Here is a 72,089-nt window from a genome sequence, read left to right as displayed (position 1 = left end):
ATGACTAAAGGAATGAATAATTCATTCAATGCTCAAATCTCTCTCAAACATACTTATTGATAGCTTAACCAAGGACTATCCTATTTTTCCATAAGTAGAAGCAGTGATAAAGAACTCAGTAGTTTTCCATTTTTTTAACAACCTTTGAAACTACACAAGTTTTCCCTCATTTAGTGTATGTTTTCTTTCCAATGTGTTCTTCGTATTGATGAACATCCCCACCCTTTGTAAAGACACAAAGCAAGTCTACTCCCTTTTTCACATCATGGTTCTTTGATTATTGCCTTTTGAATCCCTTGTACAGGATCTTTTATGCAGGCTAAGAATACAAGGCCAATCCTCCATTTTATATTTTGTACTTTTAAATTTCCCTAACTTTTTCCTTATGAGTATATTCATATATGTAATATATATAGACACGTCTCATACATTTTTATCACATCTATAATTTTACTAGTACACAGTGGATAATACGTGTGTGTACATTTGCGTGTGTGTGCATGTGTATATTTGATGTCACCTGTGTTAGTCTGTTGTCACACTGCTGACAAAGACATACCTGAGACTGGGTGATTTATAAAGAAAAAGAGGTTTAATGGACTTACAGTTTCACATGGCTGGGGAGACCTCCCAATCATGGCAGAAGGTGAAAGGCACATCTTACATGGCAGCAGGCAGGAGAACTTGCACAGGGGAACTCCCCTTTATAAAACCATCAGACCACTTGAGACTTATTCACTATCACGAGAATAGCACATGAAGACCTGCTCCCGTGATTCAATTACCTCCCACTGGGTCTCTCCCATAACACATGGGAATTGCTGGAGCCACAATTCAAGATGAGAGTTGGGTGAGGACACAGCCATATCATCACCTAATATCACATAAACTTTTACGGCAGATACATCATACCGATAACTTACACTGTTTACAAACCAAAAACAAAACCAAACAAATCCCCAGACTATTTTTATGGAACTACAGCAAGTCATGTGTGGTGACCAGGCTCCAATGCAGGCCCAAGGATCCCTTCTGGCTTCAAGCCATCCTGTAGCTTCCTACTATATTGCATGATGATTGGGTTGGTCTGTATGACATAGAACACAACACAGGTGAAAGCTTCTGAGGCTAGGTTATAAGTGATATCTGGTATGCTTCCTCTTGGCTTCCTTACTTTGGAAGAAGTCAGCTGCTATGTCATGAGGACATATCATCTTAATGGAAAAGCCCAAACGGTGAGAAACTCAGCCTCTCATCACCAAGAGCCATGTGAATGAGTCATCTGAGCAACAAAATCTTTAGCCCCCGTTAAGCATTGAATATAACCTTAGAAAGCAGAACTACCAAACTAAACATCTACTGAATCTGTACTCTCAGAAACTGTGTAGAAATATAAATCTTCATATTCTAAGCTGCCAGTTTTAGACTAATTTGTTATACAGTGATGGATAACTAATAAATCATGCCTCCCCCATCTGATATTCATATAGATTTTTCAGATCTAAATTTTTATTTTCATATATTCTTACTAATATCACATCATTACCTTTGGTTCTTTTCATTCCGCTTAGGATTTTTAAAATAAATAATTAAATAATGAACAGATTATGATTTACACAATATCATCCAACAATTTGGAAAGTCTGTTAGCTTTCAAGTTAGTACTGCCACTCAAATTACTGATAAAAATGCCAAAATGAAAAAAGTATTCAACAGCATCCTGCTGGCCTTTAGCAGTCTCTCCAGTTCATAATTTTCTAAGCTCTTTTCAAACATACATTTTACAAGCTAATAATTTATTTTTTTCTTTGTAGCCACACAATGTCTCTACACTTAATCTACAAAGAAATTAAAATACTTGTGTTATGTCTGTTGCATTTTCTTGAATTATAAGCCTTAGCATTAAGTTAAAAAGGAAGAAAAAATACTTCAATTTGGACATGACTGCTGCTTAGCCCATTTTGGTTTCTGGAGGTATTTTTTTTTTCTATTCTAGGGGCTCAAAGGTCATTCATTGTCTTCTACAGTTTTAAAATAATGCCATGAGTTGGCATAAAGCTCATATGCTTCTCCTTTTAAATTAATATGAAAAGGGCATTTGCCTCTTTTTAGTCCTGGGTCACCTCCTCAATCCTGCACTGTTCACTAACAATTACTGCTTGCGGTCCTCAGGTCTGTACACATTGGAAATCTCCTTATGCATTTTGGAATGGTCACCTTGCTTATCAAGGTAATCACATGTCTACGCACACTTATTTAAATATGTTTCATTACATTGAATTAATCTGTATTTTCTTTTAGATCCTACTTACTGGTACAGCACTCAACAAAAAACAAACCCACAATGGATAAGAGAATAGATTAACTATTACATATTTTATAAACACTATAAACCCTGGCAAATAACATTTGTGAAATTAGTGAATGAATGAATTAATAAATGAACATGAGTGTGAAGCATCCTTATGTAGAAAATCCAGTTCTGTTCATTAACACTTAAAATTCAAACACATACGTGCATCTGGTTAATACATTCTTTAACACAAGATGAGGGTGGTCATAACTTCTTTTTTTTCCCGCACTTTCTTCTGAAATATATTAAAGTTTTCTGCCAAGATTTGAAATCAATAAGCAGAATACTTCTTCAATTACTTACTGTGCATGAAAAAAACAAGGAGACAGAAATAGAACACAATTTTGAAAAATATAAACCAGTTTTAAGATATTTCCAGATTTGATATTTTCCATTATTACCTTTAAATAAACTCTATCAAAAAAGGAGTCTTTTGCCTATCAGCAAAAGAAATTCTGTTATATGCAAGTGATAAGCCAATCTGAGGATATATAAAAGATATATAAAATAAGTTATTATGCAACAAATATGTCATCCCCAATCAGTGTAGAAGGATAAGAACAATAAAAAGAGCTAGGGTAATAGAAATGGAATTTTAAAAAATATGAATCCTGCTATTAGTCTATTTCTCAGAACACACTCCAGATGCAATAAAGTGCTAAATTCTTTATATGAATATATAAAGACACCGGTAAATAAATGGGCAATGGACAAGAAGTCGAATTCCTCAAAACAGAAATAGAACACTTCAACAAACACATGGAAAGAAAGACGCTCACCCCCATGAGGAATCAAATAAATAAAAAAGTATAATATTAATACACACTTTTTAATCTAACAAATTAGCAATTATTTAAATTTAATACACAGACAGCAATGCCAGTTGGTGGAAGATGAAAGAGGCAGATTTATATTAACATAAATGAAAGTATAAATTACTTATAAACCCTACTGAGAAGTCATCTGTCAATATCTATTTTAAAAAGGCTTAAATGTATTAATTGCCTTTAACTTACTAATTCCATTTCTAAAAATTTCACTAGGCTGGGCACAGTGGCTCACGCCTATTATCCCAACACTTTGGGAGGCTGAGGCAGGCGGATCACCTGAGGTCAGGAGTTCGAAACCAGCCTGGCTAATGTGGTGAAACCCCATCTCTAGTAAAAATACAAAAATTAGCTGGCATGGTGGTGCACGCTTGTACTCCCTCCTAGTTACTCAGGAGGCTGAGGCAGGAGAATCACTTGAACCTGGGAGGCAGAGGTTGCAGTGAACCGAGATTGCATCATTGCCTTCCAGCCTGGGTGACAAGAGCAAAATTCCGTCTCCCCCACCCACCCCCGCAAAAAAAAAATCAATAGAATGATCTCTCCTTTTTTGTGTGGGAATGTCTTAGCAAACATTATATCATCTCCCACAGCCATTTCACGCTTCATTCTCTTTCTGGAGCTTACTGTCCCAACATGGAAAATACCTTCCTCTACCTTGTTAAAGCTGGTCTGGCCTTTCAGGAGAGGTCTCTGATTATTTAACAGAAAAACCTGCGTGTTTGTGGAAAGGGAAAGGAGAGGGAGATAGGATACAGTAAGGAACTCACATTTCCATCAGGAGTAAATGAGATGCTCTTTGAAATAGTGAAAGGCCCTTTAGTCTTAAGAGCAATATAATCCTGAATTACAGAAGAGCAAGGTTAGAGCTAACATAGCAGAGAATAAAGGAGATGATAAGAAAGGTAAAGGTGTATACTTGTGCCATGTTGGTGTGCTGCACCCATCAACTCATCATTTACATCAGGTATAACTCCCAATGCAAAGTATACATATGTAACAAACCTGCACGTTATGCACATGTACCCTACAACTTAAAGTATAATAATAATAAATAAATTAAAAAAAAAAAAAAAGAAAGGTAAAGGTGTCTGCATGAGAAAGGCCAAGAAGATGAAATCAGGAGTGAAAAAGATCCAGGTTGAAAATGTTGCTTTCAACTGGAGTGATGAGATAACATTTCAGGAAACAACTGTGAACCAACCTTGGAAAGGCAGGCAAGATCGTAATCAGAGTATTAAGCTGGTGGGAAGGAAGTGAGTTCCAGGCCATGCTTTTCTAGATACTAAATGAAGGGTCTGATTCCAAGCCTCACAAGTTGGAAGGGAAGAGAAAACTCAGAGAAACTTCAGAAAAGGTTTACATAGGCATGGAAATGACCTGAAGCAAAAACAAAAACAAGAACAACAACGACAAAAAAAGCCACTGATGGGCTTGCACACACATACACACACCATCATACACACGGTTCTTATTTCTATGTTGTTTGTCCATCTTTCTGAACGTCAGGTACATACAATTGAACTATTCATATTCATTCGTCAATAATACACTATAATTGTTGGGAGAAAAGCTGAGTGTTGGGAGAAGCTGAGGCAGGGCTTGCATGTCTGACATAATATAAAAGAGTTTTGGAATATGTCCGGGTTCTAGGGTCTAAAATCCCTTGTGACCTTTGAAATACCAAGCTCTGTGCCAAAGGGTTGGAAGGCTACCCTGACACACCACAATCTAAGCCCAGGGCATAAAATCCCTCGTGGCTTGGATAGAATCCAGGGCTCGTGGCTCTGGCATAGACTTGCTGGCTCCTTGCTCCTTGCTCTCCCAGGATCCATTGTATCTTGAGTTAAAAGAACCTGCTCCCCATTATCTCCAGTAGCAGAACATATGCTAAACCCTCACAGCTGTAAATCATGTGCTTAATGCAATGCGCCCTTTCGACCCCCACATTCTCACCATTTCTTTCTTTGTTTGATCACCAATAAATAGTCTAGGCTTCCAGAGTTCTGGGCCTTCACAGCCTCCATATGCTAGCGATGGCCCCCTGGTTCCACTTTACTTCTCAAATTGTCTTTTTCTCAATCCTCTGACTCCACCTGACGTCGTCGCCCCCACGACCTGGTGTTGGGTCTGATCACCCCAACAAAAATTATCAGTCCAAGTAAAGTCACTGTTTTCATGTCCCTTCACCAAGCTCATTATGCCATATGCCTCTCTCCAAGTATACGGATTATGTCTTCATGCCTGCCTTCCATATGTTTAGATATAGATATTTCCTTGGAAAATATAAATCTGATATTCCTTAACTTGAAAACTCATCTAAGAGAATTAGTATAAAATATTAATTTTATGTCAGAGAAGGATAAATGAATATTATCTTGTTCTCTATAAATTTCTGTATATTTAAAAAATTAAAATACTAAAATTATATGTAGTAATGTGTGTGGTTTTCAAAATTCACATAAATGGCAATGTGCTGTAATTCTTGTGCTGTTTTCCAGCTTTTTTCATTAATTTCTATGTTCTTGGGAGCTATGCACACTAGTTTATGTAAATATGTTCCTTGGGATTAAAACATTCTGGGCCATGCATAGTACACATTTTATATACCAATAATCATGTTTTCAGCCCTTTACTTCAAGTGTCTTGCTATGGATCTAAGATTTTCTGTGAAGTCTTGCTGGTCCCCCAGGTGCACATATTCAATTTCAACAAGCTCTACTAGAATGGCTATATCAGTTTATACTCTTACCAGTAGTGCATGGAAGTTGCCACACTATCTTATGCCCTTAATGTTTTGAGGCTTTTGACTTTTACCATCTGGAACTATGCAAAGGGGTGTTTCAATGTTTTAATTACTTTTCTCTGGTTACTGAAAAGTTGAGTGTTGTCTCATGTTTTTATTAGTGATTTGGATGTTCCTCTCTTTAAATTTCCTTTTCATATTATTTGCTCAATTTTTCTACTGGAGATTTTACCTTTTTTGGCTTATTTAGTGTTGTTCTTTGTCTTTTCTAGATAATAATATCTTCCCAATTTTACACTTTGCAAATGCCACCACGCAGTTTTCATCCTTGTGTTAATTTTCCTCTGCTACCATTTGTTGATCAGGCTTCTTTAATTTTGATGTATATATAATTTGTGTGTGTTTTAGATCTTTTTCATTTTGTTCATACAAAGATCCATTCTTCTACTTTTTTATTAATATCAGCATTTATGTTTCACATTTAGGAATTTAATTTTATTTGCATAAATTGTCACTAATTAACTAATAATTTCATCAACTTCAGAAAAAGAAACAGCCTTAAGGAGATCTCTATGCAAAGCCACAGAAGTTAAATGGCATTTGAAACAATATAAAAGCATAATATTCTTCTGGAATCATTTTTGAAATGGATCAATGCATTTATTTTTACTCTCAAAAATGAATCATTCGCAATGTGTGAGGTTGGCAGCTTAAGCTAGAGGAGTCTAAGGAAGGGAAAGCTCAAATTCAATAATAAAGTAATAAAAGTAAACTATTAAGTAAAACAATTACTTTTCCAAAGCAGATCAAAATCAAAGATGAATCAAAGGAGAACTGTGGATCTTTTGTCAAAAACTATAGCAAAGAAAGCAATATTCTAACAACCAAAGAAATTCTGCCATTATGGGTTGATGATTTTTTAAAATTTTTAATATTTTTTTAAAAGAGTAAAGGTGGACAACACTATTAGGAGAATGTGATCCCCAAATTACGCTGCCCTTCAGAGCACATTATATCTGAGTCACCAGCAGAGCCAATCTTGAGTATATTGGGGCAGGTGGGCAACCATGTCTCAAGAGAGGCAGCTGAGCACATTTCTGACGCTGGGACCCTGGGCAAGTCCGTTCCTTTTCACCTTAGTTTTTATATCTGAGTATAACTTTAAAATTCAGCCTCATACATAGCAAAGGACAACCCAAAGGCTGAGAAAGTAAAGTTTTATCCCAGAGCAGGTGCTCAAGTGCTTGCTCCATGACTATGTGAGTGGTACGTGGTCTTCCCGAGGCAGAGGAGCTCGGATGGAGCAGCCTCCTCCATGATATCAGCAGGCCTGGAACAAGCTCCTCTTTACCTGATCAACTCACTCGTGAGTGGAATGAAGTTTTGATGTGAGTCCAATTAATTTTACTTTTTAACTGCAAAGCCTGGCTTCCTTAGCTATGGCCTTTGTGTTTGAATATGCTTTTTCTATGATAGCTGATTGGCTACTATTGTCAGTATGTCCCAATGAGACTGGTCAGAAGCTGAACCTTGAAATATATGTTCTTCAAATAAATGTGAAAGTACATGTGTGTGATTTACTCAACTAATTTTTAATTAGTTTCAATTAGTTTTAATTGTGGGAATATCTGAATGCCACCATCAAAGGCACTGTAATCTACTTGGGACAAGAAGATGATTAGTTAACAACATGGGAATTGAATGATAGGGCTGGAGAATAACAGGCTCATTAATAAAAGTAATTATATTTTTAATTTCTTCCAATTGGTCAAAGAGCAAAGTTGTATATGTCTCTGTAAGGTACTTCCATTGTGTCAGATGCTAAGTTCATGGCAATGTACCTGACAAACACAGCCCTTGTCCACAGTAAGAACAGATATCTGATACAATGATATTAATTAAAAATAAGTTTTTAGATAAGTGAACAAACTACTGAGAAAGAGAAATACAAGATGTTCTTAGGCACATCATGTAGACCCTAAGGTAGTCATGGTTGGAAGTGGAAGGTGGCAGAAATCTACTCCTGGGCATTCAAACAGATAGCTAAGAGATGAGGCAGAGTTAGTTATGAGAAGAGGAGAAAGAAGAGTATTTCTGGCATCAAAAACAGCAATTGTGAAGCCCCAGAGGTCAAAGAAAAAGAAATATTGCCACAAAGTTTAACAGATGCTGAACTGTCTGTCCCAAAAGAAAAATCTGATTCACCATTTTTATCCAAGATGACTCCATCATAGGCAGATTTGAATTGACTTTATCCATCCCTCAAGGGTTCAAGTTTTAACATCCAAAACTTTATGTTCAGATCAAATTCATTATTTTTAAACTCTAAAATAGCCTTTCTTATTATTCCTTTTTAAATTCATTTTATAATTTCCCCAACAGAGCCCAATTCTCCTATCTTAGCATAACTCCAGATCAACCACCTAGGATTATTTGATGGAGTTATCTGCATGAAGTAATTACTTTTTTTTTCTTGCAACCATTTCATATTCCAAGATAAGTCTTTAGACTTAAAGGCACGTACTATCTGTTCAGTTTGCAAATTTTCTTGGAAGTTAAAAGAGAAGAGTCAGCAATTTACTTCACTGACTGAAAAAGAAACTTTAAAAAACCATTCCACCTCTGCATCTTTTGGCACTTAGAAAATCTTGATTAATTCTTTAAGATGTCAAAAATGGTAGTTAACTGTATGTCTTTTGTTGAAGATTAGAAATCTTTGTTCAGGGTATTTGAATAATAGTTTTATGATAATGTTCAATTGTGATGAAGACAAGTCACACTGAATCCTTTACTCATAAGCTGAAACCTAGGAAACTGTCCTGCATGTCAAAATAATAGAAAAGTGACTTCTGAAATGATATTAGAGGTAAGGCATTTTATTTCAAATCTCTCTGATAACAAGTATGAAAGATTGGAATATAATAATTTAGGATATATTTTCTTTTCCTCAGTAATTCGTAAGTGTTTACTACATTGACATTTGAAATTGGACTTGCAGTTGTGTCTTCTTTCACAAAACAGATGTCTTCCTAAAAAATATATAGAAATTACTGAAAAGGAACTCACATTTTATATGTGCTGGGGAAACTTCCAATTAAAAGACATCTTATGAACTCTCCTTGACAAATACAACCAATATTTCTTCTATGCAAATGATTCATATTAATTGGTTTAGTTCATGAATTAATATATTTATATATTGGGCTTTGTTTAATATGTGTTCAACCAGTGTGGAACATAAATCTGACAAACGTTTCACCTTTTGAAACGTTACTTAGACCTTAGGAAAAATATGTCTTTGCTGAAAAAAAGAATTGAAAGGAGAGAAGGAAAAGAGAGTTAGACTGAAGGAAGAGGACAATTAAAAAAAAGAGAAAAATGATTTGTAATATTCTGCTTGTATATTGAGCTTTAAAGCAGCCACAGGCTGAGAACAACCTTGTCTGTAATCTCTTGGCATTTTTTTAAGTTAAAAAAAAAATTTTTTTAAATTTTTCTTTCAGATGTCTGCATCTTCATGAAGGGCCATGTTTGTTACTAAAAGCCTGATAAACACTTTCAATGGCCATCCTCTGGCTCAAGCCATCTGCACTAGGCCAAGAGGTGGCATATACTGGATGGGAAAAGAGATGTTTATGAACTTTGAAGTAAGTTGAAACTACTTAAAGTTCAAGCCTTAGGATCAAGGAAAAAAGAAAAGAAAAAAGCCAAGATGAAAACAAACAAGCTCCCATTCAAGGACTCCAAAATCTGCCTTTATGGCCACAGATTGTACAGGTTTCCCAGCATTTTTTTTGCCCCCATTTTCTTGACAAAGACCAATTTCTCACTGATAACACTGCACTGATCATCTTCAATCATCACTTTTAATAACCAGCCTGTTATTCTCCAGTCCTATCATTCAATTTCCAAGTTTTTACGTAATCATCTTGTTGTCCCAAGTAGAATACAGTGCCTTTGACAGTGAGATTCAGATATTCCCACAATTTTCAGAGCTGGAATTATGCATCAAGAATATCACTGTGTTTTAAACAAGGCACTAGTTCATTTAATGCTCACAAACCCTGAAAATAGGTATTATTCTTCTTTCCATTTTCAGAGGAAGCAACTAAGATGTTAAGGATTTAAATAACTTGTCCATGCTTTTATAACTTAGAGGCAAAGCATATTTCAAAGGCATGTTTCAAAGCTCTTCATCTTTCCATGATGAAAACATGATGGACAAATAAAAGAGTCAATACTTGAGTAAATGAATGTTTGAATAAAACAACTAACTACTCAATAATTATCAAAATAAAGAATTTAAAACATCTGTGTAATTTCAGGGAATAAAAAAATATTTGTTTAGCTGGAAAAAGTGACCTCTCCTCTCATACTCATTCTTCAAGTCTTTCCAACTCAAATGGGAAAGAATTTATCAGCTTCTATTCTGTGTGCTGAATTTCTCTCTTATTCATGTCTTCCTTCCCTCAACTAACAGCTCTACCTGAAGCTGTCCAAATCCCCCTCCCTTTGTAATGTATTTTCCTAAAGTATCTCCTGTCTAAACTATGCAATCTTGTGTCCACCCTCTATATCAGATGCCTGTACAGTGCTTTCCATTTAGAAGGGTCTCAATTAATATATGTCAAATAAACAAATAGGCAAAGAGATAACATATTTTTCAGTCTTTCAATAGTGTCATATTTCTTAAGAGTAGCATGCACTCAAAGACATGGCAAGTCTCACAGATATGAAGTCCTGTGTGTTGTGTGTTCTTTTTCATTTCCCTCTCTGCACCTAGCTCAGAACTAGGTAAATTTAAGACACCTAAGCGCTGGTCATTTCATATGCAACCTCAAAAGACATTGGTAGATAGATAGATTCCATATTCCACTAGATGAAGAAACGCCATCACAAGGTCACTAGCACAGCAGTTAGTTATCACAATCTCCTTTCTGACCCCTTTCCCCTCTTTCTTATATTTCCCAAAAGTATCCTCATGCTTCTGAACCTCTTGCCATACAAAAGGTTGTTCTTGGGAACGACCAACAGTAGTGCCATGAGTGGAGTCATTTGAGTCCTAGGTTCCAGCCTATGGTCTGCATCGAAGCAAGGGTATCTCTTCTCTCTCCTAAAGTGAGGGTTTTTAGAATCTATTAGCAAATATAAGAATATTCTGGGCAGTTGAATGTCCCTTTACTGTAGTTGTAAAACAGAATAACTAACACTCATACACAAGGTTACCTATCTTAATTGAAATCTTAACTGGTGGGCTCCAATATCTACTGTTTCCCAAGCAAGAAATGGTCTCTGATCTGTAATCACATGCACCATTTACACTGTGCATGTCATGGGTCACCAGCTAGATTCCCCCACAATTCTTCTTGATTGAATTAACTGAAAAAAAAACAAAATGTCACCTACAGTTGGCCTAAATTAACCAAGAAAATGTGGCAATACCCTGGTGACAGTGTTTTCATTTGTTTTGTTTTGTTTTCCTCAATGAAACCAAAACCTATTCTGAGCGTCTGACAGCAAGAGTGTACAAGCTTTCAAGGCTCAACAGTAAAACCAAGACACAACGTCTGCAAATACTTATCTCTAATGGGCTTTGAAAGGCTTAATTAACTCCTGCAGGAGTAGTTCTTTGTAATGTTCAGATTGCATATATTCTCAAAGGTCAAAGATTATGAAGATGGAAAGGAATGATTACTTACTATACATGCCTCAATTGGATCAGAAGAACACTTTTAATACTTTAAATCTTAGTGATTGTTTTATTATTAAAATCCTGGAATTAACTGATTACCCTTAGAAGGTTCAATTCAAGGAATACATCCTAAGTGGTCATGTTTGTTTGTTTTGAATATAGCGGTGGATATATTTGCAGGGCAAGGGGTGTGGTGAGGGATTCCTTTTCTGCTCTCTCACCTTGTTTCCATAGATCAGAAACAATTAACAACACATATAACATCTGAGCAGAGATTTCAGCTCTGGTCTTTCTTACTGCAAAAGTGAATTCACAATGTTTGCCAAAGAACCTGTATTGTTAGACTATTTTGAATACTTCCATTGACATCATTGAGCTTCCTGGTCAGGCTGAAGAACTATTCTAAAAAGGATTTAAAGTTGTTATTTATTGAGATCCTTTTCATGATTCATTCATTTTTATACAATAAAATAAATATTATTCAAGAAAATCAAATATCTCCTCCTGCCAATCTCTGAGGGGAAAAAAAAGTGTAGGGAAGATTCAATCTTTTTAAAAGTCCCCCAGTTTCTTACAAAACCAAGACCAGTATACAGAGAAGTGTGATATGTGATCAGAGAATACAAAGGGTCATATTGGGGCAGATTAGAAGCATGGGTCAATCACATATTGGTGAGAAAGGCATATGCTGATCAGAGTAATAGACATTTTGGCTAAAAACTAAAGGAAAGAAGAAGCTGATCTGGTAGAGATGGTTGAAATCACTTTAATCAGAAAGAAGTTATGCAAAATCCTTGAAGTGAGAGAAAGCATGGGGCATTTGGGAACTCAGGAAAAGCCACTCTCAGTATGCCTAGAGCCTATATCAGAAGGAAAAGCAAACAGGGGCCATTCACAAGGAACTTGCATTTTATCTGGAGGCTCGTTGGACTCATTTAAATATTTCCATTTTAAAAGTAACAATTTAAAATAAAATTGCACTTTATAAACCTGATACTGGCTTTTACAAAAGAGTATATATGAGGGAGAAAGCCCAGGATGCGTAGAAATTGGTTGGGTAAAGTTCTTGAGGAAATAACACCGTGGTCTCATAAAGTATAAGGCAGAGGGAAAAGCAGAGGGAGTAGATTTTAAAGATGTTTAGGATATAGAACTAATTGGATATTTGGTAGACTAGACAGAAAGGCAAATGGAGAGACCAAAGATCAATCTCGGTTTCTGGCTTATAGATTATTATAGGTGTTAGAGGTACCATTCACCAGGGATGGGCACATAGGAAGAGCAGGTAACTGTCCAGGGATCATTTGTTGTTGTTGTTGTGAATGGAAGAATACTGGTATATATCTTCATTTCTCTTTAATTTTTTAAATATGGAGCTAAAATACAAATTTTGCCAAATTCACTTTTCTAGCCTATTAGTTCCTAGGCCCCAAAGCCCTAACTCATCACAGAATCTTTTATAAGGTAGTTCTCTGATCAATAGAGCTCATCAATTAGACCTTGTGGTTTATTACTTATTTTGAAATACAATTAATGTGCAGTATATGATATCTTTAATCGAGGTTATACGATTCGAACCAAGCTTTTCCTTTTAACAGGGTTAGAATATTTTCAATAATCCAAAAATACTCTCTGTTTAAATAAGAAACTACATGTCCATCTTAGCTTAAATTTTCAACAGCTCTTCGATGAAGACAGAAAGGGTTCTGATATTTGTGGTTATAGTGGAGAGAACACATCTAACAGGCTTGTGACATGGCCAGGGTGACCCACAAGCAGAGACATTGGCTCTGAATCTCAGTCTTTCCTGTCCTACTCTGGGGCTCATTTCTCTTCCATACGATCTGCAAAGGGCATGCCCAGATGTTGAATTCAGCAAACATGCATCTCATTGACCATTAGAAATCCAGCACTATCACTACCGTCATTATTTTTTTGCCTTGAAAAGTTTTCTGCTCTGACCAGTCTTCTGACAGGTGTAATTCTCCTTATAGTCTAAAGCAAAATACAAAAAAAATGCATTTAAAATGCCATCAATGGTGTTTGTAAAAGTGTTTTCCCTCAAATGAACTTTAGAGCCTGGTGCACCAACAAACTGCCCACCACTGGGAATGCGTTCTAATAAAAGCGCATGCATTATGGTTGTGAGAATACTTGAAACAGCATTTGCATCTGCTACAAGACTTACAATGTAATGGATTTCTAACTAATTAGCATGATTTCCCAGACTGAATTATCCCACATGTAGGAGTAGCTGGATATAAAAATAAATTTGATTATAATATGCATAAATTGCTCATTTCTTACAGAATTATGGCTTTTTCTTAAGTGAATGCCCAACTTCCCCAAATTGTCAATGAAAATGTATTTCCAAATGGCTGCTCTTTTTGGGTCTGTGCTGCTTTCCGGGAGTTTGGCTACCCGTGGCAGCTGCTTTGTTGGAACATGACATGCACAGCACATCAGGCAATGAGTGTGACCTACATTCAGGATGTTTATGAGTTCTGCAGAAATTGGGTAATTTCACTCACCGTTTTGTTCTTCTGCTGATGTGAGAGGTCTTGAACATCATTTTGGGCAATAAACCCCTGATGCTAAGAGAAAAAAAAAGCACAGTATTTACAGAAGAATAAGATTAAAAGGTACAAATCCACTATAGTGTATTTCTCCCAGTTCTATGCCAGGTTTTGTTAGAATGGTATAAAATCAACGACAAACACACTCCTCTACTCCTCAGAGCTGCCATAATGACTCATACACAAGACAATTATAGAACAAAACAAGGCAGAATAGAACCAAATGCCAAATGACAGACAACCAGTAGTATATTCTGCAATTCAGAAAATGTATTTGCTATAATTGCAAATGTATAGCACTTAATCTGGGAAAGAAACGAGGTAAGATTTGGATGGCTGGAATGTAGAGGAGACATTCCACATCTGTAACCTAGTATGAAGGTAAGAAAAGCATCATTCTTTCATGTACAAATTCATCCATGCATTACAAGTTGCTATTACATGAGAACTGTAATAATTCTGTTTGTGTGATGTGTCATTATGTTTAATATCCCATATGCAGTTTGTTAATAGGTGTTATACACACAAAGTGTTTCTTTGTCAAATATGTTTGGGAAGCAATGGGTAAACAAAATTAAACACGAATATTTCAAAACTTCTCAGTATTCAGTGTTCTTCATTTTCCTTAAATGAGAAAGAACTTTTTTTTAAATTTCAAACTTAATAGATATTCAAACAAATTTTAAAAATCATACACTGCTGGACATGGTGGCTTAATCCTATAATCGTAATATTTTGGGAGGCCAAAGCAGGAAGATCACTTGAGTCTAGGAATTTGAGACCAGCCTAGGCAACAGTGAGAGCTCACCTCTACAAAAAAATAGAAAAATTAGCCAGACATGGTGGTGCATTCCTGTAGTCCCAGCTACGTGGGAAGCTGAGGTGGGAGGATCACTTGAGTCTGGGAGGTTGAGGCTGCAGTAAGCCATGATCATGCCATCCCACTCCAGCCTGTGCAACAGAGCAAAACCCTATTTCAAAAATAAAAAATAAAAAACAAAAGAGCAAAGCTTTCACTTAAGCAAAATAACCTATATATGAGAAGAGGGTAGAGAAAGTTTACGCTGTTAATGAAAATTTGATGTCCCATCCCATTAATTCCAAATTACAGTAATGTAACACCAACACTTAGTGACACCTACTTACCTACTTTGCACCAGGCACTGTGATATGGTACATGCTGAACTTGCATTTTGTACAGCTATCACCACAACTTTCTTTTCTTTCTTTCTTTTTTTTTTTTTTTTTTTTTGAGACAGAGTCTCACTCTGTCGCCCAGGCTGGAGTGCAGTGGCCAGATCTCAGCTCACTGCAAGCTCCGCCTCCCGGGTTCACGCTACTCTCCTGCCTCAGCCTCCCGTGTAGCTGGGACTACCGGCGCCCGCCGCCTCGCCCGGCTAGTTTTTTGTATTTTTTAGTAGAGACGGGGTTTCACCGGGTTAGCCAGGATGGTCTCGATCTCCTGTCCTCGTGATCCGCCCGTCTCGGCCTCCCAAAGTGCTGGGATTACAGGCTTGAGCCACCGCGCCCGGCCTCTTTCTTTTTTTTTTTTAGAGTCAGAGTCTCACTCTGTTGCCCAGGTTGGAGTGCAGTGGTGCGATCTCGGCTCACTGCGACCTCTGCCTTACTGGTTCAAGCAATTCTCCTGCCTCAGCCTCCCAAGTAGCTGGGACTACAGGCACATGCCACCACACCCAGCTAATTTATTTTGTATTTTAGTAGAGACAGGGTTTCACCATGTTGCCCAGGCTGGTCTTGAACTCCTGAGTTCAGGCAATCCGCTGGCCTCAGCCTCCCAAAGTGCTAGGATCACAGGCGTGAGCCACCGTGCCCAGCATCACCACAACTTTCTAGATTAGCTATTGCTATTCCTACTCACAGATGAGAAAACTAAGGCTCAGATATATTAAGAATTTTGCTAAGGGTTGCACAGTTTGTATTTGGCAATTTGGTAAATCATGTTTTGTATCATTCATTCATTGTTCTGTGTATAAATCACAGGAATGAATATTCTACGAGTAACGATGAACATGGTCAAGAAGTTTAATACAAGTGATAGTTGAACACCCGTCCACAGACAAGTTCAATCAATGTTTATAGATAAAGAAGGTAAGGCATTGCTTTTGTCCAATAGGAGACACGTGCAAGGACTAAGGAAGGTTGCTTCTCGTTCACCTTTTCTTAGGGGGTTATGTAAGGATATGATTCAGACAATGAAGAATTGCTCAAAAAAGAGAAAAACTCTGGATCCAAGAATAAGTAGACCCAGCAAGATCAAACAATGAAAAGAGTTCTTGTATTTATTATTACCACTCCAATTCTAAATCTAACTTTGGAATCCTAGCCCCAGATTTGAAGTTGGTGGAGAACAGATTCTGCTTATCTCTTCACCTGCTCCAATCTCTTCTTCCCCCAACTATAAATATTTGGTATTTTGTTGGTAGTTATAGAATAAAGTCACCTTCTCTTACTCATCTCATAATATATTGACTCTCATAAATCCCAACTAACTACTAGAAGCCCTGGTTGAAACTTGAGGTTGGAGCACAAAGTAGGTTCTATAAAAACCTAGGGACCCTATTTATAACATAGTAGGGCTAAAGTTAGTGCTCCATGGGACAGAAGGGAACACAGTTAATCAAATGCTCTTTGTTTTCAGAATACCAGTACCTCTTCTTCCAAATCAGCCCTGGCAAGCATGAATGAATAGTTGGTCCTTTGGCGGGCCTCAACAACAAAGCCTAAAGGGAAATTTGCCTTCAGCCTGGAGTGGGCAGTCACAATCGCTGTGTAATTAGTGGTGACCAGCAGGAAGTTCAATTGTGTTTTTCACATGGTCTGAAGAAGCTGATTTGCCCTCATTCAACTAACCCAATAGGGAGCGTTGGACGTAAAAAATCAACTGATTCCCAAATCCCATTTTAATTATTTGTTGTAGGCCCCAGTGGCCAATTTCATCAGAGAGTTTGTTCCATTTGGGTGAGAATGCTTATTCAGAATACCATGGAGACTTATTTCCAGAGATGGCAAAAAATATGTGTTCCTGAAATGAAACCTTTCCATTATTTGCAGAAAATATAAAGGCACTGCTTCTATTAACTTTCCAGCTATCACTGATTTCATTTAAGCCAAAATATTAGATTTCGTCTATTCACAATACTGTAATCACAGCATAGTTATTGCTTTGAATTGCTGGTATTTCTACCTACTTCATTTTAGTACTTAATTTGTTTCTTTTTTTTAACATGTTATACCTCAGTATTTTAATTATACTCAGCTGAATGTATCTGAATGCTCTCAGCATGCTTCATTATTTATATTAGTGGAAAAGCACATAAAATCAAATTGCATGCTGACATTCTATAATTTGTACTTGCATATCTCTAAAATAGATTTCTATAGATACAGCAACTATTCACAGTGGCTCAAGATATGCTGTGATTTTAAAATTTAACTGAATTTTAATGTACTCCAAAAATAAAATTTATGAGTTTTCACTAGAAAATGTCTTATCTGATTATTCATATTCTACAATTATTAACTGCTCCTATTCTGCATTTGATTGAATTGTAAAAAGGTGAATTTCTTCTCTTCTTACCCCAGGCATTAAGCTGTAATTTCTGCACATTTTCAGTTTTCCATATCTAAATTGGAAATTATGTTAGATCTACTGAAATATCAAGTATAAATAAAATATAAACCTTTTTTTAAATAGAAATGGACATTACCATTTAATTTAGTCAGGAACTGTATGGCCATGTCGCCTTTCTCACTGTAATTTTTTGTGTGTGTGGGTTATGTAGACACCCTTTATCAAAAAGTTGATTTAAACTCTTTCCTTTTTCATTTGAAATTAAGAGGCAGATGCCCCAGAAAGTATTATGAAAGCCTATGCTTTTATTTTTAGTACCTCTTCAGAGGACTCAGCTATGTTCTTGGGTTTGGCAAAATCATCTCTCCATCAGCGTGTCTTAGACTAGGATTCCCCAAATAGATGCTTTGGTTTGGTCTTTAGGCTTATTCTCAACATTTAAAAGGCAGATAAATAGTAGAGAACACTGCCAAAATGTGTTTCTTCTTTGAATAATCAGAGGCACAGATGACATTAGTATAAATTTCCTCCGTTATTAGAGTTTTCTCCACTGTGCCACACGTGATTTTGAGAGAAAGAAGAGAAATGGTCCATGGAGTTGAGGGTGGAAGAGAGAATATAGCAAGCCCTTAAAGAACAAGCAAGTCAATGGAAGGCAGAATGAAAGCTACAAGGACTTTTCAGGTGGAGCCATTTCCTGAAGAAAGAGGAAAGCATATCGTGAATTTAAAAAAAACAACGCATATGTAAGTAAAATATTATAATGGGGCTTGTGACTGGTTAAAATACAAAGCAAGTACGCCTGAGTGATGAGAAATAAGATCTAGCTCCTGAGAATAGAGGGACCTTGCACAGGTGAAGATCCTGTCTGCATTTATTTAATTTGACAGGCAATGGGGAGCTCTTAAATATTTGTGTGCAGAGGGCTAGAGGTTGTCCGGGTTGTATAGCAGGAAAATGAATCTGGCAGTGTGTGTGGGATATTGGGTATATTACTGGAGATTGAGTAAACAATTTGGAGGCCATTAGAGGAACCCAGGAAATAGCTGATTCAATTTAAGTCCAATCTGGCAATTTAGTGAGTACCTAAATTGAGAAGGGCACAGTGCTAGACAGTGGGTAGGCACAAGTAATAAGACAGTCTTTGTGGCTCTTTGAAGTCACGGACCTATGATATCCTTAGTAAGTGTTGGGAGAAGAAAGAAAGGAGATCTATCAGAAAGGAGGGAACAAAGGGGGAAGGAAACAGAAAAGGGAGGGCAAAAAGCAGGCAGAAAGGTAAGATGGGACTGAAGAAGGCAAGGAAATGATTTAACCATAGATGGAAAATAGCAAATAAAAAAATCTGTATAACTATCTGCCAATAACTATAAAACTTTAAAGAATTACACAATTTCATAAAAAAATGATTAAAATTAATTCATTTGCCAGAGACTATCGGAGTATAGAAATATCTAGTTTCCTCTTCTTTCTGATGACACAGATAGATATATGAGCAGAAAGGCTGTGCAATACTTACAGCGTGGTCTGTCTGACCTCCCATCGCAGTTCTCCGTCCTCTTCCGCCTGCTAGCGTAATGGAGTAGATCTCCTGTTTCCTCCTTCCCTTGTTCCCTCTTTTCTGATAGATCTCCCTTCTTTCTTCTCCCAACACTTACTAAGTATATCATACATCTGTGACCTCCAGCCTTCTGCACACAAATATTCAAGAGCTCTCCATTGCCTGTCAAATTAAGTAGATGCAGCCAGGATCTTCACCTGTGCAAGGCCTACAGGAGGACTAATTCACAAAATGAAAGGAAGGTGGAACTGGGAATGCCTGAGTGAAACAAAATCCTTTCATCTCAACATGCTGTATGAGACAGTGGCTTGAATGATGATTACATGATTATTGTATTAAGCCATTTAAATATATTAGCCTACCCTTCCTGAAATGGAAAAACATGTTCAAAAACTACCAAATAGATACTGACTTGATTGATATCATAAGCATGTTCTACCAATCATCTGAGAAAAAGATAATTGCAGATAATAATTAAGGAACCTAGGTTTGGGGAAAATATCCTGACCGATTTTAGATGTTGCAAAAACTTGACAATGTGTGTGTGTGTTTATGAAACAACCTAATTTATTAACATAGATGTATGTAAATGTAACATATGTATAATTTTATACATAAAAGTTCAGAAATTATAATCTATAATTATGCAAAATTTATTCTGAGCAAGAAAGGATGATACAAAGTAAAAAAAAGGTCTAATATATTTTATTACTCTAATTGGTAGACTAAGAACTACAATATTATCTTGCAGAACACTAAAGGGTGTTAGATAAAAATCAAAATTCACTTCTAAACTTTAAAAACTCCTGTAAGTAAAATTAAAACAGAAAGTAATTAACATGAAAATATATATATAACTGATATCAGCAGCAAATATCACAATAGAGGCCTTCATATACATTAAATTCTGTTATAAGGAGTGCTTCCTATCACTATTATTATTCTATAATGTTGTAAATTTTCCAGGGGAGTGGAAAGAAAAATAACACAAGAAAAAATTAAAACCAAATTTCAATAATTTTAAGTAATATGATTGCTGACCTATACAATGTGAGATAATCAACTGAAAAATAGTTGGATTCACTATATGTTATGTGAAGATATTAGTGGCTTAAACAATAATATTAATACACCCTTCAGAAGTTTACTAAGGAACACACACACACACACACATACATGGGAAAATGAAGAGTCATACAAAGTTCTTGTTTAAAGATAGACATGGTTTTACCTCTCCCCAACTTAATTTTCTTATTAAGTTAAAATTCATTCAAAATTCTACTTGATTTAATATTGGGAGATAATAAAGTGATTAAAAATTTCATCAAGAAGAAAGAGCATGAAGTAATATCCAACATCATTTCTTAAAAGTAAAGTCTGCAGTATACTGAAATTTGTTGCAACATATATTAAAATGCATTGTAGTGTTTTAGTATCGGAAGTAATATGGTAAAGAGCTATTTCAAATAGAAAAAGGTGGGTTTTTCAATGATATCATTGACATAAACAGCTAATTGTTTATAAAAAGAAATAAAATAACATCCCTACCTCACACTTTTCACATGCAAATTTCTAGCTAGACGGCTATATAAATGTAAAAATGAATGAATCATTTAATAAAAATGGACTTATTCATATAAGAATGAGTATTTCTATAATATTTTGGGTGCAGAAAATAAGTAAAATAAGACATAACGGAACAACACTTTTTAATACTTCAAGTTTAAAAAATCATTAAAATGAAATGTAAAAATATTAAATGTATTTACAACACATATCAAGCAGTGATGATGTTAATACATTATTGTGTTATTATAAAGATCTATTGCTGTATGATAAGATAAACAACAAATTAAAAGAACTGAAAAGGTTAAAAAATAGAAACAGACACTTCACAAAAGGCCTATGAACATGTAAAAACTGCACAAGTATAATCATAATGAAGTGAATGCAAATTACAAAGAGAATACACTATTTTTCTCTATCAAGCTGGCAGAAACTATAAAAAGAGAACTGCCAGTGTTGTCAAGGGTTGGAGGAAAACAGAAATGCTTCCACAGTGCTGCAGGTGTATGAATTGGCACAACCTTCCTGAGCAGCCATATGCAAAGCATTTTAAAAAGGACTAAGAATGTGCAGACTTCTGATTAGTAATTTTTCACTTCAGGTAACTAGCAGCACAGATATAAGTAATAATTTACAAACACTATCACACAGAGTTTTCTGGCAATGTTTTTTATAATAGCAACAACAGAAAAAGAAAAATCAATTAAATCTTCAAAGGTAACATCATCGTTGGCTAAATGTGCTCATAATATATATTTAGATTTAAAGGTATAGTTAACGTATATCATAAGGTGGAGCAATCTCAATGTGTATCACAGACAGAGGGAGATGCATAAATTTATGCTTCTACACACACATGATTACATGCATTAAACTGGAGTCATAATGGAAGGAAATAATTCCATGATCACTTCTGAGGAGTGGACTTACAGTTTTTTAAATTTCTTTGGCTTACATCTATTTTATACTTTTTCTAAGATGCACCAAATAGAATTGCATTTAGAAAAACAAATATGTTATTTTAAGACACAAAGAAGCCCAGAAAAGATACTATAAGAAAACAGTTATCATATTCTCCTCATATGGTAAAAATCCCTGACTTGGGTAATGGAAATATCAAATTCATTGGTGGTCATGAATCTTCTTCTAACTAGGTCAAATGAGGTTATACTCTATGACAAATCTCTTCCTCTGTGTAAGCCTCAGTTTATTCCTTGGCAAAAGGAGAAGATTCAACTTTATGATTCCTGAAATCCCTTGAGATTTCATGATTACTAAAAGTATGTTGCACACACATGTGATTTATTTGCATTGTTTTAAACTCTCTAATTTTCTCCCTGATATATAAGCTCCTGTGCCCTGATTCTTTGCTGAGGGAAAAATTATACTTTCTCTTTTGTTGTCAAAATAGAAGATCTGGTCAAGTAGGGGGATCTAAAACAAAATAAGTGAGTCCCGTCTCCATTGCTCTGATCAGACAGTGAAGAGAAGAGTCACACAGGGACTGGAGGAATCTTTATGCCTGTGAATGGCTAGTGGAGAAGCTGCTGTGTTACAGGAGGAGAAAAGCAGAGAAGTGTATTGAGCCAGAAGAACTTGGAGCAACAGAAGTTGGGTGACCATATAATTTATCTCAAAAACAGGGACTTCTGGAGAATTTAAGGAGTGTTTACTAAAAATTATTCTGAAACAATAGGTAAAATGAGACTGTCTCAGGAAAAATAGGACTTAAGATCACCCTAAATATAAGTCCTGGAATTTGGGAAAAAAAATATTCTTCTCCCTGAATAAAACCTAAGAAGAAAGAAAAGAAGTTACATTTAAGTGATAAAATCTGTTATTGAGGGACATTTGAGAGAGACTTGCTGGCCACTAAGAAGGCGCCACCCTTATACAAATTGTAGATCTGTTAACTTTCCAATGATGTGAGACCTTCCCAGATTCACCTCCATACTCATATGGAGGCCTGCTGGCTGGAGTACAATTTACACTCCTAATAAAATTTTAAAGGACACAATGATTTGTTTATCATACCACCATAATTCCTTGGGTCACTAAACACATTCCTACATTTAACTATACTTGTAGAGTATCCAGCACACGACACTGAGTGACCAACCATTGTCATCTGAGGACAGGATATGAGACTTTCAGTGCTAAAACCAGGATAGTTCCTGGAAAACCGGGATGGTTGGTCACTCTACCAACAGATCAAAACCTCCCTCTGGTAAGGTACTCAGCTGATTTTCTCTCTATTCATTTCCATATTTTGATGTTTTTGTTCTCTAAATTGTGTCTAAATTGTGCAATAAATATTGTTGTGGACTGAATTGTGTCCTCCCAAAATTCATGTGATGAAACCTAATTCCTAGTACCTTGAAATAGGACTGTTTGGAGATAGAGTCTTTACAGAAGGAATTAAGGTGAAATAAAGCTGTTGGGGTAGGCCCTAATCCAATATGAATAGTGGCCGTCTAAGAAGAGGAAGAGACACCAGAGATGCACAGGCACAGAGAAAAGGCCATGTGAAAACCAGAAGAAGACAGCAATATACAATCTAAGGAGAGAGGCTTTCAGAAGAAACCAATCTGGTGATGCCTTGGTCTTGAACTCTTACCCTCCAGAGCTGTGAGGAAATAAATTTCTGTTGCTACAGTCCCCCCAGCATGAGGCACTTTGTTATGGCCTCCCTAGCAAACTAATACCAAGACACCACAAAAGTCATTTTGTCCTGAACCTCATTGCCTAAAAGACTTGAAAATCTAAATTCTCTAGAGGAATGGTTTCATGGTGGTTGGAAATGTGGCAATCCATCTAGTTTCAACCTAATTTTTTTTCAGTGATTTGTACTCTAGGAATAGCAATCCAGATTTTTCATAAGCCTTCAAATTGCATTTCATTTCTCCTTCATTAAGAAATCTGCATGATTTGCATTCTGTCCATCTGTCCAAGTTCATTTCATCTCTCTGAGGAGTTGACCTGTCTTTCTGCTTAGTACATATAATTGGTTTTGATGTCCATGTTAGATCAAGTTTAATTATCAGGTGGCCAATAGTCCCCATTGGCTTAGTTACTCCAAGTTTACTCATTTAGAATATATTGTTATTTAACAACACATCAGAACAGAAATTATTGTAGTTAGAGTCTGTCATTTAAGCCTTTAAATCATACCCACAGCACATTATAGTTTTGTTCACTAATTACTAAGTATATTATGAAAAAGCAAATTAACATTTTGAAAATAAGCATCCAGCATTACATTCATGAAAATGGAAAAATACTTTTTTCCCTTCTCATTGGGAAGACTTTAAATTTAATCCTTTTTCTTACTTTAACATTTAAATTTCTTGTTGAAATAGAAGCACAAGTTCTTGGTCTCAGTTGACTAGAGAATCACATAATTCACTGAAGAGCAGTATTAGACCAACTAACTAGTGATCTGGTCTTATGTTAGTTTTAGTCTCTGCTTCAACAACTCTTCTCTGAAGTCTCCTAAGCAGATGGGGTGATCTTATTCCTAATATTACCCACTGTTCTCCTTCCCCTAGTTCACCATTTGTTATAATCTGAGACACTCCTGATTCTTTTTTTTTTTTTTTTTTTTCATGAGAATATTCCCTGAAAGCGTTATGGACATGGACAAATATTCTCTCATCTATCCAATGGTGCATCAGAGGCTCTCATACTTAAATGTAATTCCCCCCCCCCCCGAAAAAAAATTAAGAAGAAGAGTGTTGAACATTGTATAAAGTGTTCTTTAAGATAGGATCAAAGACTGAATTCCTTCTCAGGATTGCTGAGACTGTACAGACCTGAAGGATTCTAACTGGTGCCTAGTGTAGCACCTGGCATATAGTAGGCCCTTGATAAATGTGTTTTGAATCAACTAAGCTAATATTTTCAGGAAAAAAAAAAACACTATAAGAAAACAATTTGGCAAGGAGAACCATCAAGGTTAGATGTTGCATATATTTTGAACTATTAAAACGGACATGAAGTATGAACAAGAGTCAGATGACATTGAGGAAGAAGCACATTTACCTTCCTAAGAATCCTGCAGGCAGCTACAAGTAAGTAGGTGCATAGCTTCTGAAATCTTGACAGTGCAGGCAAGCAAATTCAAGAGATGCAGTTTCTTTATGATGTCTCCATTTATGGTTTAGCTCTGATGGAAGTTTCCCTCAAAAGATGGCACTGACAGAATTCACCCCAATTGCCTCAGCCTGCCCCAGGGATGCACCTTTTGAGGCCTGCTTTGCAGACAATTGTGATGGTATGATCATTTTTTCTGGGGCAGGCTTAGTGGTATCATAGTCTTTTGAATTGGAAGCAGTAAGAGTGAAAAAATATAAATACAATTTAACTGTCAATCTCCTTGATCCATTCAAGACAATATGCTTATTTTATGCAGGAGAACATTCATAATCACATGATATTGTTCTTTAAAATCAAAGGTTACGTTCTCCTTTACATTTTCAAAAATATTTTACTCCATATTGCCTTAGAATCCTCTAATAGGATTTCCTATACTCTACTTTCAATTTGAGCTTTTAAATTTGTTTTTTTCTGAACTTTTTATATTTACTTATGAGGTAATTTTCATAATGCATCATTTATGCTACACTGAAAGATGGAATCAATGATCTTAAATAGAAATGAAAATGTTTCATGTTTCAAATTTGTTTTGGCTAATATTTTTATGACTATATTATTTTTATTTTTTGGACTTTTTATTTTATGGACCATATTTGTAGCTAATTTTTCCTTAAAATTACTTGCCCATTTGAAAGACTTATTTTATTGGCATATGAGATTTCTCTTTTGCTATCTCCTGAAGCCAGTAGACTTGCTAATGTTTACATATCTTTATTCTTCTTAGGATGGGTATCAGTTAGGGTTACATTTGGCTGCAAGTAAAACAGCCCCAGAAAACAACAGCTGACACAAGATGTCACTGATTTTTCTCTTAAATAAAAGAAGATAAGAAGTAATCCAGGATGAGCATAGTTGGCAGTATGTACTTAAACTGACTCCAGTGATGCACTAGGCTTTGGCATTTGTCCTGAGATCCAAGATGGACACCAGAGCTCAAGACCACATCCACAGCAGGAGAGACAAAGAGAGAAAGAACAGCCCACCATCTCCCTCTAAGGGGACCTTTAAGTCTCATGTAACATTTTTATGTATATCTTACACAACTTGGTCTCAGGACCACATCTGCATTTAAGGAAATTCTGGAAATACAGTTTTTGGTAAACACATAGAAAAATCAACATTACCTTTCATGGAAAATCAGGAGAATAAATGTCAAGAGGCAATCCATGGTTTCTAAACATGGGGATTTAAAGAGATGCCTGTTGTAATTGCAAGGTCATGCTGAATTCCTAGGCTAATGGTAGCCGATGGAATCAGAATCAGTATAACAAAAGTAGGAATATACATGCATAATAAGTATTTGCTGAATGAAAAACACAAATGATGGAATAATGTGTTTCTGATGTAACTTAAATGGATGGCAAATATTTGACTTCACTCTGCTCTGTTTCAAGAACTTCCTGCCTATCCCTCAGCCTGTGTTGTTAAATGCCAGGAAGTCTGGTTGAAATTTGACTGGAATAGGGATCAATAGTTGTCAGCCTGGTCATAGTTTGCGCCTACTCACTAAGTGACCTTGAATTATTTACTTTTATTGAGACTGGGTTCCCCCATTTACAAAATAGGCAAAAAATACATTTTTATTGATTAACTCATTCATTCAACAGATATTTATTGATTAGTTTTTATGTACTAGCCCTAGTGCTGGACAATAGGAAGGTAACCAAAACACAGTGCATGCTCTCCCAGAGTTTAGCAGAGAAGATAGACTGAAAATAATCTCCAAATTAATGTATTTTTACAAATGATTATAAAGTAAATTCAGGGTAGTATAAAATCTAATGGAAGTCCCTAACTTAATTCACAAGACTTGTATAAGAGCAATATGCAATGTTCATCATTATGTTGCCTGACAGTTAATGAGTGCTCGATGTGTGTTAGTGCCTTCCCCATCCTCCTTAAGTCAGAGAAGTAAAAACATGCACAGCTAAATAAAGTACAGCATCATTTCTATGGTAGTAAGTTCTGACCATGTTTTACTGCAGTCAATTAGATTCAATGCATGCAGGTGAAAGATTGAGCCTGTTTGGAGAAAGGGGAGTCAAGGAAGATTTGATGTAAGATGTCACATTTAAACCAGATCTGTTAGAATAAAGACAGGCAACAGGCTGGGCACAGTGGTTCACTCCTATCATCTTACTACTTTGAAAGGCCGAGGCAGGAGAATCACTTGAGCGCAGGAGTTTTAGACCAGCCTGGACAACATAGTGAGACCCTGTCTTTACAGAAAAAATTATTTTAATTAGCCAGACATGGTGGCACACACTTATGGTCTCAGCTGCTCTAAAGGCTGAAGTGAGAGGATTGTTTGAGCTCAGGAGGTCAAGGCTTTAGTGAGTTGTGATCACACTACTGCACTCCAGCCTGGGCAACAGAATGAGACCCTGTCTCAAAAAAAAATTTAAAAAAAAATAAAAGATAATAATGGATGCTGGTGAGGAGGAAGAGAAAGGGGAGCCCTTATACTCTACTGGTGGGAATGTAAATTAGTACAGCCACTATGGAAAAATCTAAAAATAAATCTACCATATGATCCAGCAATCTCATTGCTGGGTAGATATAAAAAAAAAAAATTCAGTACCTCAAAAAAAATTCTTGCACTCCCATGTTTACTGCAGCACTATTCATAATAACAAAGACATGGAATCAACTTGTGACCATTGACAAATGAATGGATGAAGAAAATGTGGTATCTTTTGGAATATATCACCACGGAATACTACTAAGCCATAATACAATGAAATTTTGTCATTTACAACAATATGGATACAACTTGGGGATATTACATTAAGTGAAATAGGACAGTCGCGGAAAGTCAAATAGCACATCTTCTCATTCATATGTGGGAGCTTAAGGATAATTGAACTCGTGGAGTTAGAGAGTAGAGTGATGGCTACCAGTGATCGGGAAGGGAAGTAGGGAGAGTGGATAAAGAGAATATGGTTAATGGGTACAAACATACAATTAGATAGAAGGAATAAGATCTAGTGTGGCAGCACAATAGAGTGACTATGGTTAAAAGTAATTTATTGTATATCTCAAAATAACTGAAAGAGTAGAACTGAAATGTTCCTAACACAAAGAAAGGGTAAATGCTTGAAGTGATGAGTATTCCAATTACCCTGAGTTGACGCGTTGTTAGCTTATATCAAAATATCTCATGCATCCCATAAATAAGTGCAACTACTATGTATCCATGATAATTAAAAACAAAAAAATTAAAATAGAATAATGAGGATTAAACCAAGAAGGGAAGTAGAGGAATTTTCAAGAGAGGGAATAGACTGAGATATGATGATTCTCAGGTGTCCTGGGCTTCCACACAAATGGGAAGCCCATTCCATTTGCTCTCCTCCAGTTTTCTAAACCTCAGTTTTCTATGCCCCCTTCACTCCTTAATGTGCTTCCTTTTCACCCAGTAAGAACTTAAATCCTTCAAATTGTCCTTCCCTGTCCCTTTCAGGAAAAAAAAGATAAATCCATTCACTCTGGGAAGTACATAATATGCCAACTTGAAAACTCTTTGATGGAACAATATAATAAAATGTATAAAATCCAAACAAACAGCCTACCAAAGCCAATGTTATTTTGAAACTAAATGCTAAAAACTTCAAACCAATTATAAGCTAAAAATCAGTGTTTTATTTATATATTCTCTCTTGAAAGCATTGCAAATCTTGTCTTCTTTAAAGCAAAATACAAGCAATATATATCAACTAAATAAAAATTACATAGTTCAATTACAGTTACAGAACCTCATAAATGTTGAAACTATTTCCTAAAATGATTGAACCTAATCTCATGCCACTAAATTAAGTAGTTTTGGAAAATGAGTGTGTGGGTGTGTATTATTTTTTGATAATAATTTACTAAAATTAAGGTTTTTGTCTAGTGGACCAATTTTGTAAGGAAAAAGAAGGATGAAAAGCATACATAAAAATGAGGACATCATCCACCCATGATACGGTAGCCTAAATAAATAGGTATAAAAGAAAAAGCAATATAAAATCACAGTACCTAAATGAAAGGAGTAAAGTCAAAAAAAATCAGGAATGGGTTTGAAATTGAATGCCATTGGAATTGTGTGGGAAGCCAAACACTATTATTCAAAACAAAATTAAAATTCCAAATCATGTTCCGTCAAGATTAAAGAGTAGGTGAAGCTCTTAATGTTGGAATTTAAGTCATCAACAAAAAGGAGGAGAGAGATTTGGAAAGCAATGGGGCTTTGTGCCCCCCAAAATATGTTAACATTGATAAAAATCTTCTTCCCCCATGAGGCTTTGAGGAGTAGCACACTGTAATCCCTAACTGCACCGTTGCTCATACTCTGCTTTGGGTTTTACAAAGGTGTCCCACAGCATCAGTTGAATGCATGTATGGCGCAGACTATATCAGACACCAGGGAACCTAGGTCATGTAGCCAGGTCATCTAACCTCCTCTTATGTATAGCCCACTGTATCATTCCTAGGACTTGTTCAGCGCTACTTCAAGTGATGCCTAGGATTTTGAATTGGTGCCACTTGGAACAACCAACTTATTAAATGATTTGAGAATGATTTTAATAACTGAATATGCATAGAACATAGAGAAAAGGGAATATCATTATAGCCACGTTGTACAAATTTCACAAAAACATTAGTCCTCTACATTGCATTCTCCAGATGGCACGCAACCACCCAACCCAAGGGCATTTTTCTTCTATACTCATTTTATTATTGAGTTTATTAGTGAATAAAACAGATTATAATGAAATACTGTCACAGGTAAAGGACAAATGGGCATAATTACCATTTTAGGGGATCTTTCTCTTCTCTCAGTTATTCCTTGAAGGTCCTCATGGAGATAAGAACAAGTGATTATTTTAAAAAATTAATAATCCTATAGAGAACAAAAAACAGTATCAGTCATGGTGCTATGAAAGCTTAGGTAATGATGGTATGAGAAGAAATAAATTAAAAAGTTTTACTACAACAAGGTGAAGGTAATATCATCTAACTATGGTACATCCTATAATTGTACCTGAATGACAGGTAGCTTAGAGCTGTTTAATATCTATTAACTTATGTATTTGCTCACTTTACTAATTGACATTGTTCATTAATGGGTTTCTACAAAAGTAGGCTTATTTGTTTCTCTTTATCTGTTTCCTTCTATTTTTGCAGGAACCATCTGGGCTGAGTACACTAATTTATTAGGGCAAAAATGATAATGATTTTGATGAAATTAAACAGTCATGTCCTCATTAGGATTCCTTGTTGGTAGGCTTTTGTATACTACCCACTAGTTATTGGATATTTTCTTTAAAAAATATTATCTTGAAATTATATTGTGAGTATGCTGTGATAATGCACAAGGCAGCATCACAATCTCTTATCTCTTCTTTAAAATGATTTGGGTTTAGGTATCTTATTTTTATCACATTCCAGAAAGACATTGTTTTCTTAATTGGTATGCTAGTAGTCTCCTGGCACCATTCCTGCATTCAAAGCCATATTTGTTTTTCGTATCTGAGATTTCTGTTTTTATATTCATCAGATTTGGTAACTGATTTCATGTTTTGCTATTATTTGCACATTCTGCTCAGTTTGTTAGGCACCTCTAAACCTTATGTTTTAATCTTATTCTTTCTATCTCTCTTATTTTTCCTTTTTATATGACTTCATCTTTTTAAACAAAACAATTGTCACTGAATTTTCTCTGCTAGTATTATCGTTCAAATATTCCTGAATTTTAACTTGCATAAATTTTGAAGTATATCTAGTTAATGAATTATTTATGACCAACTTCTTAGCTAGGATCTTCATTTTGCACTACATTGTCCAACTGTCCCCTGATAAACCTACAGTGAATTTGTCATTAGTACATACTATGTCTGTAGCCTGAGTGACATTCTTAGCAGTGGGCTTGAACTCCCTGCCAACTGAGCTGCGACCTTGGTTAGAATAAGATTTAGGAAAATCTGGCAAAGATAATAAAGGATTTCTAAAATATCAGCAGCCTACTAACATTAAACTGTATTAGTGTCAGCATCACCTGGTGCAAACAAACAAAAACATTACAAAATAACAGAATATAACCAAGGATATCTGTGCAAATTCAAACTTCAAATGAATTTGGAAACAAGAAAACATTTTGCAGCACAAAAGAATAACAATTCAAGAACAATCAGGGCTAAACTTGACTTGAAAAGATTTTTCACACTGTATACAAAAAAGAAGAGAGATCCTATGAAATCTATTTTAAAGAAACAAAGGAGCACTTTGGCATTAAACAAGAGAAGGCAATGAATACATCTTTACAAATGAAAAATATGCAAAAGTAAAATTAAAATAATTGTTGAAATTATTAAAATGTACAATAAGAAATGCAGAAAAACAATAGAAAGAATAAAGAAAGGAAAATGACAAACAGGTCATGGAGAAAAGACTGTGGGTGTCTAGCTTGTGAATAATACAAAATCTTAAAGAAACCAGAACAAAAACTAGGGAACTGATCATCATAATTACATGCATTTCTTAAGAGTTCTCAGCCTCGTAAGTTCATAAAGGAATTCAGGCAAAATACAAAGATATTCTCCATTTTTACATTAAATAACATGACTGCTCCAGTAATTTGGATCATGGTTTACTTGCAATTTTATTTTACAGTTTTATGTATAGAGTTCTCACCCATCTCTTATTAAAGCTACTTTTATGTATTTTACATTTTTGTTACTAATGTGAATGAAATACCAGTTTTCTTATTTTTTCTCCTAGCAAAGTATTGCTTTGAAGGTATGTATCTTTAAACCTTCTAATATGCTAAATTTATGCTAGACTAATCAATACATTTTAGCTTATTCTTTTATATTAATTTACTATATTGTATTATTTGAATTCTTCTTTGAATATTTATTCTCATTAGTTTTCCCATGTCTTATTCTAACAATTTAAATTTTTAAAATAATTAAATAAGAATAATAAGACTAGAAATGACTTTGTTGTATCTGTTTCCAAAAGGAGTACCTAGGATTTTCACCTACAAGTACAAAATTGATTCCTAATTTAACATAGATCAACTTTGTCACTTTATAGAAGTAATGTATTTTCATTTTATAAATGAATATTTGTTGTCAATAGTGGTTAAATATTACCAAGTGTTATGCCATTGTGACTTTTTTCTTTTTCAAGTTTTTAAATTATTGATCTATTAGTAGATTCAGTATTTCTCTCAATTTACTATCTTGGGTTTGAAATATTTTAGAAATTGAGCACATCACATTCAAACATTACAGATATTTTTATTTGCTTGTTTGTTATTTTTTTTTCATAACTTAATAAAGGAAACTTTATTTGTTTTGGAGAAGATAAGCTAAAGTGAATCTGACAATGAAGGTGAGTAAAGTCACCTTTAGGCATATATTTTGAAAGTGTATTAAATAAATGCAGTATATATTATTTAAAAAAACAAGAAATAAAAGTGCATAACAGCACTTTTATTAAATAGTATCACAGTGAACAAAAAAACAAATTAGATAATGTAAGATAAACAATAACTAAAGTAATTAGATAGAAATACAATAATGAAATATGATACAACTGTGTGAATAAAATACCTAATTGTTAAATTACCATCAGCCAAAAGAACTTTCCAGGATCTGAGTTAACTATCTCTATCTGACAGTCTGCACTCTCCCAACCAGTTAAAGGGATTTTTTTTTTAATTCTAAAAAGTAAAGAAAAAATTTATTCTGTAATTTTGTTATTGTATGTGTGCTGTGTTTGCCTTTGTGTTTGTGTGTGTGTGAGAAAGTGTGTGTGTGTGTAAGAGACAGAGAAGGAATCAGAATGCATATGACATTCTGCTTGACTAATGCAACTTCACTCTTAGCAGTTTTCTTTTTTATTTTCAAAGGTTTTGCAAAAACTGAGATCATAACTTATACTGAAAACATTACTTGCAGTTCTTTAAATGCTCTCTTAGTCTAACTGATCTCCATCTCCAGTTTTATCTTCCCAAGTGGCTATTCTCTTATACTAACTTGATATACTCTGAAATGTTCATATTAGCATTTTGTTTCAAAAGGAAATAAGCATTTATATATATGGAGTAAACCAATCACATCTAATTTTCTATATTATGTGCACTGCTTCTTGCTGTTGGAGGGTGATAGCTACAAGCTGGAAATACTTCCACTCACTAGAGATTACTGTAATAGTAATAATGGGGAGGGGAGGACAGACAAACATCCCAAGATTAAACATAGGCCGTAAGTCCTGATGGTGCTTGAAGGTGGATGAGTGCCCCGAGAACAAGGATTGGCTCTGTAAATGTAGATTTAAATTATACTAGATGTTACAAGATAAATGAGGCCTTGACAACAGTGCAGAGAGGGTGAAAGAAAGAATTCTAAAAGGTAACCCTATTGTATACTTTGTCTTCATTGAAAGAGAGATTTTCCTTTTAAATGTAACTAGTATTTTAAAAGATATTATGGAGTAGACAAGAGTTAAAAAATAGACCTCAGAAACAAGAACATTAGACAAAGGGGATGATAAACGAAACAATAACTACTAATCCTAAGAGTAGGGAGAAACAGCTGGCTGAGCTGAATTAACCTACTGAAACTTATGGCAAAACCTCTACTCAGTGTTTTCCTGCTGAAGGGAAAATTCCTTGCGGATGAGGTTTTTGTCTTTCTGTTCACCATTACAGTCAAAGCATACACTATAGTCAATGCATTCATTCATCATTCAGTAAATATGTACCCAACATGAATGTTGCTGTGTGCCAGGCACTATTCTAGTCCCACTTTACATCCGTGAAGAAAAGAGAAATGTCTGATTTTGGACACTTTACATTTCAGAGCAGTGAGATACACAATAAATACAAGTAAGTAAATTATATAGTGTGTTAAAAGATGGTTGCTGCTATGGAAAAAAAAATTAGATGAGGGTAAGGGAGAATGAGAATGCCAAGAATGAGTGGTACAATTAAAATGGAGTGTTCAAGGAAGATTCCATTGGGAAGGTTATATTTCAGTAGGCTTGAAGGTGATGCAGGAGTAAGCTGTGCGACTATCTGAGGAAAGTGAATTCCAAACAAGATGCTGTCTTTTTAGGATGTAAGTTTTCAAAGTTAAACTTATCCATTGCTAAAATAACTGCTATACTTAAAAAGAAGAATGCTGACGAGGTGCGGTGGCTCATGTCTGTAATCCCAAGCACTTTGGGAGGCCAAGGTGGGTGGATCATGAGATCAGGAGTTCAAGACCAGCCTGACCCACATGGTAAAACCCCATCTGTACTAAAAATACAAAAAAAAAAAAAAAAAAATTAGCTGGGTGTGGTGGCACACATCTATAATTCCAGCTACTCTGGAGGCTGAGGCAGGAGAATGGCGGGAACCCAGGAGGCGGAGCTTGCAGTGAGCTGAGATCCGGCCACAGCACTCCAGCCTGGGCGACCGAGCGAAACTCCGTCTCAAAAGAATAAAATAAATAAATAAATAAATAAGTAAATAAATAAATAAATAGAAAGAAAGAAAAATGCTGAGAGTCTGGAAATCAAAGAATTTTTAAGTCTCACTACAAGCCATCTTAAACCCTAACCCTTTCTCTTGGACAAATGAATACACTTTTTCTAAATTCATTTTCTTACTTATATGATAGATTTTTAAATAATATCTATCATTTAGGTGTATGATGCATGAAAATACTCTTCTTACAAGGCTTAGCTCATAGTGCCTATTAAATAAGAGTTATTCATTCATAAAACAAATATTTATAGAATGATGATGATCTTGATTCAAAAATCCTTCTCTTCTGTTCACAGCAAATTGACTTTTTTCCTTTTCAGTAAGAAAATTTTAAATAGTTTTAGAATTACCTAAATTTCTAAAATGGCCATTACATAACTTAAGATTCATTAACTTGTCATGTCTTAAATGTGCTATTTAGGAATTTATCATTAAATATTTAAATTTCCTTTCATTCTCACAGAACTGCTATTCAAAGGTAAAGATACTATTATCCAGTATGAAGTGACCCCATTTATTAATTCATTATTTCAGTCACCTTTAATTTATTCTACCAATATTTGTTGAGTGACCTGTACCTCAAGTGGTCCCTTAGTGGTACCTAACAATCATCTTATAGTCTCTTATAGTCTCCATTCTCCTGGAAATTATGGCTATCTTCTTCTTATGTGGAAGCTTAGATACCCAAGTGTGATGTCTTCAGTGAACAAAGACTATTATAAGCTGGGCGTGGAAGTCCATAGCATCACTTCTGCCATACTCCATTTCTCAGTCCAAGTTTACCCAGATTTTAGAGAAGGGCAATTATATCTCTTTTATGTTAGTAGAGTATTAAAGAATTTGCAGGCTATGTTTTAAAATTGCCATTGTCTGACCTCTAGCCATACATTATTTCTATTATTTTCACATGGAAAGAATACTTAGCCTCTGAGAACTGTAAAACTCTCCACACATAATGACTCCATCTTTTATGGTTTGGCTGTGTCCCCACCCAAATTTCATCTTGAATTGTAATCCAAATTGAAATTCCCACATGTTGGAGGAGGGACCTGGTGAGAGGTGATTAGATCATGGGGGTGGTCCCTCCATGCTGTTCTCATGACAGTGAGTGAGTTTTCATGAGATCTGATGATTTTATAAGCAGCTTCTTCCCCTTTTGCTCTGAATTTCTCTCTCCTGCCACCATGTTGAAAAGGACATGTTTGCTTCTCCTACCACCATGATTGTAAGTGAGACCTTCCCAGCCATGCAGAACTATGAGTCAATTAAACATCTTGTTTTTATAAATTACCCAATCTTGGGTATGTCCTTATAGCAGTGCGAGAATGGACTAAGACATTAAATCAGTACCACAGAGAGTAGGGTGCTGCTATAAGGATACCTGAAAATATGGAAGCAACTTTGAAACTGGGTAACAGGCAGAGATTGGAACAGTTTGGAGGGCTTAGAAGAAGACAGGAAAATGTGAGGAAGTTTGGAACTTCCTAGAGACTTGGAGGGCTCAAAAGACAGGAAAATGTGGGAAAGTCTGGAACTTCCTAGAGACTTGTTGAATGGATTTAACCAAAATGCTGATAGTGATATGGACAATGAAGTCCAGGCTGAGGTGGCCTCAGATGGAGATGAGGAACTTATTGGTAACTGGAATAAAGGTGGTTTTTGCTATGCTTTAGCAAAGAAACTGGCAGTATTTTGCCCCTGCCCTAGAGATCTGTGGAACTTTGAACTGGAGAGAGATGATTTAGGGTATCTAGTGGAAGAAGTTTCTAAGCAGCAAAGCATTCAAGAGGAACCAGAGTGGTTTCTGGGGTTCAAGCCTGCTGCAGAAATCTGCACAAGTAACAAGGAGCCCAATGTTAATCAACAAGACAATGGAGAACATGTCTCCAGGGAATGTCAGCCCCTCCCATCACAGGCCTGGAGGCCTATGAGGAAAAAATGGTTCCCTGGGCTGGACCCAGGGCACCCCTGCTGTGTGCAGACACAGGACTTGGTGCCCTGTGTCCCAGCTCCTTCAGCTTCAGCCATAGCTAAAAGGGGCCAAAGAACAGCTCAGGCCATGGCTTCAGAGAGTGTAAGCCCCAAGCCTTGGCAATTTTCATGTCGCCACATGAAAATTGCTCCTCTACCAGGAGGTAGAGGTTGCAGTGAACCGAGATCATGCCACTGCACTCCATCCTGGGCATGATGAGTCTGTAGGTGCACAGAAGACCAGAATTGAGGTTTGGGAACCTCCACCTAGATTTCAGAGGATGTGTGCAAACACCTGGATGTCCAGGCTGAAGTTTGTTACAGGTGTGGAGCCCTCATCTGGATCCTCTGCTAGGGCAGTGCAGAAAGGAAATGTGGGGTTGGAGCCCTCACACAGAGTCCCTATTGGGCCACTGCCTGGTAGAGATGTAAGAAGAGGGCCACCATCCTCCAGACCCCAGAATAGTAGATCCACTGAAAGTTTACATCATGCACCTGGAAAAGCCATAGACATTCAATGCCAGCCCGTGAAAGCAGCTGGAAGGGGAGCTGTACCCTGCAAAGCCACAGAGGCAGAGCTGCCCAAAGCCATGGGAGCCCACCTCTTGTGTCAGTGCGACCTGGATGTGAGACAACATGGAGTCAATGGAAATCATTTTGGAACTTTAAGATTTGACTGGTCTGCTGAATTTCAGACTTTCCTGGGGCCAATAGCCCCTATGTATTGGCCAATTTTTCTCATTTGGAATGGGTTTATTTACCCAATTCCTGTACCACCATTATATTTAGGAAATAACTAACTTGCTTTTAAATACCAACTTCCCTACCAAGTGGAAGGGACTTGTCCTGTCTCAGATGAGACTTTGGATTAGGACTTTTGGGTTAATGCTGAAATGAGTTAAGACTTTGGGGGACTGTTGAAAGGGCATGATTGTGTTTTGAAATGTAAGAACATGATATTTTGGAGGGGTCAGGGGCAAAATAATATGGTTTGGCTGTGTCCCACCCAAATCTCATCTTGAATTGTAATCTTAATTGTAATTCCCATGTGTTGCAGGAGAGACCTTATGGGAGCTAATTAGATCCTGGGGGCAGTCCCACCATGCTGTTCTCATGATAGGGAGTTCTCATGAGACCTAATGGTTTTATAAGGGGCTGTTCCCACTTTCACTCTGCACTTTTTCTTATGCCACTATGTGAAGAAGAATGTGTTTGCTTCTCCTTCTGCCATGATTGTAAGTTTCCTGAGGCTTCCTCAGCCTTGTGGAACTGAGAGTCAATTAATACTCTTTCCTTTATAAATTGCCCAGTCTCAGGTATGTTCTTACAGCAGGGTGAGAATGGGCTAACATACCATTCAAACCTCTGGACTAAGAGATGACCAAGCCCCAGCGTCACTTCTAGCAACACAAGGTACTGTGTTCCTAGGGTGACTCTAGCCCATCATTACAATGTCTGCCTGAGAAAGTTCAACCCAGGCATAACTTAAAGTTTATTCGAGACAGAACCTGATAGAAGACCCCTGACCTCCCTTTTTTAGAGCATTTATTTAAAAGGGTTTATATTTGTGGGTCTCTTCTCAGCCTCTTTGATATATATAAATAGCTCCTACAACTCCAGAATGTCTTTCAAAAGAAACTGAAAGCCATTTCTTTGGAATGTAATTGTCAAGAAGGATAAGGCCTCTGGCTCCCAGTCTCTGTGGGAGGATGGAATCCTAATTTGCATAGTGAGTGCCAGATAGCAGACACAGGTCCTATTTACACTGACCAACCCTTTAAAATTTTTACCTGAGCTCCCATTTGCACCTTCTCCATACTTCCTCATTATCTCTTCAAAACACATAGTTAACTTTGCACAAATCAGAATGGAGCTCAGCTCTTTCCTCTACTGTCAGTAGTTACTGAGTAAAATTGTTTAACCACTTTAACAAATATGTGGATGTGTTTATCTTTGACATCCTTCCTTCAAGACCCCAAGTCTCATCCTGTTTCCATATTTACTCTCACTCCAGGATCTTGTCATTTAAATCAGGTCTAAATACAATAATATGCCTTCTGAGGTGTGGCACTTTTAACATCATATCTCTCAATTTAAAGAACTGTGAACTCAAAAGAAAAATTCTTCTCTGTTTCCCACTTAAAATACAATGGTGGGACAAGCCTAGATAATTGCTACAGGCACTCCATGGGATGCACACAGCAGTCACCTGTTCAAAGCAGTTCCGAAGTTCAGCTGGGCACAGGTTGCCTGTTCCATGATTCAGGTACAGTCTCACTGTAATGAAGATATGGCTCTAACCCTTGGTTCTATATCTTGAATTTTTGGTTTCACCCTCTGAGAACCCTTGTTTTATCCTCTGGGTCAAGCTATTTTTTCCATAAGAAATGGTTTGTGTTTGCTATTAAGTAGACTTCCCTGCATCCTACCTGCCTGTAAAAAGTTGGAGAGGATGGTGTTTTGAAAGTCCACTTCACGTTTTGTACTGTTGTTGTCTCCTTTGCTTCAAACTGATAAAATGCCATTAAAAACATTGTGGATGTTCTATGTTTCAATGTATGAATCCATCAAATAAAAGACATGTCCCCACCTCTCTTAAAGATCAGCTGTTCTCTTACCTTGGGCTTGCTATGAGATTGCTATGATAACAATGTCTTTAAGATCTCTTAAAAACCTATCATTTAACAGAGAGGCTATGCAAGTGATGTCCTTAAGATTCTTAGAAGACTGTTTATTTATCTGAAAGGCTTATGAAGCATCTCCTTAAGTTTTTCTGAGGTTTTCACAGACGGTTTTAAAGTTACACCTTTGGCTTCATCTTTATCCTAAGAAGTATTTCTGATAGTATGCTGGATTTTTTCTCTAGGATTCTCTCTTACTTTGAAAAAAGTTTTTTTGCTGAATGAAAGAGACAGGGAATGAGAAATAATTTTGTTTTGAACCCAGCAAGTCCTGGCTCCTTTATATTTTCTTAAAACTTTGCTTGAAAATACAAATAGCTTTTTCTTTTTTTTCTCACTCTTCTCTCACCATATCCCCTTATACACAGATAAAAGAAATCAAAGGGTACTTTCAAAATCTGCCTGAAATTTTTCTTAGCCAAATCCATCAGTTAATTGGGTAAATAATATATTTTTTCACATCAGCACATATGACAGTGTTACTAAAATTTCTTCTACTACAGAACAAGGGTCATTTTATTTTCCATTCTCTAGTAACAATTTCCTCTCTGTCCTTACAGCCTTAACCATCAGCCTACCTGAGGCCTTCCAGACTATGAATAATCTCTTCAAATCTCTTTTCTTTAATTAACATACTGACTTGCACAACTGACATTTAAGGGCTTTTCAGCTTATACCAGCTGTCCAGTTCTACAGCCAATACCATATGCTTTAAGATTTTTACAAAAGCAGAACCCCACTTGTGGGACAAAAATTCATCTTCTAGTTAGTAATACTCTATAATAATACACTTGGTAGCTTAAACTGATTATTTTGTTATGGTCACAGATTTGGTAGGACAGTGTCTTAGTCAGTTTGGGTTGCTATAACAGAATACCATAGACTCAGTAGCTTAAATGGCAGATATTAATTTCTTATAGCTCTGGAAGCTGGAAAGTCCAAGATCAGGGAACTAGTACATCCAGTGTCTGATGAGGGCCTGATTCCTGGTTTGCAGATGGTGGTCTTCTCACTGCAACTTCACAACGCACAGACAAGAGGGAAGGGGTAAACTCTTGTTTCTCTCTTATAGGGTCACTAATCTGACAAGAAGGCTCCACCCTCATGAAAAATTACTGTCCAAAGGCCCCACTTCCTAATGTTATACATATACATTTTCCATATTATTTCAACATATGAACCTTGGGAGGACAAACATACAGTCAATAACAGACAGGAATTAGTACAGGGCTCAGCAGGAATGGTTGATCTCTGGCCCAAATTGTCTAGGGTGTCAGATAGGAAGACACAATGGTGGGTATGACTTACACCTGTGACTAAAATCATCTGTAGGCTGATTGGTGCCTGGTTTGGGATGAACCGAATAATGAGAATCCCAACCAGTGCACTTACATGTGGTCTTTATATATTGCTTGGCTTCTTCATAGCACAGCAGCCTCAGTGCTGATGAACTTTTCACAGGGAAGCCTGAAACCCCAAGTGTGAATATTTCAGGAGACAAAGAAGAAGCTGCATTGTCTCTTATGATGAAGGCTTGGAAGTTCCATTGGATCATGTGGGACTATTGGTTGAAACTGCTGCAAACCTATCCAGATTACAGAGGAAGGAAATTAAGTCAAGTCTTAATAGAGGTCACAGGTTGAATGGAAGATATTATTGTAACCATATTTGAAAAATACAATTAGACACACTCATAAAAAAATTAGTCAAGTGTATAGGTACGTAATCAATTAACTTATCCATATCAAATGTACATACACACACCTACACACAGATACATACCATGCATTTGACATGATGTATGTTGCTCCTGGGATATGAATATGATTCATGTTCACATTATTTGAAAATGTTTGCAGTTTAGTTTAAATCTTATGTCAATCAGTTGTGGAAAATGTCAATGAAAAATTATAATGATATCATGTAATAATCAATAATTTCAATAGAGTACTTTAAAGTAGCCAAGAATATAAGATTTGTAGTTCTAAGTCTGTTCTGAAGCTATGAAAGCTTAATCAATATATTCAGACTCTTAAAGCTTCAGGGTTTATTCTGAGCAACTTCATTGACATACAATTTATTTAGAATAGGCTGCACCTATTATAGGTTAAAATTTGATAAGTTTTGACAGATATATAGAAACACAAACCAGTGAAATATACACCCAATGAAACTAATGTTACAACTAAAACATTTCCATCACCACCCAAAATTTCCTTGGGCCCCTTTTCAATTTACCATTTTTTTCCACCCCTGGTTCCATACAACCATTGTTCTACTTCTAATAGCCATAGATTAATTTTCACTTTCTAGAATTTTAATAGAGTTTTACAGTACTTACTTTTTTCATCAGACTTCATTTAATTAGCATGATTTTTTAGTTGAATCAATGTAACTGTGTGTATTCATATTTAATTCCTTTTTATTGCTGAGTAGAGTTCCACTTGATAGATAGAGCTCATTTTGTGTATCCATAAGCGGAACCGTTGGGTTGGGGCTACCCTGAGACCCTAGCCTGTTGGAGCCACTGGCATTCAAGTTTAGTACCTGAGAGCCACAGGTGCTGGACTCCAACCCCTGAGAGTTGCAGCAAGGACTGTACCCATGAGGGTGAGGTTACCTGAAGCCTTAGTGGCCCAACCTCCAGCCCAAGTAAAAAATGGAGTCAAATACAATTATTCTCAATCTTTTTGATTGAATGATTTTTCCCCTATGAGCTTTGGGCTTACTTGCAACTCATTACCCTTTCTTCTTTCCTGTTTCTCCCTTTTGGAGTGGGAATGTCTATCCTATGCCTGTCTCTACATTGTATTTTGGAAACACGTCACTTGTTTTATTTAATAGACTTAGAGTTAGAAGAGAATTTGCCTCCAGATGGGTACCAACTTGAGTTTCACTGACATTCAATTTAGACGGTATTTAGATGAAACTATTGGACTTTATGTGTTTAAGTTGTTATTAGAATGAGTTAAGACTTTTGGGGCTATTGGGATAGAATTAATGCATTTTTTCATGTGAGAAGGACATGAATCTTGGGGAGGGGGCAAGGATGAAATAGTATGGCCTGAATATATCCCCTAAAATCCATAAGTTGACATTTAATCCCTAGTGCAGTGGTGTTGGGACATGGGGCATCTGGAAAGTGATTAGTTTATAAGAACAGAGCCCTCATAAATGGGATTAGTGGCCTCATAAATGATGCCCTAGAGAGCTTTTTTTTTTTTTTTTTTGTCTCTTCTGCCATGTAAGGACACTAGGAAGGCACTAACTATCAGGACAAAGCTCTCACAGGCATTGAATCTGTAGTGCCTTGATCTTGGACTTCCCAGCCTCCAGAGATGTGAGCAATAAATTTCTATCACTTGTAAATTACCCAGTCTAAGATCATTTTGTTATAGCAGCCCAAATGAACTAAGGTAGTAAACCTATTGATGGCCATTTGAATTATTTCCAGTTTGGAGCTATTATAAATAAAGATGCTATGAAGATTCATATCAAATTTTTGTGTTGATGTATATTTTCATATCTTTTGGGTAAATATCTAGTTGTAGAATGGCTGGATTACATGATAGGTATATGTTTAACTTCTAAAAAATCTACCAAACTGTTTTCCAAAGTGCTGATCCTGTTTCTATATTACTACCAGCTGAATATGGGCATTCTTGTTGTGCAAAATATGGAATATATCTTAGCATTTTTGAGGAAGTCATAAAAATAATATAATCAAATTGCTCACACAGGACTGTGTGCACATAGGTGATCAGTAGCTGGCTGTCATTTGTTCAGTGAGACTGTAGGTGGTATAATTATCAAGGGATGAAAATTCAAAGACAAGAAAGATGCAAATGGGCTGGGGCAAATCAAAATGTCTTCAGGGGAAGTTGGAAATGGAAGTAATTATTGAATGATAAATAAGATGTGGATTAGTGGAAAGGGGGAGTCAGATATTGCATGAAAGCCTTTCTATTAAACTAATGACTCAAATGAAAATATAGGCAAAGACACATAGCCAAGTGTTAACCATGGTTTCTGTCAGGAAATTGAAAAATAGAAGTGGAAGTACCAATATAGTGATGAAGAAACTTCATTTTCTAATTTTTTTTTTTTTTTTTTTTTAGGCAGAGTTTCACTCTTGTTGGCCAGGCTGGAGTGCAATGGTGGGATCTCAGCTCACTACAACCTCCGCCTCCCAGGTTCAAGCGATTCTTCTGCCTCAGCCTCCCGAGTACCTGGGATTACAGGCATGCACCACCACACCCAGCTAATTTTGCATTTTTGGTAGAGATGGGGTTTCTCCATGTTGGTCAGGCTGGTCTCGAACTCCCAAATTCAGGTGATCCGCCCACCTCAGCCTCCCAAAGTGCTGAGATTACAGGCGTGAGCCACTGCTCCCCGCTGATTTTTAAATTTATTTATGTAGTTTATTCATCCATTTACTTAATGATATTAGTAGAAAATTTGTTGTGCAATCAAGGAGGTACAAGCTAGACAATGTCTCTGCCCTCTTGGAGCTCACATTAAATTCAGGGAGACACAAAATACAGAAAAGCCAAAAATAATACACATTTAAAACATGGCATTAAAGGGAGAAAAAGGAGACTGTGGCTAGAAATAAAGAGTGAAACTTGATTTTACATAGGATAATCATGGAAGGCATTCTGGATGAAGTGACATTTAAGGTGAATCTAAAGGGTAAGAAAGATCCATCATGTGAATAGTATCGGGGTAAGGCTAAATGCAAATTACATAATATCTGCAAATAATTTTTAAAACTTCAAATAAGAAAAAGTAAGATATATTTTAAATACTGAAACAATGACTTTCTAGTTACTAGGAGAAAGAGAGAGCAAGATGAATATTGGCGCTAGCTGAGGTTGAAGCTGAAGGTATGAGTCAGATCATTATCTTGTAGGGTACATAAAAGCATTTTGTTTTATTTTAGGTACAGTAGTCAACCACTGCAGAATTTCAGACAGATACAGAATCGTATTATTTATTTTTAAAGAAACTAAACATAGATTTCTATAAAAAAACAATGGAAGTGGGGAGCAACAACTGAGGTGAGAAAACAGTAGACTTGGCCTCAGGTTGGTCCCCCACTGGGACAGAGCTCCCAGAGGAAGGAGGAGACAGCCACCTTTGCTGTTCTGCAGCCTCCACTGGTGACACCTCCATGTGTGGCGGACACCCTGGGGAATAGGGTCTGGAGTGGACTCCCAGCAAACTGCAGCAGTCTTATGGAAGAGAGGTCTGAGGTTTTTATTTTTAAAAGAAAAACAAACAGAAAGCAACAGCAACAACAAAAACACCCCACAAAAACCCCATCCAAAGTTCAGCAGCCTCAAAGATTGAAGGTAGATAAGCTTATGAAGATGAGAAACAATCAATGAAAAAATGCTGAAAACTCAAAAGTCAGAGTGCCTCTTCTTCAAATGATTGCAACACTTTTCCAGCAAGGGTACAGAAATGGGCTGAGACTGAGATGGATGAACTGATGGAAGTAAGCTTCAGAGGGGGTGTAATAGCAAACTTCACTGAGCTAAAGGAGTATGTTCAAACCCAATGCAAGGAAGCTAAGAACCATTATAAAACAGTACAGGAGCTGTTAACCAGAATAACCAATTTATAGAGAACCATAAATGACCTGATAGACCTGAAAAACACAATATGAGAACTTCACAATGCAACCATAAGTATCAATAGCCAAATAGACCAAGCAGAGGAAAGTGTCTCAGAGCTTGAAGACTATCTTGCTGAAATAAGACAGGCAGACAAGATTAGAGAAAAAAAGAATGAATAGGAATAAACAAAACCTCTGAGAACTATAGGATTATATAAAAAGACTGAACCTATGACTGATTGGGGCATCTGAAAGAGATGGGGAGAATGGAACCAAGTTGGAAAACATACTCTAGGATATCATCCAGAAGAACTTCCTCAACCTAACAAGACAGGCCAACATTCAAATTCAGGAAATCCAGAGAACCCCAGTAAGATACTCCATAGGAAGATCAACCCCTGACCCATAATCATCAGATTCTCCAAGGTCAAAATGAAGGAAAAAATGTCAAGGGCAGCCAGAGAGAAAGGCCAGGTTACCTACAAAGGGAAGCCCATCAGACTAACAGCAGCCCTCTCAGTGGAAACCCTACAAGCCAAAAGTGATTGCAGGTCAATATTCAACATTCTTAAAGAATTTTCAAAGCAGAATTTTATATCCGGCCAAACCAAGCTTCATAAGCAAAAGAGAAATAAAATCCTCTACAGACAAGCAGATAATGAGTGAATTCGTCACCACCAGGTCTGCCTTGCAAGAGCTCCTGAAGGAAGCCCTAAATATGGAAAGGGAAAACCATTAGCAGTGACTACAAAACACACTGTAGTACACAGACCAATAACACTATGAAGTAACTACGCTAACAGGTTTGCAAAATAACCAGCTAGCATCATGATGACAGGATCAAATTCATATATAACAATATTAATCTTAAATGTAAATGGACTAAATGCCCCAATTAAAAGCCACAGAATGGCAAGCTGGATAGTCAAGACTCAATGTTCTGTATTCAAGAGGCCCATCTCATGTGCAAAGACACACAGGCTCAAAATAAAAGGATAGAGGAAAATTTACCAAGCAAATGGAAAGCAAAATAAAGCAGGTATTGCAATCCTCATTTCTGACAAAATAGACTTTAAACCAACAAAGATTAAAAAAGACAAACAAGTGCATTACATAATGGTAAAATGTTCAATTCAACAAGAAGAGCTAACTATCCTAAATATATATGCACCAATACGCTCCAATACAGGAGCACCCAGATTCATAAAAATGTTCTTAGAGATCTACAAACAGACTTAGACTCCCACACAATAATAGTGGGAGACTTTAACATCCCAATGTCAATATTAGATCATCGAGATAGAAAATTAACAAAGATATTTAGGACTTGAACTCAGCTCTGCATCAAGTGGACCTAATAGACATCTACAGAACTCTTCACCAATACAACAGAATATGCTTTCTTCTTGGTGCCACATGGCACTTGCTCTAAAACTGATCACATAATTGGAAGCAAAACACTCTCAGCAAACACAAAAGAACTGAAATCATAACAGTCTCTCAGGCCACAACGCAAACAAATTAGAACTGAAGATTAAGAAACTCACTCAAAACCACATGACTACATGGAAATTAAACAACCTGCTCCTGAATAACTCCTGGGTAAATAACGAAAATAAGGCAGAATTCAGGAGTTCTTTGAAACTGAGAACAAAGAGGCAATGTACCAGAATTTCTGGGCTGCAGTGTAAGCAGTGCTAAGAGGGAAATTTATAGCACTAAATGCCAACATCTAAAAGCTAGAAAGATCTCAAAGCTACATCCTAACATCATAACTAAAAGAACTAGAGAACCAGGAGCAAAGAAACTCCAAAGCTAGCAGAAAACAAGAAATAACTAAGATCAGAGAGGAACTGAAGGAGATAGAGACACAAAAACCCTTCAAAAAATCAACAAATCCAGGAGCTGGTTTTTTGAAAAAATTAATAAAATAGACTGCAAGCTAGACTAATAAAGAAGAAAGGAGAGAAAAATCAAATAGACACAATAAGAAATGATAAAGGGGATATCACCACTGACCCCACAGAAATACAAACAACCATCAGAGAATACAGTACACACCTGTATGCAAATTCACTAGGAAATCTAGACAAAATGGATAAATTTCTGAACACATACATGCTCCCAAGCCTGAACCAGAAAGAATTTGAATCCCTGAATAGACCAATATCCCTGAAATAGAGGCAATAATAAATAGACTACCAACCAAAAAAAAAAAAAAAAAAAAAGCCCAAAACCAGATAGATTTACAGCTGAATTCTACCAGAGGTACAAAGAGGAGGTGGTATCATTACTTTTTAAGCTATTCTCGACAATTGAAAAGGGGAGACTTCTTCCTAACTCGTTTTATGAGGCCAGCATCACCCTGGTACCAAAACCTGACAGATATACAACAAATGAAGAAAACTTCAGGCCAATATCCCTGATGAACATTAATGCAAAAATCCTCAATAAAGTACTGGCATGCTGAATCCAGCAGCACATAAAAAATCTTATCCACCATGATCAAGTTAGCTTCATTCGAAGGATGCAAAGCTGGATCAACATATGCAAATCAATAAACACAATTTATCACATAAACAAAGCTAAAGATGAAAACCACATGATTATCTCAATAGATGCAGAAAAAGCCTTTGATAATATTTAACACCTTTTCATGTTAAAAGCTTTCAATAAACTAGATATTGAAGGAACATACCTCAAAATCATAAGAGCCATTTATAACAAACCCACAGCTAATATCATACTGAATGGGCAAAAGCTGGAAGCATTCCCCTTGAATAGTGGCACAAGACAAAAATGCCTCTCTTACCATTCCTATCCAATGTAGTATTGGAAGTTCTGGCTAGGGAAATAAGGCAAGAGAAAGAAATAAAAGGTATTCAAACAGGAAGTCAAGTTGTCTTTGTTTGCAGATGACATGATCCTATATGTAGAAAACCCCATCGTCTCAGCCCAAAAGCTTCTTAAGCTGATAAGCAACTCCATCAAAGACTCAGGATACAAAATCAATGTGAAAAAATCACAAGCATTTCTAAACACCAACAACAGAGAAGGAGAGAGCCAAATCACGAATGAACTCCCATTCACAATTGCTACAGAGAGAATAAAATACCTAGGAATACAGCTAACAAGGAAAATGAAGGACCTCTTCAAGGAGAACTACAAACCACTGCTCAAGGAAATAATAGAGGACACAAACAAATGAAAACACATCCCATGCTTGTGAGTAGGAAGAATCAATATCATGAAAATGGCCATACTGCCCAAAGTAATTTATAGATTCAATGCTATTCCCATTAAATGACCATTGACATTCTTCACAGAATTAGAAAGAACTATTTTAAAATTCATATGGAGCCAAAAAAGAGCACGTATAAAGATACATGCACACGTATGTTTATTGCAGCACTATTCACAATAGCAAAGACATGGAATCAATGCAAATGCCCATCAATGATATACTGGATAAAGAAAATGTGATACATACGCACCATGGGATACTATGCAGCCATAATAAAGAATGAGATAATCTCCTTTGCAGGGACTGGATGGAGCTGGAAGCCATTATTGTCAGCAAACTAATGCAGGACCAGAAAGCCAAACACCGCATGTTCTTACTTATAAGTGAGAAATGAAAAATATCACAGGGAGAGGAAAAACACACACTGGGGCTTGTCAGAGGTAGTCGGGGGAGAGCATCGGGATAAATAGCTAAGGCATGCTGGCCTTAATACGTAGATGATGGGTTGATAAGTGCAGCAAACCATCATGGCACACATTTAGCTGTGTAACAAACCTGTACATCCTGCACATGTACCTCAGAACTTAAAATAAAAATAAAAGAAAATAGGAGACTGGTTCTATTCCATTCAAGAGATGACCGAGTGTACAGTTGGGTGCAGAGAAGAAAAGACAAATGACTTGCATCATGTGCTAATATTAAACACCTGGCATTCAAAATACACAGCAGTAAGCAGATTCAAGATATATTTTAAAGGTAATTAATAGGATTTACTGAAGGAATGTGGTTGGGGAGGGAAAAGGAGGGACCAACCCAGACTCCTAGCCTGATGACTTGAGTATCTGGCTGGAAGTGGGCACTGTTTGTTGAAATGAATAACATGGTAAGAGATATTACCACTGAGAGGTTCAGTAACCAGTAGGTTTATTTATTGTGGATAGGCTGACTTTGAGATGTCTATCACACAACTAGGAGGAAAGAATCTAAAGGTAGTTAAGAGATGATTCATGGGTACAAAAATATAGTTAGACAGAATGAATAAAATCTAGTATTTGATAGCACAACAGAGTAATTATAGTCAACAAAAATTTATTATATATTTAAAAATAACTATAAGAGTAAATTGAAATGTTCGTAACACAAAGAAATGATGGATGCCTGAGGTGATGGATACCGCATTTACTCTGATGTAATAATTATGCATTGTATGCCTGTATCAAAATATCTCATGTACCCATAAAAATTAAAAAATAAATAAATAAATAGAGGGTAGTTAAATATGTGTGTTGAAACCTCAGATTTATAGTCTAAGATGAAGACACAAATTTGAAACTCATCAGCATAAATGGTAAATACATATATGGTAATTATTTAAATGATTTGAGTAGAGGGTATAAAGAGTGAAGATAAGAGCATCCAGGACTGAAATCCAGGACTGAAATCCAAGAAACCTCACACTGGGAGACAGAGCAGGAGGAGGAGCCCACAGAAGCGGCTCATAAGGATGGTGTAGTGAGTTCGCAGGGAAACCAGAAGAGGCTTTTGTCAGAAGAAACAAGAAAAATGCATATTTCAAGAAGAGGCCAAATGCTGAGATGTTGAATAAGACGGACATAGCGAAGAACTTCTTTAATACGGAAGTAATTAGTGAGACCATTTCAGCAGTGATGTGGAGGAAGCCAAAAGTGGATGTGTTGATAGTGCTGGGAATGAAGAACAGGACCCAGAGCCAATATGGCCGTGAAAGGAAATTGAGAGAAATTGAGCAGTAGCTGGACGGGGACTAATATCTAGCAGGAGTTTTGTATTTGCCTTTTATTGGGGGAATGGGGAAATACTAGTGCTCGATTGTGTGCTGCTGGAAGAGATTCAAGAAAGACTGGAAAAAGTTTGTTTATGCAGGAGAAAGGGGGACAACTAAGGAGGCAAAGTCCTTAGGAGGTAGGAGGGCTGGGGGACCGAGCGCTTCTTACTATGAAGAAGCCCCTATTGTTTTAACTGTTTTTCAGTAAGTCTGATCTAGGTTCTTCCAGAGAAATAACCACAACCAAATTACCCTGCAGTCACACAGAAAAAAACAAAACTAAACAATAACGTTAGCATGAGGATTTTTTGTTGTTGTTTATCACGTAGATTCCTCATAGAGATGTCAAGAAAGGACTAAAAATGGCTACAGAAGTGCAAGCATAATACTAAATATTAAAACAAGGGCATAATAGGGAGAGCTAGTAATGAAAGAAGTGAGTTGGGTTTCGGAAATAATCGTTTCAAAAACTGAGTTAACAGAAGTTCCTGGAAACAAGAATAAAATTTGGGCTAAACTGGGCTGGGTGCTCACGCCTGTAATCCCAGCATTTTGGGAGGCTGAGGTGGGCGGATCACGAGGTCAGGGAATCAAGACCAGCCTGACTAACACAGTGAAACTCCGTCTCTACTAAAAATACAAAAAATTAGCCAGACATGGTGGCACGCACCTGTAGTCCCAGCTACTCGGGAGGTGGAGGCAGGAGAATAGCTTGAACCCGGGAGGTGAAGGTTGCAGTGACTGAGATTGTGCCACTGCACTCCAGCCTGGGAGACAGAGTGAGACTCTGTCCAAAAAAAAAAAAAAAAAAAAAAAATTGGGGGTTAAAAACTGGCCATTGAAGCAGAAAGCAAATTTAATGTATTCAATAATAAAATACAGTGTCATTAGGCCAGGCGCGGTGGCTCAAGCCTGTAATCCCAGCACTTTGGGAGGCCGAGACGGGCGGATCACAAGGTCAGGAGATCGAGACCATCCTGGCTAACACGGTGAAACCCCGTCTCTACTAAAAAAATACAAAAAACTAGCCGGGCGAGGTGGCGGACGACTGTAGTCCCAGCTACTCGGGAGGCTGAGGCAGGAGAATGGCGTGAACCCGGGAGGTGGAGCTTGCAGTGAGCTGAGATCCGGCCACTGCACTCCAGCTTGGGTGACAGAGCGAGACCCCGTCTCAAAAAAAAAAAAAAAAAATACAGTGTCATTAAAAAAGACTTTTTAAAAAACTAGGCAATTTATTATGACAGATTTAAAAAAATATGTATCAGTGATATTGAAGAACATAGTGGATAGTGTCTTCTATGGAATTTTATAAAATACCCAGAGATAATTTTCAATGGGCCATTTCTCAAACTGATTCTCAGAAAACAAAATTTGAAGACCCAATTTTATAATAACTTAAGTTTCTGAATACATTACTGTGAGGAGCTAACCCTCTCTCATTGAGTTATTGATCAGGAGGCAATCTGGTGATTAAAATTAAAAAGCAGAAAACAATTCCAGAGGAAGAAACATCTTGTCTGCTTCCTTCCCCTGTCCCTTCCTCTTTTATCTCTGTCTCTATGTGTGTTTTAATTGTTGGGGGATAGCTGGACATGGGGAGACAGAGGTAGAGCTCGGCAGTGACCAGGTGGGCAGAGCCTGGTCCAATCTGAGCACTGCAAACACATCCATGTCCCCATGGAAGGGAGTATTCTGGGATGGGACCTATTGGAACTGTGTGGCTTGGAATCCCTAGAATTTAGGGAAAGAGGTTATAATTGTGTTCACTAGGCAATGAGAAAACTATGGAATCGTCTTGAACATGACGATAATGAGGTGAAAATACTTTAGATGTGTTAGTCTGGTTTACTCTTCACCTTGAGGTGGAAGGAGGAGGAAGTAGAGGCAGTGAGGCTACATAGGCTGCAAGTGCAGTAATTCAGGAACGTGCAAGAATCAGGACATGGCAGTGGCTTCAGGGATAATAAGGAGGAAAATCTCAGAAGTTAGTTTCATGTACAGAACAAAAAATTCTGTTGATTGAGCAAGTCTGGTAGGTAAATGTAATTCTTTAGGCAAAGGTATGTGTCCTGGGAAAATCTCTTATCACCAAAAGGAAAGCTGGTCTAAGGAAAAGCAGGTTACAAATTCCTGTGGGAAGCTAAGATTGTTTTGCTAGTTTCCTTCCACCTTTGAAGACTTTCTAATGATCTGCTACATTAAAGAAGCTGACCTTTGTGATTAAAAAAAGTTAAATAGTCCTTTCCTCATTCAGTTCTGCCTTTGGTGTCACTCCCTTGAATACCTCAAAGACAATTTAATCTGTTTTGGTTAATTAATTCAGGTTCAAAACACAAGGTGCAGTTGCTGCTACCAATTAGTAAATCAGATAGACCATGAGCTGTAGGTTCTATTCTATGTCCAGGTATATTAAAATGTACAATAATGGATATTTACAGGCACTCATTTGAACACCTAATTGCCAAGGCAGTTTCTGTTGATATAAAATGCAATTTAAAGCTAAGCTATACCTGGCCTAAATTTAATTAATTTGAGGTCCTAGTTTTCCAAAGAAGGAATCAAACACATTGACTACAAAACATACTTGAACAGATAAAGACACATTTTTTCTTTCCTTTGAAATGTTAGTGAAATCAAGAAAAGGTAATATTGGTGAACTCAAATGGTCCCTAGCTATTCAGATGATGATGATGAAGGCCATGAAGGTGACAACAATCACAGTGATGCTGACGATCATCGTGATAATGGTAGTGGTGTTAATGATGAATTTCAGAGTGATAGACTGTAAGATTTAGGAATCCAGCAATGTTTAACAAATTGTATTGTCAGCAGTGACTCACATTAATGGAGTCATTATCAGAAAATTGCGTATAATTCCTGTTATTGCAAGTCCTCAGGATAATATGGCTGTTCTGCTAGGAGATTTAGAAACTGTGTGCCCTGTGTAATTTTGGAAATTGCTCTGATATTGCTCCTGTAGATACAGAGCTCAGAGCAGGCCCATTACACATGCAGCCACTCAAACCTGGACAGCACCTGTCCACCTCCTCTGGACAGTGCCCTTTGAGAGAGTCACCTGTCTGATTGTCAGCCCAGGCTGGCTCTTGTCCTCTAACAATAAATTCTCTCATTTATTTAGTAGACCCATATCTCTTGCTTGCATTTAATAGTGCAAAAGGAGTAACATGTTCATTTCACTCTAATTATGCTTAGAAAATTGTCCCACTTCAAAATTATAATGTAAAAAATTACCTGCCACCAGGTCTTTAGAAGGAGAACTGGTCAACCCTCACAGGTCGCCTGACTTCTTTCAAATGCCAGCACCAGGCTCTCTGGCTCTGCTCATCATACACTGGGCTATGGCTGTCTCTTAAAATCGTGTATTTTTTTTTCCTTTCTTTCTCAGATAGTATCTCCCTTTAGATAAATTCTGGTTGCAATATTTTACTATTTTTAATCTTCCAGAAGGGAAGCAGTAATGTCCTTCTCCTTGTCCTTCACACCGATTTGTCTTTGCTTCTCATTATACAGAGTCTGCTTAAGTCGTGGTGCCTGCTGCCAGTTCTATTAAACTGCACAGGGAACTGCCAGGTCACAATTTACGCTGCAATATCATAAAATTAACTTTCATGCAGAAATCCTTTTCCCCCTCTTTTATTCATTTTTATGCTTAAGAAATCCTGATGATTCTGTTAGAAGGATTAGTTGTCTTCCTCCTTGGAATTGACAAGTTGGGTAGAATTTTGGTTTTAAGAGTAAAAGAAAATAGAATAAAAGCTCAACTCAAAATTTCTTCCTAATGATTACAAAACTCTTCCTGCTTTGTTGCACTAAACTTAAAGTGAAAAGCCTGCTGTGGAGCTGGGAGGTGGAGGGTGAAAAACTTAAGTGGAAAATGAATGTCTTTTACCAATCTTGAATTGAAGATCTCCATGCCCAGTGCAAGCCCAGCCTGCTCCTTGCTACTCCTTCGGGACCTAGCAGAAGTCATTCTCTCATTAACTGTGATGGGATGCTGTGCCCCTATTTCCTGTTATGCCTGGAAGAATCCGTGCTAAATGGGATATGTTCCTTTCTTTCAGTCCCCTCTTGTGGCAGCCAGCAGGCTTAAGGCTGAAAATGCAGCTCACGGGGTACAGGTCTTGAACTGTGCATGAACCCCAGGATGTCTCCATGAATACCCAAAACGGCCAAAACCTTTCACAGGGTTTGAAGTGTGAAAAATGGCAGATCCAGGATTTTACTTTTCCTTCATGAATCTTTTACTTTGTCCCTTAAAGAATTACACTGAAACCCTCTCCCCCTATTTTCCTTTTCATTTTAATGAAATAAAACATTATCTTCCTGGATACAAGACATAATTTTCCATTCTTGGCATTAAAGGGCTTTCAAGAAAGAAAATCCATTTTTTTTAAATATTGTAGATATCGGTGGAGAGAAAATGATACTTATTCTTAGAACCAACAATCGTATCTCAAACATAGAGTTGCTTTTCTATTGCGAGTAAAAAAAAAAAAAGTATCATTTAATTTCACAAATTTTTGTATAGGCCATTCTGGAATAGGGAAACCTAATCTAAAATGTCCTCTTTACTGTCAGCATTTATTTCTTTCTAATACAAGAAGAATGTTCTATGTTGAAGGATGACTGTCACAAAACTGATATTGTATTTCCATATTATATCGTTCTATTTATTTTTTTCTCTGAATTTTGTGAGGAGAATATTTACATATAAAAATACTGAATAGAATATTGTTACAGCTGTAAGTGTTTCACATTAAAGGCTGACTTAAGAAGCAAACCTTTCATTACCTGAGGTCTAAAAATGTAGCTGGATGTGATGCAATTACTAACCTGCTTAGATGGGAGTATTCTGCAATGCTGTGAACAAGACACATTAAACATTGACCCTGTAACAATGAAAGACCAGTTCTTTCGGGCACTAATCATATGACTCTTCTCATTAGCATAATACCACATTTAGCCAGTATCTGTTGAGCTTCCATTCCTAGTTTATGTATAAAAGAAAAGAGTGCAAAGTAAACCAACTGTGAAGGGGATAAGTATAATGTCAATAAGCATACGAAATACTGGCACCACCTATCACCTAAGTATATGGCCCCAACTTAAAATAAATATAACGAGTATACATTGTGTAGAGTTCTCAAGTGAAATTGCTTAAATAAATCTTGTGCCAATCTTACCAATTAGACAAATGTGTCCTTGAGATGGGTTTTGATCTAACAGAGTCTACAAAAAAAAAAAAAAAAATGATTTCCACTGGGTGGCATGACTGAAGCTATTGAAAAACAGATGTAGGTAATATCTCATTAATTTAACTAAGTGTTTCTGAACAGGCTCCAAATCTGGTGTGAATTACAAAGACTCTTGCAGTTTGAAGCCAGAAAACAAATATGTTTTCTGCCAAATGTACTTAAATAGTTAGCAAATTGCCAGCCATTTAAATTATAGATTCCTGCTAAATTTATCCATTCCTCTAATATAATGAAGATAGCATGGGTACCTGAGGATGTACTGCAGAAGCAACGTGAGTCTTTCTCACATGCACCACCACTGTGTTGCAGCCACAGGCTATAACTGTGTTATCTTGGGGCAACCAACTCACTAAATAAAAGCAAGCTGAGCTCATTTTTAATTCTAAATAATAATTGCTCATTGCACACAAAATTGGTCCTTATCTGAGCTCCATATGTGTATCTTGGCAATTTAAGAAGATTATGAATTTAAATTCAGAAAATATATATGTACATGATGTATGTGTGTGCATGCATGAGTGTGTGTGTATCTTGTAAACATAGTGTTACCTAGTTCTTTGTTCTTCACCCATGCGTGCCTTTCCTTTTCTTGCACATAAATCCTTTCCTGTGCTATTTCTGTGGCTTAGAATGGGTGCCTTTTCTCCAACCAAAAATCTCACTAGTTATTGAAGCTTTTCAGAGGTACTAGTTGTTTCATGAAGGTTTTCGGATAGTCCAGGCCCATCACATCATTCCTAATTAAAAACTCCAGCATCTACTGTATGTACCTCTCCTAGACAGCAGACTTCAGTCTGCTTTGTATCAAAGTTAGCTTGTTTTACACATCCATTTTCATAAATACACAGTCCATCCATAGAAGACAAGTTGCAAAATTTACTCTTCTTTGTATTTTCACCAGTGCCAAAAAAATGACTTACATTATGTTTGGTTCAAATGATATGCTTATTAGAATTAAACTATATTAAACTCTGGTTATTTTTCATGTGAATAAAGAACAATTAATAAATCTACTCAAGACTTTTGCATTATCAAGGCTTGCAACATCAGGAATCCATACTCACACAAGGTCTATCTTAATCATAATCATGGATGACAAAGGTTTGTTTCTTCAGGCTAATTGACTGCAGTGAAATGCATGACCTGTGAGCATGCATACATGCTGTCCTGTGTTGGAGACATCTATTTTAAAATTCCTATGTCTTAGTCCATTTTCTACTGCTATAACAGAATACCACAGACTGGATAATTTATAAAAAAAAAAAAAAAAAAAGAGAGATTTATTTGGCTTATGATTCTAAATGCTGGAACGTCCAAGATTGAGGGACCACATCTAGTGAGAACCCTTTCCCTGTGCACAACACAGTAGAAGGGCATCGTGAGGTGAGGAATCACACACTCAAGACAGAGAAAGAAAATTGGCCTGAACTCACCCCAGGATAACTGACTGACTCCCAGGATAATGCCATTTAGTCCATTCGTGAAAGCTCTGCCCTTATGATTTATTGTTTCTTAAAGTTCCCACCTCTCAACACCATCACAAGAGCAATTCCATTTTAACATAAGCTTTGGAGGGGACATTCGAACCACAGCATCTTATTTTAAACATTAACTCAGACATTAGAGAGGCCGAGAGCAAGCACAGTCTGAGTTTGCTCATGGACAGCTTTGGTGGGTGTCTGTCTCACAACCTGCTGAGTGGTCTCCAGAATGTAATTTATTCTCTTTGGGCTTTCATTTCTTGGAAATTTTTTTTGGGGGGTGGGAAGGGAGTCTCACTCTGTCGCCCAGGCTGGAGTGCAGTGGCGTGATCTCGGCTCACTGCAAGCTCCGCCTCCCAGGTTCATGCCATTCTCCTACCTCAGCCTCCCTAGTAGCTGGGACTACAGGCACGTGCCACCACACCTGGCTAATTTTATATATATTTATATATATATATTTTTTTTAGTAGAGACAGGGTTTCACCATGGTCTCAATCTCCTGACCTCGTGATCCACCCTCCTCGGCCTCCCAAGGTGCTGGGATTACAGGCGGAGCACCCGGCCCATTTCTTGGAATTTTTTGACACTATTTTGATTAATCATTTCACGCAATCAAAGCAACAAAAAAAAAATTCTAAAGTAAATGATGAAATATGTGATTAGTCTCATTTCATCATGACCTGATTGTGTGATTTTGGGAAAGCCCCTGCCCTATTTGGGATGCTCTGAAGTCTGAGACTATTGAATTAACCAGGTCCGTCTGGGTGTCAATACATCTGTTGCTCATCACAGGATAAACTTCTCATGGTCAAACAACTCAAATGAAAGGACTTATTTCCTGGACAGCTAGTCTATTTCATGTTTACTTTCTTGAGAATATATATTTTCCTTCTCACACAAACATATTAATTTGTAAGTTGTTTTTAACGTGTAGTTCCTAAAGGGCTTTGACCCATTGTGAATGATGACCGACCCTATCAGCATGCTATCCAGAACACACTGAGACACCACGGAAAAGCTGAATTTCTGAAGATGGCTCATGTGGGGGAGACTGCAATGTATCAGCATCACAGACACCGACCACTGATTCTTCTCCATCACCTGTTCTATTAACATCTCCTTTCCGTTTGTTTGCACATTCACATGAATGAATGCCTGTTCTCATCATCCACCATCGCTACTCACTTGTTCATCAAAAGAATGATCCTTCTTTATTCCCGCAGTACTTCCACCTGAGAACAACACGTAAATCCTACATTCCTTTCTCATAAAACGACTAGATTTTTAGAGTAGAAAATCCGCCTGCCTCCTGCAAAAATCAGAGGACTGGTTTCAAACAGCATAACAATGATTTCATTTCATTAATTAATTCATCAATGCAATAAAACTTGTCATTTTAACTTGTTTCTGAGATTCCAATCAAAGCCTAATTAGCATAAACATTTCAACATGTGTCCTATATTAGCAGCAGGCATCAGGAAATGAAGACTTCCAGCATGGAGGGGTAAGGAGGTGGAAAAGGTCATCCTTGTAGCCAAATGGATATGTTTTTGTTAAAAATGAGCCTCCAAGAAAATGTCACGACTTGATGTATACTAGCAGTAACCCTTTGTATGGGCTTGATGAATCAGCAGATTTTCAAACTTTTCACTCTACCAGCAGGGAAACCTCTGTAGTATTCAGACCCATCCAAAGATGTTGTGCGCTAATTTATGGAGAGAGAGATTCCTGCCATGAAATGTACTTGGAAACTAGACTAAGGAGCTGGGGTAAGCCTGATAGTCCCAGCTGGAGCATGATAGTAGAAATAGGTGACAGCTGGAGAAGAGAGAATAAGTTCTTGTCTTTGAGGAGCTTTCCCAAGGTCAAGCGGCCAACAAGTTGCAGGACTCAAGTAGGTGTCAGAGGGTCTAGTTCAACTTCTTTGCTCTATCACTACTTCATGCAGGGCAAAGACCCTTAGGGGTACTAACCTCTGCTCACTTGCAGTAAGCTAGATAATTAACAGCTTGCCTCACATGCAATACAGACTTGCAGGAATATTAAATACATTAAATGTCCAAAAAGAACAGAGGATTAGATAATAACACTCACTCAAGGGATGGCAGAGAAGAGGTCCTATATGCATACCTTCTGGTTTTATCAGGATGCAGCCTAGGCTTCCAGACATCATGTTACAAAATGCCAGAGAGCCTGACAGTTAGCAAGGGAACATAGGAGGTAAAATTCTCCAATGTAAGCAGATGTCCCAGCTCAGCCTCATCAAGGTCAAACTGAAACAGTGATGGACACAGCTCCCAGCTCTGCCCTGCAATTGTATGGATGGTGTGAGGACCCCTCCCCTTCCTCAACTCTCTGGTTTTCCCATTTTTCTTGTGGCTTTAGATAAGACTGAAAGAAAAATTCTCTCCTCATTCACCATCTCTCAGCCTGGGCTGTGGCTACCAATTTCACAGTTTTCCCTCAAAGCAATGACAGGTTACCTTAGTTTTATTTCTGAGTTTGATGCCCTCGATTGCTGCCCATTTCATATCTATGTCAATGCAGAATTGTCTATTTTTATTTGAAGTTTTTAGAAACATGGAAGAGAAGCCTCGGCCTTTTCCTTCAAATAACTGCTCCGACAGCTTTATGGATGGCTAGTTAGTTTCTTCCTGACCTCCCTGAGAGGTCCCATCAGCTCTAACCCAGTTTCCTCTAAATTCTATATTCCCGGCTCTGGGACAGCAGCAGACGGTTGTATCTTGTTCCACAATCCATAATTCTCAGCTTCAAAGTTCAGTGCCAAATAAGATCTCACATTGTAGGATAACCTTTTGTACCAGCCCTTCAGCAGCAATTAAATCTGCTCATTCCACGACGCCTGGAGAAAACTAGGCACGCTGCCTGTTTTCAGGTGCAAAAATGAAGCAAAACAGAACAAAATACAAAAACAAAGACCAGCGACACAAGGATCTGAAGCTTCCTCTTCATTAACTCTTCTAGTCAGCAAAGTCAGGTAACAAAAGGAAGACCCCTAGGTAATAGGTGAGGAGGTGGCTGAGCTGAGGGGGATGTGTCAGGGCCCTTTGGGGGGCTTCTGCTGGAGCAGAATTAAAAGCTAAATCTCAGTCTGTAAGTGAAAGGCCTATAAATCCTTTAGAAACTAAGTAGGCATGACCAGTCAGATAATGCCAACCAGGCAACCTATTTGAGGCCCTGAAGTGACAAGCAACTGGTGTATGAGTATATGGAGCCCCTCACTGGTTTAGAAAAAGACCTTAGTGAGCTCCCAATGAGTGCCCAGGAGGTTACAAACACACCTACCATACATAGAATGCCTACTGTAGGATTTACTTATATGATACCTAATCTGTATCACATCCTGGATCTACTTTTGTTTACAAATGAAGAAGCAGACTGAGAGGATTTAGGAGACTTACCCAGAATTTATGAATCACAGCACTGGAATTTGAGCCTGGCTCTTTTGATATTAAAGCTATGTAATGCTATGGTCTTTCTACTATGCTATGTTTCTGCATCCCACCCAAGCATCCATCCTTTCTGTCTTCATCTGTGTGGGACACCTACCCTCATGGGAGTACACTGCTCGGTGATTTGCCAAACACTTGCAAACAAGTAACTTACTAAAGTTCACAAAAGCTCAGTGAACTAGACATCATGGTCATCCCCGGTTCCCACCATGGCCTACCCGAGTAACCACCACGGAAGGGGATTCCAGGGAAATGAAAGACACAGACTTTGCCACCAGGAGCTTAGAACCAAGTTGCAGTGACAGAGATGCATGCACAGCACCACCTTAGGACAAAGCTATCAACATACGCGCTATTTGTTGACTGACTACAAACTCTTTGCTAAGTGCCCATAGAGGGAAAGCAGTTTGGATTAGAGTGTCCACAGAGTGCAGCATGGATGAGGGAATCTGAACTGGGTTCTGAAAACTGCTCATCCTTTGGAGAGATGGAAGGGAAGTGGTGGGATTTTCAGAATATCTGAAGATCCACAAAGCCAATGTTGCTGAAGTGGAAAAATCATAGTGTTTCCAAGGGACAATGAGAAAATTCTTTTGCCTGAAATAGATGGTTACTGCCTTAGGACTAGGGAAACAGGAAGTCAAAAGGGTAATGATCGATCAGCACCTAAATCAGAAGTCTCACCACCTTGTTAATTGTCCTGTCTACTAGTCAAAGGAATTCAGCAGGTGTTCCAAGGATATACATATTTATTCATTTCTAATTTATATACTGGCATTATCATCTGCATAGACTATTATGTAAAATGTATATTTTAGAATATTTTAAAAGGATGAGATACATAAATATAAATTCTAATATTTCTTTCTGCACTGAAACAAATTTTGGAATGTGTATGCTTAATGTTACAGCTAAATTCTCACCTCAGGTCCCTTCTACAGAACTTCCCAGGACCTCCCCAGGCCTTTGGATCTCTGCTCCTGGAAACAATCACCCTCCTCATGCATACTGCCTCCTCCTGTCATTTGAATATCCTTGGATGGGTTTCTTCTCTCAACACAACCAACTTTTATGAGGACAGAGAACTTATTGATGTGAACTGATAAGCTCCCCAGCATGGAGCTAAATGTTATTTAGAAATCTGGGGTTTATTAAATGTTTTTGTATGACTGGGGATCTTTAACCCTGTAGGGTAGAAGCTGAGCGAAACAGTTGCAGAGGGCAGCAATGAATTACTTCATGTGAGGGCGCACAGTCAAAGCCTAAGAAGATTTGCAGATAGAAGATACGCCTCTGATGGTAGGAAAGGGAAGCATCTCCCCGGAGAACGTGGGCCCACCGCCATGCTGCCAAGGCACCACCACCAGGAAAGCTGCGGAGCCCGGGGTCTGTGGGGAGGTTTTGCACAAAGTCATGAATTCTACAAGGGAGCAAGAAAGAAGCCACACTGACTCAGGAGAAAGCTTCCTTCAGGGACAGACAAGGGATGTTACTAGTCATTAGAAGAAATAACAGTCCTAGATGATAGCCCTGAATCCCCCAAAGAATCAGATAAAGCAACTTGTGAGGTCAAGTACATGACCTTGATGCAGGTGCAGCTTAGAATAATTCAGTAATTGAAAAATGGAAAAGGTTGTGTGCACACACGGGCCTACTTATAAGTAGTAGAGATGTGAGTAGGAAAACCAGGAAAGTATGGAATTCTTCTATAAAGAACAATCTTCAGTGTAATATAAACCATAAAAGTTCAAATAAATTTGGATGATAATATACAGCTCTTTTGGAGATGTTTCTTAGCCTCACTGTGATTAAAATCAATGAATATGCTTGTTGTTTTTATTTATTAGATTTTCTTTGTGATTTCTGTGAAAGATCAATTCAGAACATTTTCTCCCTCTTTGTTTTTGCGTATGTTACAACTTGTGACTGTCAAATTTAACTCTCACCTAAACAATTAACAAAAGTTCTTCCCTGCTCTCTGTTTCCATACTTACCCCTTAAAATATTTTAAATATTGCTTTCAGAGTCAAGGCCAACTTATCTATTAGGCCATAGGTGGGGCACTTAGGGTTCACAATACCTTTAGGGGCCCATGGAATGGTTTAATTTTCTTTGAAATCAGAATTTTTAAAAATGAACTCTTAGGTTAAAGAAAATATTTTAAGATATAATATTAATATATTCATATTTATACTAATGCAGTCATAAAATATAAATTTAAGTATATATTTTTTATGGAAGAAGTGGCCTATGAAAGCAAGAGTGCCTACGGCTGAAGAAAGTCATAATGTGCTCCTGTTAAGAATGGACTCTTTCTGAAATCAAGATCTTATCTGTGTTACTCCTCTATTCTGAGGACTTAGAATTTTATTTCCTGGTAGTGAATAAAGAAGAAAAATGCAACATCTCCTACAACACAGCCCCCACCTGGACTTCATCTCACTTCATCAGGATATCAGTTGTATTGATCGACTCCCCATTCTACTACCCTGAGTCACATACCCTCTTCTCTCTTCTAGATGTCCCCCTCAACAAATGCCACATCTCTCTTTCTGGATGTAATTATCACCATCCCCTCTCCATATTTACCAGCCAAAGTCCTGTCTCTCTGCATATTCCACCTGAAAATGCCATTTCCTCTGAGAAGCCTCCCCAGATTCCCTTCCAAAGCCTGCTCTTTATATCCATAGCACCCTTTTCCCCACCTTCTTCACTTAGAGATTGTGGTGCCTAATCATTCCCTTACAGAATTTAAACATGAGTACATGTCATTGACCCCTGGTCAAAGGTACATGTCCCCATCTGCTCTGGAGATGTTAGGGGAAAGGGGCATATTCCTTCACATATTTGCTCCCTTACTTAACTCAATACACTGCCTTATTACATTTGCTCATTATAAATGCTCAGTGTGCTTCTTGTAGTTGAGTACAACATAGGCAATATCTACAGTAGTTTTATCATTACCCACTTACCACCGTTTTACTAAATGGAGAGGGAGGCAATACGCTGTGACGAGCACAATTTCCTCTCATCTCTGATAGTTCCTACACTGCTCAGTGTTTGTTGTGGCAGCGCATTTTAGTAGGTGGAGCACTGGACTGAGAGTCCGGAGCCCATGTTTCTACCTTGGGTTCAGCCTGAAATTAGCAAAGCCATCCTGCCTATCACCTCATCCCTCTGGGTTTCTTTCCTGCTCTGTGGCAATAGGGGAAAGACAAGAACTAGTGTCATGACTTCCCAGCTTTGGCTTGCTCTGGTTTTATGACCCACTGATGCTAGTCCTAAATTTGATCAAATATAAATTGCAAAACCTGCTAACGGCCTCTGGGAGAAATAAGAAGAGAATACATTCCATATGCCTGCTGAGGACTTTCTCCATAGACAAGGTGGTAGTGATCTGAGCCTTCAGGATTACAGTCCATGAAACACCTTCGGGCTGCTTCATTTGACAAAGCTCTTCTTAGCTCCCTGTGTGCCTAAATGTTAAGTCATTTTTACTTTCAAGCAAAAGGAACAGGGGTCCCTAAGCTCCTAGGGTTCTCAGAGCAGTCTAAGAGGACATTGAATGAGATTTTGCCTATCAGACTTGCCTCCCAAAAGAAGGTGTCAAGCAAAAGAAATAGTTTTTTTATTTCTCACAAAAGAAAGACACAGGTTTTATTAAAATTCATGCACAATTCACAGAATGACTCCATAGCCCAGTGAGAGAAGCTGTGTGAGCGCTTCCTTTTGCTTGTTTTAAATCTGTATTTCAATTTGGATTTTTTAGATTTTCTTTGTTCAGTAACACCAAAAAAGAGACAGCTGAGGACCACAGGGAATAAGATATTTTGGAAAAATAGTCTCTACTAAGTTCCCCAGAGTAGAAATTTGTATAGTTAATCTTTCAGAGAACTCTCTAGTTCTTTGACCCTGCATTGTTTTTGTTCACATTTTCTATATATTCACTGCCAACCCAACCTCAACAACCTGACGTAAATCAGACCCCATGGGTTTGCTGTCCTCATGTTTCTAACAACAACAACAAAAATCCCAGCTGCCATCCATAGTCATGGGTTTCCACGACTAAGGTTGAAGATGCCCTAATCCATTCATAATGTTCATTCCCACCCCGTTGAGAATAATAAACATTGGGTGACAAGTGAGGCCAACCCAAATTTGCTGACAGTCCTAAATTGTAACGAACGTGTAATTAGAGTCTCTTTAATCATTTTCAGCCTGAATACCAACTAGAAAATGGTTATTTCGCATCCACTATAGGTCAGACCTTTACCATGAACTTTACATTCATTATCCCATTTAACATATTAAGCCACCCTATAAAATAATTGTTAATTTCATCGTTTTAAGGATGGAAAAGATGAGGATCACAGAAATGACCTGTCTGTAAACATAGAAGTAGGAAGAGAAGGCACAGGGCCCGTCAATATCTCTGTCTTGATCCTATAGCAGCCTAATCACAGGTATCTCTCTGCTGCCTCCTACACTAGACTATATATATACTCATATGTTATTCTCCTTTGTACTCATGCAGGGAGCACAGTCCCTGTAACGGAGCTGCTATTATTTTTTTTTTCCAGTCTTTGCATGGTATAGAACTATCAGAGAGAGAGACAGATGAGGGCTGTGGTAGTCAAAGAGGGCTTTTTGACTGTGTAAGGAGAAGCGGTGATATGCCTAGGAGTATGGGTGGGTTTGGATCGGTGAATGAAGCTGCCCAGCATTATTGGCATTATGAATGGATTAGGGCATCTTCAACCTTAGTCTTGGAAACCCATGACTATGGATGGCAGCTAGGATTTTTATTGTTGTTAGAAACATAAGGACAGCAGACTTATGGGGTCTGAGACAATATTCCCTGTCATAAGGGAATATTGTTTGGGCAGGGGAACTTGGGCACCAGGGAACTGAAGGTATGTAACATACTGTGTATGAATTGGGATAGTACTGTTAGTCAGTGTTGGATATAAGAAATGAGAAATTACTGACTGATGGGATTAACCTGGGCTCAGAAGTAACTACCTCTTTGAATGCCTAGGTTCTGGTCTTGCAATTTCTCAAGCTCGCCCAAGGGCAATAATTGGTCTCACCCACACACCTCCTCCCATTTTCTATTTCCATTACAGAGAGAAAGCTTAACTTTAAGGTGAGCTCTTTGTGGTTGACGTTCTGACAAGCAATGCACATTGCTGTTTACCAAACTTACCCCCACCGACCTGCACTTATTCTTAGAAGGAAATAAGAAGGAAGCAGAGGCAGTTAGGAGGGGGCTGATTTCAGGCACAGTCGCTCATTTAGAAAAGTCATTTCAAATTGTACAAGGTGCTTCAGTTGCCCTATTTTCCTGAAATTAATTCTAAATTTTATGGGTACAATTTGTTTCCCTTAAGTCTCTAATTATGCTTTTAACATTCAATCTTTCAAACTCCAGCCATTAGTGACTTAATATGGTGTTATCAGGAGATAGAGTGGAGTTAGGAGTGTGGGTGGGAATTATAAGAGCAGAAGTTGCACCTGTACTTGTGGTGGTTGGAAATTGATGTCCCCTGGAGGAAAGCTAAAAGAAAAATCTAATAAGTCACCAAAATAGACTGAAGTCAAGTCTGAGGATTAGTATTTAAGGTATTAGGACAAGGGGCTAAAAAGGGCAGGAGAGGTAATCACAAAGTTCCATTTCATTGTACTGAACATGGGCTGATGGCATGAGATTCCAGGCCAAACAAGAAGAATGATAGGAAGTAAAAATATCATCATGCAAGGTATAAAATGCTAAGGTTGAAACATGACTTTCAGGACATAGAAAACTAAAGAAGGAGACAGGTAAGAAGTGGCTCAGAGTCATTCGCCAAAAAAAATTAAAAGTTGAATTATTGAATAGCTGGGAACAACCTGCAGGAAGAAGGAGATAGAAGATAGTCAGTAAAGCAGAATTATTGCGTATTGAATCATCCATAAGCATTGACAGGGCAGCTGCAGTCCTTCTACTTCTTAATAGAGGAGGTTTACCAGATGGCATCTGTACCTCAACAACATCCCCTATCCCCCATAAAAACACACACATACCTACCATTTGTGCTGACACAATCTGCTCCATGGTTGTATGTGATTTAAACTCAAATGCTACAGGGTTTTAGGAACAGGGACCAAGGAGACCTAATGTAGTCATGGATGGCTTCATGAGGTGAACACACAGAAGAGCAAAAGGCCTAAATTGGACTATAGAAAATTCAAAGTGAGAGAAACTGAAGAGGAAGAAACACAGGCCATGACTTCTGGAGACTCACAGACTAAAGGCACTAGAATTGGGGAAGGCCAAAGTCCTTTCAAGAGGACCTTGGAGAGGAGGTGAAGGAGAAGCCCAGCCAGTACTCATAGAGATCCATCTCTTAAAGTCTGGGAAAAGAAATACAGGAGCTATTGTCCCTGTCCTCAACAAAGTCACCCACCCAGGAGGCAGAACAGGAAATAAGCAGCATTTGGTAGGAGAGAAGAGAAGCATACTCATGAAGCAACAATGATTTATTTTGAACAAAATAATTCTACACTGAAATAAATTCTGACCGGGCACAGTGGCTCATGCCTGTAATCCCAACATTTTGGGAGGCCAAGGAAGGTGGATCATCTGAAGTCAGGAGTTCAAGACCAGTCTGGCCAACATGGTTAAACCCTGTCTCTACTAAAAATAAAAAATAAAAAAATTAGCTGGGCGTGGTGGTGCGTGCCTGTGATCACAGATACTGGGGAGGCTGAAGCAAGAGAATCACTTGAACCTGGAAGGCAGAGGTTGCAGTAAGCCGAGATTACGCCACTGCACTCCAGCCTGGGTGAGAAAGTGAACCTCCATCTCAAAAATAAATAAATAAATAAATAAATCAAATTAAATTCTATAGAAGTTCAGAAAAGAAAAAAAAATCATTGGATCTTAAGATGGCCAGTGAGAGCTCCTCACATGACAGAAGTTCCTAGCTGGAGTAGAAGGATGTATAGCTGTTGGAAATACAAGAAAATTAAAACTTTTAGTAAGGACAGCTCCCAAAAAAAGATACAAAGTCAGGGACAAGCATTGTATATATGGTTATAGTCAAGACCACACCAGGCAGAACTGCTTGGTGCCTATGGGGGTGATATGGGAGATACAACTGCAGCGAGGTGACAAAGTCAGATTGTGGTGGGCCTCAATTTCCACATGAAGAATTTTAGAAATCATGCAACCAAACCAGTAGATAAAATTAAAGATTTCTGCGCAGAAATTTGACATTAAGATGGTTTGTTTTGTTCTTTCAGCTTTCTGCATATGATTTTGATTACGACTTCTCCCCTTAAGATTCTGACTATTTGCATGATTGGGAGAGGTAACAGAAAAAGAAAGCTTTTTGAAAGTTTGGGACTTCTAAATGGAGTAAATTTTAGGGAATGTACATGTTATACATTTTAGGAAATCATGGAAAAACTGGTCAACCAGAACTCAGACACGAATATTCCCATCTTCTTAGGTTTGCCATGAAAAAGAGTTCTCTCTTTGCACAGGTGTGCTGCCTACAAAGCTGCATTATCCACAGAGGTGTATAAAAAATGGCGAACTCACCTGTGGTATAAGTTGAGCACATGTAGTTCCACTTTTTCCAGCATCTCTGGACATAGATTTCCCTCCAACAAGAGCAAGCACATAAAATTGCCATCCATAGCACTGTTAGGCACTAAAGGTGAGCAGCCATACATCCCCTTCTTAGTTTGGCACCTAACCACACTTCCTTCTTGACTCATCTTTCAAGTCTCAAAGGAGAAAAAACTTCCTTCTAAGAATGCCACAAATATGTATTCTAAATAAAACTTGAGAAGTTTATAACATGTCCATAACAAAAACAAATGAACAAAACAGTAAGCTTAACAAGTACACATTTATACACATTTTGCATCAATATCTGTGCAAATTTTAAGGAAATGGCATGAAATACCAAAATGGAAGAATAATCTTCCCATTTTACCCCTTACTTATTCTCTCTCCCTTTGCATAGGAAATAAGTATAACTTGGGATTCACACTTCAAAAAAAAAAAAAATTTCTTTAATTCAAAGATGAACTTGAGTATGACCTCAGAGAATTCAGAACTGATGCCACGTTAGTTCTTTAATAAACTGGACTCGGCAATAACTGATCTCAAGGAAAATTCAATCAAACCAAAGTCTTATCTTTCTTCAGAAACAGGACAGTTGAGAATTGAATGTGATGTCCTGGAAAAATCGAAGAAGAAATAACATCAAACTAGTTTGTTCCTGAAAACAAGGCAACAAGAAATTGATGGCATTTTCACCTGTGGTTTTACTACAAAAGATCCTGGGCTTAGAAGCCATGTCACTTGACTCTCTTAAAATCCAAAACAGAGATAGAGACAGAACAAGGAATGATGCTGGTGACATTTCGGGGGTAATTCTGAAGTAGAATCCAAGAAGGTCTTGGAGCCAATAATTATTAATTATTTGAATAGGTTAATGCTTTTAACTCAAAATATTTAGTCTTTCTTAATTTCTCCTTCATTGGATGCAGTAAAGGAGAGGAAGGCATGGGAAATTAAGAAAAGAGACATACTTTGCAACTTCTTTTTAATATCCTGCTTAGTCATATCTGTTATGAAAAAGCAGAACTGGTTTGCATTGTATCTCTTTTCATGACTTTATATGTGGATAGTTAAAAGGCCAATTTCTAAGGAACTAGAAAGATCTTATACATTTGTGTGATTATATTACATTCCCAAATAAATTTAAAAAAAAAAACACACAAAAAAACTAGCTATAGTAATAAATCATGTGATTTTTTCATAAAACAAATTAAAACAAGGCTCAATCTAGTCTAGCCCTATGATATCACTCTTTTTCAGCTTAGTGACATAATTTGTTGAGTAGGAGGAAGTATGGAATTTTGCAGAAACCACATACATTTATCTGTGTTACAGATCATAAAATAGGTTATGCATATGAGTGACATCCATCTGTCATGTGAATCCTGGCAGAAAAAAATACTACATGCTAACAACATCAGGTTACCAAACGAAGAAGGACTGTAAAGTAAAACAGAGGTATCTGATAAATCACAGAACAAATGATTAAACATGTTCTTTCTTATGAAATTTGCATCACTGAACTAAAAAGATGTAGGAAACACCAAACTGGTTTAACCCACAACAAAGTTTTCATCTAAAGGAATAAGTTTTCTTTTTAATTATTTTATTTTATTTAACTGTTATTTTAATTTTGGGGTGCATGCGCAGGTTTGTTACACAGGTAAACGTGTGTCATGGGGGTATCTTGTGCAGATTATTTCATCACCCAGGTATTAAGGAATCAGTCTTCTGACTTGGACTTTCACAGATCAAGTCAAAGATTGTTTTAAATTCATCAGGTGAACAAAAGAAAACTAACATTATTATTGATTACTGAATAAAACACTAAATCAGTCCACTAAATTTGGCCAGTGTAGTAAGTTGTATTATAAGAACTATGGGGATGACTATTCTTGAAGATGTAAGAAATGTGATTTCTACCCTTGAGGAAGTCTCATTTCAATGGGAGAGACAAGTAGATATACTCATATTCTACTGTGGCAAAGACCGTGACTAGTATATGTGAATGATGTTATATAGAGTCAAAGGAGGGAAACTGACCCCATGATAGTGATCCAAAGGTGAGACTTCAAACTAAGAGTCTGAATAATGAGTGGAATGGCCAGGTGCTCCTGACAGAGAGGCAGCAAGATCAAAATAGAGAGATGAAAATGGCATGGCATCTTGGGAAATCAAGCAGCCATCTTTTCATGGGTTTTTGCCCACAAAGTTTTGTAAAATCAAATATATCCAGTTAAGGACTCAGCAGGAAATAGAACAATAAAATTATGATAACCTGAGTAAAGTGTAATGAAAGGTCTATTTATAAAGATATATGCCGGGTATTGAGAAATGACAAGTGATAATGCAAGTATCCCAGAACTGAAGGGCTACAGGGGAGGAAGAAGTAGCTGAAATCCAGAAGTAGAGGCTGTGCAGCAGAACTGAAGACCTGAGACTAAATTTGACGGTGCAGTCACCCCACTGCGGCACTGCAGGGAGGAAACCAAGAGGACAAGTATTCCTAACCTCACTCTTCTCCCTCCCTCCTGTCGAGCAACAGCACCCCCATCAGTTAAAACCAACCCAGAGCCAGAGGGCAAGGGAGCCAGTTGCGGTAGCCTCTTTTGGTCAGAAGCTCTCATCACAGAGCAGACTGGAGAACGATGGAGTGCAGGTCTGGAGGATAATCTAAAATGCCTGCGACAGAGCTTAATAGACTGGGAAAAGTCCCCTGAAAGTTCATCCAAATTATTTCGCCTCTGAAGTCTCTGTTCATAGCCTCCCTCTTCCGTGAAGCCTTTCCAGATCTCCTTAGAATCAGCTCCTACCACTTTGTGATTCTCAGGCCTTCTTTTCTTTACATTTAACATTATTTTATTGTAACATAGATCACAGTCAGTTGGGTGTGTATTTTTCTCCCTAGGTAGAATCTGAGATCTCCTAGGAAAAATGTCATGTGTCTGAGTCAACTTTACGTTTCTGTTGCCCAGAATGGATAAATGATCACCCACTTTTTGTTACAGTATGTAAATAATTGCATCCATCATCTGAATAATTCACCCTATCGGGGAGCTAGGCTTGGTGTGAAACCTACTCTATACATTCTTACCACTTTCAGTGTGTTCAGATAACTTGCTCATGCATCTGAAAAGAAGAGATTATTTTATTATCCAGATGATACACAGAAGTAAAGTGCAATGTAATTACCCAGGAACCAACAGAACTGCCAAATGCTTGCAGTAGTACAGATAAGTACTAGTGAACATCCTACCTATTAACTCAATAAATACAAGTATTCCAACTGTTCAGAGTGAGTTTTAATAAATATTTTCTAAGTGGCTATTCTACATCAGATGTCTGTGCTAAGCACTTTCACACCTGTAGTCTGATGAGATAGTCACAAGAACTACAAGGGGTTAGGAATTATTATCTCATTGTGTAGACAAGAAAACTGAGTCTGAGAAAGACTAAAAGATATAACTGTTAGTTCATAAAAATAAACACAATTTATTGTGTTCAATTGAGGCTGGCTTCTCGCCATGCCAGACTGAATTTTTTTCTTAAGCTGAGACAATTGTAAATGGGGAAATATATATATATATACACACACACACACACATATAACACATACACACATATACACAAAATACAAATACATATATGAACAACATATATAAGAGAATATTTAAACTGGTGTCTCTTGCAGATATGTTTATTAAGTACACAACTATAAACAAGTTAAAATGTACTACTAATTGATTTTGGTTATGTAGAGAAAGGTAGAAAGAAAATATATTATGAAAGAAAGAAAATATTTTCCTAAAAAATAAATTTAATCACTATCACTATTCATATTCTGATGAAACACCTAAAACTTTGATTAATAAACACTTTGTAACAACTGTAATAGTAAACTTTAGGTTGCTGTGTTCTTGAACATTTTCTTGTTAATTTTACTATAAATCTATGAAATTGTAAGCCACTTGCTTAGAGTTCATGGTAATAAACTTTTATAAACTAGAAAATTTGTTCAGTAGCTAAAGAAAAACATTAGAAAGCAAAATAAACTGTGGCAGAGAAAAATTTTTTAAAAATGTCCTGCTTTGTGACTTTGGGTGCCAACTTCATTAATTAATACAGACTTTAAATTCCTTTCAAGAATATGAGCTAGAGAACTAGAGCCACTGCTGGTGTAGATAGTAAAGACAGATCAAATGGGTTTCATTTAAAATATGGTGGCTTCAGATAAGACTAATTAGCAGGATGACAAAAAGCAGTCAATAAAATAAAAACAAATCTTGTTCTTTAAATGCTGGCAACAATTAATGGAATTAATTCAAAATTGTTTCTC

At 37.2% G+C, this 72,089-nt stretch overlaps 1 long non-coding RNA gene across 1 annotated transcript; it reads left to right on the top strand.

Annotated features, from left to right (window-relative positions):
* The first annotated feature begins 18,162 nt into the window (after positions 1-18,162).
* On the top strand, positions 18,163-61,960 carry LOC141408279 (uncharacterized). Its single transcript, XR_012421763.1, has 2 exons — positions 18,163-18,532; positions 61,080-61,960. It is a non-coding gene; the product is annotated as an uncharacterized lncRNA (long non-coding RNA).
* Positions 61,961-72,089: the final 10,129 nt, after the last annotated feature.

The sequence above is a fragment of the Macaca fascicularis genome, chromosome 13 (genome assembly GCF_037993035.2).
Source record: "Macaca fascicularis isolate 582-1 chromosome 13, T2T-MFA8v1.1".
NCBI classification, from domain to species: domain Eukaryota; kingdom Metazoa; phylum Chordata; class Mammalia; order Primates; family Cercopithecidae; genus Macaca; species Macaca fascicularis.
The sequence above is the reverse complement of the archived record's forward strand: the minus strand, read 5'-3'. Positions and strand labels throughout refer to the sequence as shown.